The sequence below is a fragment of the Myxine glutinosa genome, chromosome 11 (assembly GCF_964187855.1).
Source record: "Myxine glutinosa chromosome 11, kmMyxGlut1.1, whole genome shotgun sequence".
Lineage (NCBI taxonomy): Eukaryota > Metazoa > Chordata > Myxini > Myxiniformes > Myxinidae > Myxine > Myxine glutinosa.
This window is the reverse complement of record NC_136271.1, coordinates 86,672,817-86,744,905: the sequence shown is the minus strand read 5'-3', so window position 1 is coordinate 86,744,905 and position 72,089 is coordinate 86,672,817. Positions and strand designations below refer to the sequence as shown.

Genomic DNA, 72,089 nt, shown 5'->3' with positions numbered 1-72,089 from the left:
CATTGCAAATCGTCATTGCTGGGCACCAAATGGGGCTCGGCAGTGACGCACGCTGAAAGAGAGTACTCAGTTTTCACTCTGGTTTCTTGTTTGTTTTCTTTCTTGTTTTCTTGGTTGTCCGGGCGATATCTCAGCCATCCTTTGAGCTAGGAAGCTGAAATTTCGGCACAGTAGTGAGCAAGTCCTTTGTCAAATACGGTATTTTTTGTTTTTTGAATAATCAATTAATTGAGGAGTTATTTAATTATTAGCGTTTAATTAAGTACTTATTTAATTAATTAAATTTCATTTCTCTTCTGACCATTATTAACTCAGGCACCTTTTGAGTTAGGAAGCTGATATTTGGACATGCCAATGACCAGGTGATTTGGCTGCAAAGGATATTTTTGATTTATTAATTAATCAATTAATCGATTAATTATTTAATTATTCGATTAATGACAAAAAAATTTTTTTTTAAAGTTACAGATTCTGATGAAATAGTGGTAGTTTATGTGTTCTCTGACCAAATTGATTAATAATTTAATTTTTTTATGATTATTATTTATTTATTTTCATTATTAATCATTTATTTATTTTCTTTCTCATTTGGCCAATATCTCAGGCACCTTTTGAGCTGGGAAGCTAATATTTGGACATGAGTGACCAAGTGATGTGGCTATCAAGGATATTTTTGATTTATTGATTAATCATTTCATCTATTAATTATTTATTGATTAATCGATTAATTATTTATTGAGTAATCAATTAATTATTTAATTTTTTATAAATGACTTATTTAATTAAATTTCTAAAAGATACATCTTCGGATGAAGCACTACTGGTTTAGTTATGCGATTAGCCAATTGATTATGAAAATATTTTGTGATAATCTTTTATTGATTTTAATTATACAATTAATCAATCAATTAGTGTACACCTCTCCCTCCCAATGCAGCCTCAATGAGCTGCACTGCGGTATTGCCGGGCGCCGGAGGCGCCCCGGCAATGCCGCGCTGCAGCATATTTAATTATTTGGCATGGGGCGGTGTACTTTGAATGTATGTGTACTTGTTTGTTTTCTTGTTTGTTTGTCCGGGCGATATCTCAGCCATCCTTTGAGCTAGGAAGCTGAAATTTCGGCACAGTAGTGAGCAAGTCCTTTGTCAAATACGGTATTTTTTGTTTTTTGAATAATCAATTAATTGAGGAGTTATTTAATTATTAGCGTTTAATTAAGTACTTATTTAATTAATTAAATTTCATTTCTCTTCTGACCATTATTAACTCAGGCACCTTTTGAGTTAGGAAGCTGATATTTGGACATGCCAATGACCAGGTGATTTGGCTGCAAAGGATATTTTTGATTTATTAATTAATCAATTAATCGATTAATTATTTAATTATTCGATTAATGACAAAAAAATTTTTTTTTTAAGTTACAGATTCTGATGAAATAGTGGTAGTTTATGTGTTCTCTCACCAAATTGGTTAATAATTTAATTTTTTTATGATTATTATTTATTTATTTTCATTATTAATCATTTATTTATTTTCTTTCTCATTTGGCCAATATCTCAGGCACCTTTTGAGCTGGGAAGCTAATATTTGGACATGAGTGACCAAGTGATGTGGCTATCAAGGATATTTTTTATTTATTGATTAATCATTTCATCTATTAAGTATTTATTGATTAATCGATTAATTATTTATTGAGTAATCAATTAATTATTTAATTTTTTATAAATGACTTATTTAATTAAATTTCTAAAAGATACATCTTCGGATGAAGCACTACTGGTTTAGTTATGCGATTAGCCAATTGATTATGAAAATATTTTGTGATAATCTTTTATTGATTTTAATTATACAATTAATCAATCAATTAGTGTACACCTCTCCCTCCCAATGCAGCCTCAATGAGCTGCACTGCGGTATTGCCGGGTGCCGGAGGCGCCCCGGCAATGCCGCGCTGCAGCATATTTAATTATTTGGCATGGGGCGGTGTACTTTGAATGTATGTGTACTTGTTTTCTTTCTTTCTTGGTTGTCCGGACGATATCTCAGCCATCCTTTGAGCTAGGAAGCTGAAATTTCGGCACAGTAGTGAGCAAGTCCTTTGTCAAATACGGTATTTTTTGTTTTTTGAATAATCAATTAATTGAGGAGTTATTTAATTATTAGCGTTTAATTAAGTACTTATTTAATTAATTAAATTTCATTTCTCTTCTGACCATTATTAACTCAGGCACCTTTTGAGTTAGGAAGCTGATATTTGGACATGCCAATGACCAGGTGATTTGGCTGCAAAGGATATTTTTGATTTATTAATTAATCAATTAATCGATTAATTATTTAATTATTCGATTAATGACCCAAAAAATTTTTTTTTTTAAGTTACAGATTCTGATGAAATAGTGGTAGTTTATGTGTTCTCTGACCAAATTGATTACCAATTTAATTTTTTTATGATTATTGTACACCGCTCCTTTCCTATGCCATCTCCAGGCATTGCAAATCGTCATTGACGGGCACCAAAGGGGGCTCGGCAGTGACGCACGCTGAAAGAGAGTACTCAGTTTTCACTCTGGTTTCTTTCTTGTTTGTTGTACACCGCTCCTTTCCTATGCCACCTCCAGGCATTGCAAATCGTCATTGCTGGGCACCAAATGGGGCTCGGCAGTGACGCACGCTGAAAGAGAGTACTCAGTTTTCACTCTGGTTTCTTGTTTGTTTTCTTTCTTGTTTTCTTGGTTGTCCGGGCGATATCTCAGCCATCCTTTGAGCTAGGAAGCTGAAATTTCGGCACAGTAGTGAGCAAGTCCTTTGTCAAATACGGTATTTTTTGTTTTTTGAATAATCAATTAATTGAGGAGTTATTTAATTATTAGCGTTTAATTAAGTACTTATTTAATTAATTAAATTTCATTTCTCTTCTGACCATTATTAACTCAGGCACCTTTTGAGTTAGGAAGCTGATATTTGGACATGCCAATGACCAGGTGATTTGGCTGCAAAGGATATTTTTGATTTATTAATTAATCAATTAATCGATTAATTATTTAATTATTCGATTAATGACAAAAAATTTTTTTTTTTTAAAGTTACAGATTCTGATGAAATAGTGGTAGTTTATGTGTTCTCTGACCAAATTGATTAATAATTTAATTTTTTTATGATTATTATTTATTTATTTTCATTATTAATCATTTATTTATTTTCTTTCTCATTTGGCCAATATCTCAGGCACCTTTTGAGCTGGGAAGCTAATATTTGGACATGAGTGACCAAGTGATGTGGCTATCAAGGATATTTTTGATTTATTGATTAATCATTTCATCTATTAATTATTTATTGATTAATCGATTAATTATTTATTGAGTAATCAATTAATTATTTAATTTTTTATAAATGACTTATTTAATTAAATTTCTAAAAGATACATCTTCGGATGAAGCACTAGTGGTTTAGTTATGCGATTAGCCAATTGATTATGAAAATATTTTGTGATAATCTTTTATTGATTTTAATTATACAATTAATCAATCAATTAGTGTACACCTCTCCCTCCCAATGCAGCCTCAATGAGCTGCACTGCGGTATTGCCGGGCGCCAGAGGCGCCCCGGCAATGCCGCGCTGCAGCATATTTAATTATTTGGCATGGGGCGGTGTACTTTGAATGTATTTGTACTTGTTTGTTTTCTTGTTTGTTTGTCCGGGCGATATCTCAGCCATCCTTTGAGCTAGGAAGCTGAAATTTCGGCACAGTAGTGAGCAAGTCCTTTGTCAAATACGGTATTTTTTGTTTTTTGAATAATCAATTAATTGAGGAGTTATTTAATTATTAGCGTTTAATTAAGTACTTATTTAATTAATTAAATTTCATTTCTCTTCTGACCATTATTAACTCAGGCACCTTTTGAGTTAGGAAGCTGATATTTGGACATGCCAATGACCAGGTGATTTGGCTGCAAAGGATATTTTTGATTTATTAATTAATCAATTAATCGATTAATTATTTAATTATTCGATTAATGACAAAAAATTTTTTTTTTTTTAAAGTTACAGATTCTGATGAAATAGTGGTAGTTTATGTGTTCTCTGACCAAATTGATTAATAATTTAATTTTTTTATGATTATTATTTATTTATTTTCATTATTAATCATTTATTTATTTTCTTTCTCATTTGGCCAATATCTCAGGCACCTTTTGAGCTGGGAAGCTAATATTTGGACATGAGTGACCAAGTGATGTGGCTATCAAGGATATTTTTGATTTATTGATTAATCATTTCATCTATTAAGTATTTATTGATTAATCGATTAATTATTTATTGAGTAATCAATTAATTATTTAATTTTTTATAAATGACTTATTTAATTAAATTTCTAAAAGATACATCTTCGGATGAAGCACTAGTGCTTTAGGTATGCTATTAGCCAATTGATTAAGAAAATATTTTGTGATAATCTTTTATTGATTTTAATTATACAATTAATCAATCAATTAGTGTACACCTCTCCCTCCCAATGCAGCCTCAATGAGCTGCACTGCGGTATTGCCGGGCGCCGGAGGCGCCCCGGCAATGCCGCGCTGCAGCATATTTAATTATTTGGCATGGGGCGGTGTACTTTGAATGTATGTGTACTTGTTATTTATTTATTTTCATTATTAATCATTTATTTATTTTCTTTCTCATTTGGCCAATATCTCAGGCACCTTTTGAGCTGGGAAGCTAATATTTGGACATAAGTGACCAAGTGATGTGGCTATCAAGGATATTTTTGATTTATTGATTAATCATTTAATCGATTAATTATTTATTGATTAATCGATTAATTATTTGTTGATTAATCAATTAATTATTTAATTTTTTATTAATGACTTATTTAATTAAATTTCTTAAAGATACATCTTCGGATGAAGCACTAGTGGTTTCGTTATGCTATTAGCTAATTGATTAAGAAAATATTTTGTGATAATCTTTTATTGATTTTAATTATACAATTAAGCAATCAATTAGCGTACACCTCTCCCTCCCAATGTAGCCTCTATGAGCTGCACTGCGGTATTGCCGGGCGCCAGAGGCGCCCCGGCAATGCCGCGCTGTAGGATATTTAATTATTTGGCATGGGGGCGGTGTACTTTGAATGTATGTGTACTTGTCACAAAATATTTTCATAATCAATTGGCTAATCGCATAACTAAACCAGTAGTGCTTCATCCGAAGATGTATCTTTTAGAAATTTAATTAAATAAGTCATTTATAAAAAATTAAATAATTAATTGATTACTCAATAAATAATTAATCGATTAATCAATAAATACTTAATAGATGAAATGATTAATCAATAAATCAAAAATATCCTTGATAGCCACATCACTTGGTCACTCATGTCCAAATATTAGCTTCCCAGCTCAAAAGGTGCCTGAGATATTGGCCAAATGAGAAAGAAAATAAATAAATGATTAATAATGAAAATAAATAAATAATAATCATAAAAAAATTAAATTATTAATCAATTTGGTCAGAGAACACATAAACTACCACTATTTCATCAGAATCTGTAACTTAAAAAAAAAAAAATTTTTTGTCATTAATCGAATAATTAAATAATTAATCGATTAATTGATTAATTAATAAATCAAAAATATCCTTTGCAGCCAAATCACCTGGTCATTGGCATGTCCAAATATCAGCTTCCTAACTCAAAAGGTGCCTGAGTTAATAATGGTCAGAAGATAAATGAAATTTAATTAATTAAATAAGTACTTAATTAAACGCTAATAATTAAATAACTCCTCAATTAATTGATTATTCAAAAAACAAAAAATACCGTATTTGACAAAGGACTTGCTCACTACTGTGCCGAAATTTCAGCTTCCTAGCTCAAAGGATGGCTGAGATATCGTCCGGACAACCAAGAAAGAAAGAAAACAAGAAAACAACCAGAGTGAAAACTGAGTACTCTCTTTCAGCGTGCGTCACTGCCGAGCCCCCTTCGGTGCCCAGCAATGACGATTTGCAATGCCTGGAGATGGCATAGGAAAGGTGCGGTGTACAACAAGAAAACAAACAAGAAACCAGAGTGAAAACTGAGTACTCTCTTTCAGCGTGCGTCACTGCCAAGCCCCCTTCGGTGCCCGGCAATGACGATTTGCAATGCCTGGAGGTGGCATAGGAAAGGAGCGGTGTACAATAATATTACATTTATTTTATATAGCGCTTTTCAAGAAGCCCAAAGGCGCTTTGACAGAGTACAAAAAAACAAGTGCAAAAAGACAAAAATCAATAGGTAAATAATCAAAGCAAAAGGAAGGAGAAGGAGAAGAGATAGTCAGGGGTTAAATGCTGTGGGTTAAATGTTGAATGCAGTGTTGAACAGGTGGGTCTTGAGTGATGTTTTGAATGTGGTGAGTGAGGAGGAGTCTCTGATGGTGTGAGGTAGTGAGTTCCAGAGGGTGGGAGCAGCGATGGAGAAGGCCCTGTCCCCCCAGGATCTGAATTTGGTCCGGATGGGGGGGGGGGGGGTCAGGAGGTTGGTACCAGCAGTGCGGAGGTTGCGGGTGGGAGTGTGTCTGGAGAGGAGGTAAGTCAGGTAGGATGGAGCCAGGTTATGGAGGGCTTTGTAGGTCAAGAGGAGAGGAGAAGGTCGTTGGTGATTTTGAGGAGAGCAGTTTCAGTACTGTGGTTGGAGCGGAATCCGGATTGGAATGTTTCATACAGGTTATTGGCAGAGAGGTGATGCTTAAGTTGAGTGGCTACAGCGCATTCCAAAACTTTTGACAGAAAGGGTAGGTTGGAGATGGGTCTAAAGTTGTTTAGGGTGTCAGGGTTGAGTCCAGGGTTTTTCAGAATGGGGGTAACAGCAGCAATTTTGAGGGATGGTGGGACGATGCCTGTAGACAGGGAGGAGTTTATTGTTGCAGTGATAAGTGGAGAGAGAGCAGGAAGGGAGGCCTTGACAAAGCTGGAGGGGATGGGGTCGAGAGTGCAGGTGGCAGTTGTCATTCCTATGAGGAGTTCAGAGAGGTCAGTAGGGGAGACTGGGGAGAACTGAGACAGGGGTTGGCAGGATAAGGGGGGGGCAGGTGGTTTGAGGGGGAGCAGGTGCGGTGGTGGTTAAGCTGCTGTAGATGTTGTCAATTTTGCTTTGGAAGAATGAAAGGAAGGAGATGCAGTTGTCTACTGTGAATGACTGGGTGGTGGTGTTCAGGGGGCTGAGGAGTTTGTATATTGTAGAGAAGAGTGCTTTTGGGTTTCCGGAGCCAGAGTGGATAATTTGAGAGTAGTAGGCAGAGCGGGCGCGGGAGAGGGCATCTTTGTAGTGTTGTAGGTGGTCCTTGTAGGCCTGGGAGTGAACTGTGAGACCTGTTTTATTGCGGAATCTTTCAAGTTGGCGAGCACGAGTTTTCATCAGGCGGAGTTCAGGGGTAAACCAGGCAGCAGAATAGGTGAAAGAAACTGTTTTGGTTTTTATAGGCGCAAGCTGGTCAAGGCAGGAGGAGAGAGTGTGGTTGTAGTAGTCAGTGAGGTCAGAAGGGGTGTGGAGGTCAACGAAGGGAGAAGTGGACATTTTTTCAGAGAGGGTGGATGAGAATGAGGTAGGTGAAAGAGCGTTTAGCTTACGGAAGTTGATAGTGCGATAATGCCTTGGTGCTGGGGTGGGGATGTTGATGGTCATAGTGATGGCTAAGTGGTCAGAGAGGGTGAGGTCGGAGCCAGAGAGATGGTGCAAAATTAATCCAGTAGAGCAGACAAGGTCCAGAATGTGCCCACGGTATGGGTAGGAAAGTTGACATGTTGAGTGAGGTTAAAGCAGGTGAGTAAATCAGTGAAGTCAGTGGTTATTGTGGAGTCAGTGGAGTCCATGTGGATATTGAAATCACCGAGGAGGAGGATTGAGGGGGAGAGGGAACAGAGCTGGGTCAGAAAGTAGGAGAAATCAGACAGGAATGATGGGTGTGGTTTGGGAGGGCAGTAGACAACAGCTATGACTGTGTGTGACTAGAGAGTTTAAAAGCCAGGTGTTCAAATGATGGAGCATATGAGATGGAGATGAGGCTGGTCTCCATCTATAAATAAATACATAAATAAACACACACACACACACACACACACACACACACACACACACACACAAATATATACACAAATAAACACACACACACACACAAATATATATACATAAATAAACACACACACACACACACACACACACACACACACACACACACACACAAATATATACATAAATAAACACACACACACACAAATATATACATAAATAAACACACACACACACACACACACAAATATATACATAAATAAACACACACACACAAATATATACATAAATAAACACACACACACACACACACAAATATATACATAAATAAACACACACACACACACACACACACACACAAATATATATACATAAATAAACACACACACACAAATATATATATACATAAATAAACACACACACACACACAAATATATACATGAATAAACACACACACACACACACACACACACACAAATATATATATACATAAATAAACACACACACACACACACACACACAATTAATTGTACAGTATCGGTTGTTCCTAAACTTAAATAATTTAAAGGATTTCTGTAAATGATTTTAATTTTACAACATCCCATATTCAACTTTATTTAAATTGTAAACCTCAAACATAGTTTGTCCACCTAAAGCAAGAACCTTAACCTGTAAGCAACTGACTAGTTTCCCGACTGCATGGATCATCAGCTGGGCACCGTTCTTCCTCGAGGTTTCGATCCTTTCAGCCCAGGAGCTCTCCAAACGGCGGATCCACAACCTCGATCATGGATCCACAACCTCGATCATGGATCCACAACCTCGATCATGGATCCACATCAATAGATGGTACATCAGTAGATCCACAACCTCAGTTGCGTCCAGGCAGTCAGTCAACCCATCAATGCACCTGAAGGATCGCACATTTGCTACAGGTCAATAGGTAAACTATATTTGATGTTTTACATGTAATTAATTCTTTAGTTTATTTTAACTTGTAACATCGAGCCGTTACTGTACAATTAATTATATTGTTTGTGGTTTTCATGCTTTGAAATGCAGTTGAACAAACATAAAATATCATATAAATGTAGTTTAACAAACACATTAAAATCACATCAACAAAGAATAAACATATAAATATATGAGAAACGGTATAGTGGATTTTCCACCAAAAGATGATGACAAATCAGCGGAGAAGCCTCACCAAAGGAAATTGAACACACACAAATCACACACACACACACAAACACATATATACATACGGGAGTAGGGGGGGGGGGGGAAGTAGGTATTTGCTCTTTTCTCTGAAACTACATTCACGATTTCGATAAAACGTGACCACAACCTTCCTCACCCGTGATGTGTCAAAGGTTGTTCACGGCATTAAAAATATCTGGCTCTATGGGGAGGGGGCAGGGTTCTATGGGGAGCAGGGTCCCCCCACACCTTCCATATAGGTATTTGCTTTCTTCTCTGAAACTACACTCACAATTTCGATGAAACGTGACCACAACCATTAACCGCCCATGACGTATCAAAGTTTGTTCACGCATTAAAAAAATTCTGGCCGTGAGGGGTCTCCTGTGGGGGTTATCCCCCAAAATAGGTATTTTTTTGTTTGTTTGTTTTAAAGTGTTATGATTATGATAGTATGATTCCACATGCTGCCCTGTCTCCTCGCAATCATTGAAATTGGTTTAAAATACCTTTAGTCAGTGCAGTATACTGTTCATTATACCAGGTGAGCACCAGGTGTTTTGTCCCTATTTTTGTATTTTGCGACAATGTAAAGGTCTACAAAAAGGTTTCTCAATTCATGATTATTATTCGTCGATACATTTTGCCCATCTTTCGATTTTTCATTGTAAACATTGGTCCTTATCCTTGGCCAAAGGCAAATATGCGGTATGCATGGATGACGTACATGGTTACCACATTCAAACCTTGAGGGAACACATTTCCGCAATAGTCTGCTTCTTCATGCATTGCTTCTGATGGTACATAATGTGTCTGTGTTTGTGTGTAAATGTCTCCTGTCCTTGTCCACAATGGTAGAAATGGAGAGCTTGATGGACGTTTCGAGATAGGGGCAAAGGGTGAAGGAATGGGTAAGGCAGAAAACATCACAGATATCTCGCACAGGCAAACAAAGTAGAGTGCAGATCAGCTGATAGGCTGCTGACACGATGTCTCTTACCACCAATAAAGGCACTCAGAGCACGCTCATTCCAGCCACTATGGCTCCAGCTCTGACCGAGTGCCTCGAGCCCCCCAAGCTGACTCGACACTCACTCAGAAAAAAACAAAAAAAACAAGTAAAGTGAATAAGGAGAGAGAAAATGACATTTGATTGCATCATCACATCTTCGATCACATCCAAATTGATACACTCTTATATGGCACTGCCCACATGCTGCACTGCACTATATGGCACTGCCCACATTTCATTATTGAAAAAACATGCTGCACACTATTACAGGTGGGATATACGGCACCTTCGGAAAGTATTCACTCCCCTTGACTTTTTCACATTTTGTTGTTTCAGCCTGAATTTAAAATGAATTAAATTCACATTTTATGTCACTTATCCACACATAGTACCCCATAATATCAAAGTGGAATTTTTATTTAAGAAATTTTTACAAAGTAAAATAAATGAAAAGCTGAAACATCTTCAGTCAATAAGTATTCATCCCCTTTGCTATGACATTCCAAATTGAGCTCAGGTGCATCCAATTTCCTTTGATCATCCTTTACAAGTCTGCACAACTTGAATGGAGTCCACCTGTCGCCAATTTAATTGATTGGACATGATTTAGAAAGAAACACACCTTTCTTTACAATGTCCCACATTTGACAGAGAATGTCAGAGCAGAAAATCTACCATGAAGTCCAAAGAACTGTCCGTAGAACTCCGAGATAGAATTATGAGGACGTGTAGATCTGGAGAAGAGTATAAAAGTATAAAACCATTTCTGGAGTGTACAAAGAGGGATGGAGCATCTCACCATATACAAAGCTTTCATCCGCAGCTCAATGGAATACTGCTCTCCCCTCTGGGCCGGTGCTCCTGCCTCACACCTAGCTCGTCTTCACGCTGTTGAAACCAAAGTGTTCAGAATCATTGGAATCTCCCGCGATGAAGCTAACTCCGAGGGCCTTTCACTCACTCATCGCAGGCAGGTTGGTGGTCTTTCCGTCTTCTACCGACTCCTCTCCGGCCTTGCTCCCCCAGCTCTCTCTGGGCTCTGCCCCCAAATATTCCTACAGGTCGCACAAGATCTGCCAGCAAGCCTCTGATGGGTAAACTGCCGAAATCAAGACTCTCTGCTCACCTTCACTCTTTCATTCCTCTTTTCTCCCGCCTCTGGAACAAACTCCCACACTCTCTTCAATCCCACTCCTCCCTCCAGGTCTTTAAAACAGCTGTTCACCACCATCTCTTATCTTCCCCATCCAAAACCTTGATCTTTTCTACCCCCGTTAATACACCCCAAATCCACTAAATTCAATCTCCAACTTCATTCCTGAAATTCCTCGTTGTGTCAATTTGTTTTATACCGTGTACCCCTTCCCTCCTCCCCACCCCCGCCCCCCACCGGCCCTCTCCCTTCCACAGATCTACCGATGTCCCTGTTCACTACTGTTGTTGTATTTGTATGTTTTCCTCTCTCTCTCTCCCCCTCTTGTCTTCCGCTCGCTTTATTTATCGTATGTTTTATGGGTCTGTGCCTGTTCTCGTGTGTAATGTGTTCGCTCATACACGAGCCATGGTTGTATAGAAGAAAGAAAAGAAAAAAAAACTTTTCAAAATTCTCAAGAACACAGACATTTCCCTCATTAGGAAATGGAAACAATATGGAACTACCCAGACTCTTCCTGGAGGTGGCCGTCCGACCAAAGTGAGCAACCGGGGAAGAAGGAACTTTGTCGGGGGGGGGGGGGGTGACCAAGAACCCAATGACCACTCTGACAGAACTAGAGAGTTGGCTGAGGATTGGCTGAGATGGGAGAACCTGCTGGAAGGACAACCGTCTTTGCAGCACTTCACAAACCTAGGCTTTATGGGAGAGTGGCCAGACGGAAGCCACACCTGAGAAAAAGGCAGATGAGAGCACACCTGGAGTTTAAAAAAAAAAAATCACGTGAAAGACTGAGAATAGGAGGCAAAATATTCCATAGTCTGATGAGATCAAAATTGAACTCTTTGGCCTGAATGGAAAGCACTTTGTCTGACGGAAACCAAGCACAGGACAATGACCCCAAGCATACAGCCGAAGCAACACTGGAATGGCTTCAGAACAAGAGCGTGAAAGTCCTTGAGTGGTCCAGCCAAAGCCCAGACTCGAATCCCATTGAGAATCTGTGGAGAGATTTGAGGATTTCTCTTCACCGACGCTCCCCATGCAACTTGACAAAGCTGGAGCAAATCTGCAACGAAGAATGGGAGAAACTCCCCAAATCTAGGTGTTCAAAACTGATACAGACAAACCCAAGAAGACTCGAGGCTGTAATTGCTGCCAACGGCGATTCTACGGACTATTGACTCAGGGGGTTGAATACTTATGAAGAAGTATTGACTAATGTAAATTAGATATTTCTGCATTTCATTTTAAATTATTTTTAAACATTTCTAAAATAAAAATTCCACTTTGACATTTTGCGGTATTATGTGTAGTTCAGTGACAAAAAATCGCAATTTAATCCATTTAAAATTCAGGCTGAAAAAACAAAATGTGAAAAAGTCAAGGGGAGTGAATACTCTCCGAAGTTGCTGTACCTGTGTACTTATTGTTTACAAGGTGTAAACATACCACTCTAGTGCATAGGTAGGGCAAAATGCCCTCCCAACCCCACCCGTAGACTTCCTTAGAACACGATTTTTAAAATTCCAGTACAACGTTGTGGTCAAGTTTCATCAGAATTGCGAGTGTAGAATCCGAGAAAAAAAAGCAAATACCTATTTTGGGGGGCCTCCCGCCCCCCCCCCCCAACCCCCGGTAAGCCTCCTCAGGGCCCCATTTTGTTTTATGCCATGAACAAACTTCGGTAAACGAATGTCGGTGGTGAAGGCTGTGGTCAAGCTTCATTGAAATTGTGTGTGTAGTTTCAAAGAAAGCAAAAACCTATTTTGGGGGGGGGGGGGGGGGGAGGGTAGGGAGGGTCAAACCTGAATCCACTTTGATCCCCGGTAGCAGTGGCATAGTTATGGTTTATAACCCTCGGGGCAAAGGTCAAAAAATATCGCCCCCTGAAAGCACTGACAAAATCAGAAATTCCTATTGAGGGGGGCCATATTGGGGGAGGTTAAGCTTCCCCAGCGGGTTCAGCAGCAGAGCCCTGGTACCTGTTCAAAATGAGAATCGCTTTAGTTTTGATCTCCTGAGATGATTCGGCGAATTAACAACAAAGAATCCGGAAAAATTCCTATGTTTCTAAACATGTGCCATGTTAATGTGCATATAGCAGTTTAATAGGTTCTTACACGACGTGGTATTCCTATTACAAAATAAATAACAAAAACAATGATAACATTGCAGCAAGGCATTTATTAATAATATATTAACAACAATAATAATATTCGTACCATTTGGCAATAATAAAACGAACGGATAATACCCGCCCTGATCCAAGCAGACCTGGGCTTGGTAAAAGGTAAACTAATGCTGAAGCAGTAGAGCAGGCAGGTATACCACAAGGCCGTTAACGAAAACTACATCAAACATGCATGTGGTATTTCTAAGGCCTGGAGACGAGAGCTGAAAAGACACATGAAAGCCCGCTTGGAGTTTGCAAAAAAGCACCTGAAGGACTCTCAGACTGAGAAACAAGATTCTGTGGTCTGATGAAACCAAGATGGAACTGTTTGGCTTCCGTCTGGCCACTCTGCCATAAAGCCCAGATCGGTGGAGTGTTGCAGTGACGTTTGTCCTTCTGGAAGTTTCTCCTATCTCCACCCAGGATCTCTGGACCTCAGCCAGAGTGACCATCGGGTTCTTGACCCCCTCTCTTACCAAGGCCCTTCTCCCCCGATTGCTCAGTTTGGCCGGGCGGCCAGCTCTAGGAAGAGTCCTGGTTGTTCCAAACTTCTCCATTTAAGAATTATGGAGGCCACTGTGCTCTTGGGAACCTTCAATGCAGCAGAAATGTTTTTGTAGCTTCCCCAGATCTGTGTCTCGACACAATCCTGTCTCTGAGCTCTCCAGGCAGTTCCTTCGACCTCATGGCTTGGTTTTTGCTCTGATATGCATTGTCAGCTGTGAGACCTTATACAGACAGGTGTGTGCCTTTCCAAATCATGTCCAATCAATTCAATTTACCACAGGTGGACTCCAATCAAGGTGTAGAAACATCTCAAAGATGATCAACAGAAATGGGAGGCACCTGAGCTAAATTTCAAGTGTCATAGCAAAGGGTCTGAATACTTATGTAAATGTGATATTTCAGTTTTTTCTTTTTAATAAATTTGCAAAACTTTCTAAAATCCTGTTTTCTCTTTGTCATTTTGGGTTATTGAGTGTCGATTGATGAGGGAAAAAATGAACTTAAACAATTTCAGCAAAAGGTTGCAACATAACAAAATGTGAAAAAAGTGAAACATAACAAAACAAAAGTGAAACATAACTGCAACATAACAAAATGTGAAAAAAGTGAAACATAACAAAACAAAAGTGAAACATAACTGCAACATAACAAAATGTGAATCCGCAAATAGAGAGGAATAACCAGCGAATGGCAAGGCAAAATCCACAAATGGTGAGGCAAATACTGAGAATGTGAACGATAATCTGCGAAAGTCAATGAAAGTCCCAGAAATGGTGAGGCAAAACCCGTGAATGTCGATGATAATCCCGCCTATGGTGAGGCAAAACCCACGAATGTCGACGATAATCCCGCCAATGGTGAGGCAAAACCCGTGAATGTCGATGATAATCCCGCCTATGGTGAGGCAAAACCCACGAATGTCGACGATAATCCCGCCAATGGTGAGGCAAAACCCGTGAATGTCGACGATAATCCGGCCAATGGTGAGGCAAAACCCACGAATGTCGACGATAATCCCGCCAATGGTGAGGCAAAACCCACGAAGGTCGACGATAATCCCGCCAATGGTGAGGCAAAACCCGTGAATGTCGATGATAATCCCGCAAATAGTGAGGCAAAACCCATGAATGTTGACGATAATCCCGCGAATGGTGAGGCAAAACCCACGAATGTCGACGATAATCCCGTGAATGGTAAGGCAAAACCCGCGAATGTCGACGATAATCCCGCCAATGGCGAGGCAAATCCCGTGAAGGTCGATGATAATCCTACAAATGGTGAGGCAAAACCCGCGAATGTCGACGATAATCCCGTGAATGGTAAGGCAAAACCCACAAATGGTGGCGAGAAATCCGCAAATGGCGAGACAAAACCCGCGAATGTTGGAGATAACCTGTGATGGTCAAATAATAATCCTTTTGGTTTGGTTCCCGAATCACTAAAATCTGCAAATAGAGAGGAATAACCAGCGAATGGCAAGGCAAAATCCACAAATGGTGAGGCAAATACTGAGAATGTCGATGATAATCTGCGAAGGTCGATGATAGTCCCGGAAATGGCGAGACAAACCCCGCGAATGTCGGCGATAATCCCACAAATGGTTGAGACAAAAGCCACGAATGTTGGTGATTATCTGTGATGGTCGATGAATAATAATAATAATAATAATTCATTTATTTTGTATAGCGCTTTTCCAGAAGCCCAAAGGCGCTTTGACAGAGTGGAAAACATAATGCATAACAATACATGAAAACAACAATTGCAAAAAGACAAGAATCAAGAAAACAAACAGCAGCGATATACGGCATATATATAAGACAAGAATCAAAAAGACAAGACAAGAATCAATAGGGAAATATTTAAAGCAAAAGGAGGGAGAAGGAGAAGAGATAGTCAGGGGTTAAATGCTGTGGGTTGAATGTTGAATGCAGCGTTGAACAGGTGGGTCTTTAGTGATGTTTTGAATGTGGTGAGTGAGGAGGAGTCTCTGATGGTGTGAGGTAGTGAGTTCCAGAGGGTGGGAGCAGCGATGGAGAAGGCCCTGTCCCCCCAGGATCTGAATTTGGTCCGGATGGAGGGGGTCAGGAGGTTGGTACCAGCAGAGCGGAGGTTGCGGGTGGGAGTGTGTCTGGAGAGGAGGTCAGCCAGGTAGGATGGGGCCAGGTTATGGAGGGCTTTGTATGTCAAGAGGAGGATTTTGTACTGGATTCTCTGGGGGATGGGGAGCCAGTGAAGCTTGTAAAGGACGGGGGTGATGTGGTCACGGGTCCGGGAATGAGTGAGTAGACGGGCAGCGGAGTTCTGAATGTATTGGAGTTTATTGGTGATTTTTGAGGGTGAACCATAGAGGAGGCTATTGCAGTAGTCCAGACGGGAGGTGATGAAGGCGTGGATGAGGGTTTCTGCAGCCGTGGAGGAGAGGGATGAGCGGAGACGGGCAATGTTTTTCAGGTGAAAGAAGGCTGACTTTGTGATCTGTTTAGTGTATTTGTCGAAGGAAAGGGTTTGGTCAAAGATGACGCCAAGATTCCGGATGTGAGGGGAGGTGGATACTGGGATACCGTCGATGTTGAGGGCAAAGTTATGGGTGGATTTTGTGAGCGTTTTTGGGCCAATGATGATTATTTCAGATTTATCACAGTTAAGCTTGAGGAAGTTGATTTGAAGCCAGGATTTTATTTCAGTGATGCAGTTTGTCAGGATAGAGTGGGTGTCGGTGGAGACGGACTTGGTGGAGATGAAAAGCTGGATGTCATCGGCGAAGCAGTGGAATTGGAGACCATGACGGCGGATTAAGTGACCGAGCGGGGACAGGTAAAGGATGAAGAGGAGGGGGCCAAGAACTGAACCTTGGGGGACACCTTGGGGGAGGGGAGCAGTGGGGGATTTGCAGTTATTGATGGAGATGAACTGGCATCTGTCAGAGAGGTATGATTTAATCCAAGAGAGGGCAGTGCCGGTGACGTTAAAGGTGGATTCAAGTCGGGTGAGGAGGATAGTGTGATCGATGGTGTCAAAGGCAGCGCTGAGGTCGAGGAGGACGAGAATGTTGAGGTTGCCAGCGTCAGAGGAGAGGAGAAGGTCGTTGGTGATTTTGAGGAGAGCAGTTTCAGTACTGTGGTTGGAGCGGAATCCGGATTGGAATGTTTCATACAAGTTATTGGCAGAGAGATGATGTTTGAGTTGAGTGGCTACAGCGCGTTCCAAAACTTTTGACAGAAAGGGTAGGTTGGAGATGGGTCTGAAGTTGTTTAGGGTGTCAGGGTTTAGACCAGGTTTTTTTAGAATGGGGGTAACAGCAGCAATTTTGAGGGAAGGTGGGACGATGCCTGTAGACAGGGAGGAGTTTATTGTTGCAATGATAAGTGGAGAGAGAGCAGGGAGGGAGGCTTTGACAAAGCTGGAGGGGATGGGGTCAAGAGTGCAGGTGGCAGTTTTCATTCCTATGAGGAGTTCAGAGAGGTCAGTAGGAGAGATTGGGGAGAACCGAGACAGGGGATGGCAGGACAAGGGGGGGCAGGTGGTTGGAGGGGGAGCGGGTGCGGCGGTGGTCAAGCTGTTGTAGATGTTGTCAATTTTGCGTTGGAAGAAAGAGAAGAAGGAGATGCAGTTGTCTACTGTGAATGACTGGGTGGTGGTGTTCAGGGGGCGGAGGAGTTTGTTTATTGTCGAGAAGAGTGCTTTTGGGTTTCCGGAGCCAGAGTGGATAATTTGAGAGTAGTAGGCAGAGCGGGCGCGGGAGAGGGCATCTTTGTAGTGTTGTATGTGGTCCTTGTAGGCTTGGGAGTGAACTGTGAGACCCGTTTTATTGCGGAGTCTTTCAAGTTGGCGAGCACGAGTTTTCATCAGGTGGAGTTCAGGGGTAAACCAGGGAGCAGAATGGGTGAAAGAAACTGTTTTGGTTTTTACAGGCGCAAGCTGGTCAAGGCAGGAGGAGAGAGTGTGGTTGTAGTAGTCAGTGAGGTCGGAAGGGGTGTGGAGGTCAATGAAGGGAGAAGTGGACATTTTTTCAGAGAGGGTGGATGAGAATGAGGTAGGTGAAAGAGCGTTTAGCTTACGGAAGTTGATTGTGCGATAATGCCTTGGTGTTGGGGCGGGGATGTTGATGGTCAGAGTGATGGCTAAGTGGTCAGAGAGGGTGAGGTCGGAGCCATAGAGATGGTGCAAATTTAATCCAGTGGAGCAGACAAGGTCCAAAATGTGACCACGGATATGGGTAGGAAAGTCGACATGTTGAGTGAGGTTAAAGCAGGTGAGTAAATCAGTGAAGTCAGTGGTTATTGTGGAGTCAGTGGAGTCCATGTGGATATTGAAATCACCAAGGAGGAGGATTGAGGGGGAGAGGGAACATAGCTGGGTCAGAAAGTAGGAGAAGTCGGACAGGAATGATGGGTGTGGTTTGGGAGGGCGGTAGACGACAGCCATGACTGACTGCGTGTGACCAGAGAGTTTTAAAGCCAGGTGTTCAAATGATGGAGCAGATGAGATGGAGATGAGGTTGGTCTTGATGTCTTGACGGTGGATAACGGCAATTCCACCACCTCGGCCCTCCGAGCGTGGTTTATTGACGTAGGAATATCCATTGGGTGTGGTGAGGTTGAGTGTGTAGTAGTCCAGAGGTTGTTGCCAGGTTTCGGTGAGACAGAGAAAGTCCAGTTTGTTATCCAGGATGTATTCGTTCAGGGTGAGGCATTTATTGTTGAGGGACCGGGTGTTGAACAGGGTGAGCTTGATGTTGTTTTGAACAGCAGGGATGAATTCAGGTGATTTAGCCAGGGTTCGTAGGCAAGAGGTGCGATCGTGTGGGTTGCTGTGACCAGGTGCGCTGAGCCGACCAGAGGACGGGGATGGAGTGACCTGATTGCAAATAAACAAACTTGCGACCGGAGCCACGGTGAATGTACCTGGGTCGTCGGAGGAGTCCATTTGATTTGATGGCAGAGATGCATGATGGGGTGGAGCGGGTATTGAGCAGAAGAAGCCTTGCGGCGGAGTACTTCAGAGCCATGCCAGGCAGGAGCGAAGGGACGAGTACGAGGCCAAGGTCGAGGAGGCAAAGCGGCAAACGCAGCGGCAAACGCAGCGGCAAACGCAGCGGCAAACGCAGCGGCAAACGCAGCGGCAAACGACTGCAGCCGCTAATCAAGACCACAGCGGCAAACAAGGCCACAAGGCCACCAAGACCACAAGGCCACCGGCAAACAAGGCCACGGCCACAAACAACGGGAGCGGGCCTTTCGATTCCGTATTCCGTACCATCAAAAGAAGATTCCGTTATCCAGCCGGAGAACACGCGGCACGTGCGGGTGTGAAAAGGCAGGACAGGTGTGAGATGTCAGGTCAGAAAAGTAGAAGCAGACCCTGTACATCCATCCAGTCGGAGAAGCGGCGAATATGCAACGCCAGCGTCCTCTCGCAACCGAACCCGGAAGTCGAATAACCCGTGAATAACCCGTGAATGTCGACGATAATCCCGCAAATGGTGAGGCAAATACTGAGAATGTCGACGATAATCTGCGAAGGTCGATGATAGTCCCGGAAATGGTGAGACAAAACCCGCGAATGTCGGCGATAATCCGGCAAATGGTGAGACAAAACCAACGAATGTTGGTGATAATCTGGGAATGTCGACAATAATCCCACAAATGGTGATACAAAACCCACGAATGTTGGTGATAATCTGTGAATGTCGACAATAATCCCACAAAAGGTGAGACAAAACCCACGAATGTTGGTGATAATCTGTGAATGTCGACAATAAATCCGCAAATGGTGAGACAAAACCCACGAATGTTGGTGATAATCTGTGAATGTCGACAATAATCCCGCAAATGGTGAGGCCAATACTGAGAATGTCGATCATAATCTGCGAAGGTCGATGATAGTCCCGGAAATGGTGAGACAAAACCCGTGAATGTCGGCGATAATCCCGCAAATGGTGAGGCAAATACGGAGAATGTCGATGATAATCTGCGAAGGTCGATGATAGTCCCAGAAATGGTTAGACAAAACCCGCGAATGTCGATGATAATCCCGCAAATGGTGAGAGAAAACCCACGAATGTTGGTGATAATCTGTGATGGTCAATGAATAACCCGTGAATGTCGACAATAATCCCACAAATGGCAAGACAAAAACCGTGAATGTCGATGATAATCTCGTAAATGGTGAGGCAAAACCCATGAATGTCGGCGATAATCCTGCAAATGGTGAGACAAAACCCACGAATGTTGGTGATAATCTGTGAATGTCGACAATAATCCCGCAAATGTTGAGGCCAATACTGAGAATGTCGACCATAATCTGCAAAGGTCGATGATAGACCCGGAAATGGTGAGACAAAACCCACGAATGTCAGTGATAATCCCGCAAATGGTGAAGCAAATACTGAGAATGTCGATGATAATCTGCGAAGGTCGATGATAGTCCCGGAAATGGTGAGACAAAACCCGCGAATGTCGACGATAATCCCGCAAATGGTGAGAGAAAACCCACGAATGTTGGTGATAATCTGTGATGGTCAATGAATAACCCGTGAATGTCGACAATAATCCCACAAATGGCAAGACTAAAACCGTGAATGTCGATGATAATCTCGTAAATGGGGAGGCAAAACCCATGAATGTCGACAATAATCCCGCCATTGGTGAGGCAAATCCCGTGAATGTCGACGATAATCACGTGAATGGTGAGGGAAATCCCATGAATGTCGACGATAATCCCATGAATGGTGAGGCAAAACCCACGAATGTCGACGATAATCCCGCGAATGGTGAGGCAAATCCCGTGAATGTCGACGATAATCCTGTCAATGGTGAGGCAAATCCCGTGAATGTTGATGATAATCCTGCGAATGGTGAAGCAAAACCCACGAATGTCGATGATAATCACGCGAATGGTGAGGCAAATCCCATGAATGTCGACGATAATCCCGTGAATGGTGAGGCGAAACCCACGAATGTCGACGATAATCCCACGATTGGTGAGGCAAATCCCATGAATGTCGACGATAATCCCACGAATGGTGAGGCAAAACCCATGAATGTCGACGATAATCCCGCCATTGGTGAGGCAAATCCCATGAATGTCGACGATAATCCCGCGAATGGTGAGGCAAAACCCACGAATGTCGACGATAATCCCGCGAATGGTGAGGAAATCCCATGAATGTCGACGATAATCCCGCCATTGGTGAGGCAAATCCCGTGAATGTCGACGATAATCCCGAGAATGGTGAGGCAAATCCCGCGAATGTCGACGATAATCCCGCGAATGGTGAGGCAAATCCCGTGAATGTCGACAATAATCCCACGAATGGTGAGGCAAATCCCATGAATGTCGACGATAATCCCGCGAATGGTGAGGCAAAACCCACGAATGTCGACGATAATCCCACGAATGGTGAGGCAAATCCCATGAATGTCGACGATAATCCCGCGAATGGTGAGGCAAAACCCACGAATGTCGACGATAATCTCGCGAATGGTGAGGCAAATCCTGTGAATGTCAATGATAATCCCGCGAATGGTGAGGCAAATCCTGCGAATGTCGACCATAATCCCACGAATGGTGAGGCAAATCCCGTGAATGTCGACGATAATTCTGCGAATGGTGGGGCAAATCCCGTGAATGTCGATGATAATCCTGCAAATGGTGAGGCAAATTCTGTGAATGTCGACGATAATCCCGAGAATGGTGAGGCAAATCCCATGAATGTCGACGATAAATCCTGCGAATGGTGAGGCAAATCCTGTGAATGTCGACGATAATCTCGCGAATGGTGATGCAAATTCCGTGAATGTCGACGATAATCTGCGAAGGTCGATGATAGTCCCGGAAATGGTGAGACAAAACCCGCGAATGTCGGCGATAATCCGGCAAATGGTGAGACAAAACCAACGAATGTTGGTGATAATCTGGGAATGTCGACAATAATCCCACAAATGGTGATACAAAACCCGTGAATGTCGACGATAATTCTGCGAATGGTGAGGCAAAACCCACGAATGTCGACGATAATCCCGCGAATGGTGAGGAAATCCCATGAATGTCGACGATAATCCCGCCATTGGTGAGGCAAATCCCGTGAATGTCGACGATAATCCTGCGAATGGTGAGGCAAATCCTGTGAATGTCGACGATAATCTCGCGAATGGTGATGCAAATCCCGTGAATGTCGACGATAATCCCACGAATGGTGAGGCATATCCCGTGAATGTCGACGATAATCCCACGAATGGTGAGGCAAATCCCGTAAATGTCGACGATAATCCCGCGAATGGTGAGGCAAAACCTGTGAATGTCAACCATAATCCCGCGAATGGTGAGGCAAATCCCGCGAATGTCGGCGATAATCCCGCAAATGGTGAGACAAAAAACCTACGAATGTTGGTGATAATCTGTGAATGTTGACAATAATCCCGCAAATGGTGAGGCAAAACCCACGAATGTTGGTGATAATCTGTGAATGTCGACAATAATCCCGCAAATGGTGAGATAAAACCCACAAATGTTGGTGATAATCTGTGAATGTCGACAATAATCCCGCAAATGGTGAGACTAAACCCACGAATCTTGGTGATAATCTGTGAATGTCGACAATAATCCCGCAAATGGTGAGACAAAACCTATGAATGTTGGTGATAATCTGTGAATGTCAACAATAATCCCGCAAATGGTGAGGCCAATACTGAGAATGTCGATCATAATCTGCGAAGGTCGATGATAGTCCCGGAAATGGTGAGACAAAACCCGTGAATGTCGGCGATAATCCCGCAAATGGTGAGGCAAATACGGAGAATGTCGATGATAATCTGCGAAGGTCGATGATAGTCCCAGAAATGGTTAGACAAAACCCGCGAATGTCGATGATAATCCCGCAAATGGTGAGAGAAAACCCACGAATGTTGGTGATAATCTGTGATGGTCAATGAATAACCCGTGAATGTCGACAATAATCCCACAAATGGCAAGACAAAAACCGTGAATGTCGATGATAATCTCGTAAATGGTGAGGCAAAACCCATGAATGTCGGCGATAATCCTGCAAATGGTGAGACAAAACCCACGAATGTTGGTGATAATCTGTGAATGTCGACAATAATCCCGCAAATGTTGAGGCCAATACTGAGAATGTCGACCATAATCTGCAAAGGTCGATGATAGACCCGGAAATGGTGAGACAAAACCCACGAATGTCAGTGATAATCCCGCAAATGGTGAAGCAAATACTGAGAATGTCGATGATAATCTGCGAAGGTCGATGATAGTCCCGGAAATGGTGAGACAAAACCCGCGAATGTCGACGATAATCCCGCAAATGGTGAGAGAAAACCCACGAATGTTGGTGATAATCTGTGATGGTCAATGAATAACCCGTGAATGTCGACAATAATCCCACAAATGGCAAGACTAAAACCGTGAATGTCGATGATAATCTCGTAAATGGGGAGGCAAAACCCATGAATGTCGACAATAATCCCGCCATTGGTGAGGCAAATCCCGTGAATGTCGACGATAATCACGTGAATGGTGAGGGAAATCCCATGAATGTCGACGATAATCCCATGAATGGTGAGGCAAAACCCACGAATGTCGACGATAATCCCGCGAATGGTGAGGCAAATCCCGTGAATGTCGACGATAATCCTGTCAATGGTGAGGCAAATCCCGTGAATGTTGATGATAATCCTGCGAATGGTGAAGCAAAACCCACGAATGTCGATGATAATCACGCGAATGGTGAGGCAAATCCCATGAATGTCGACGATAATCCCGTGAATGGTGAGGCGAAACCCACGAATGTCGACGATAATCCCACGATTGGTGAGGCAAATCCCATGAATGTCGACGATAATCCCACGAATGGTGAGGCAAAACCCATGAATGTCGACGATAATCCCGCCATTGGTGAGGCAAATCCCATGAATGTCGACGATAATCCCGCGAATGGTGAGGCAAAACCCACGAATGTCGACGATAATCCCGCGAATGGTGAGGAAATCCCATGAATGTCGACGATAATCCCGCCATTGGTGAGGCAAATCCCATGAATGTCGACGATAATCCCGAGAATGGTGAGGCAAATCCCGCGAATGTCGACGATAATCCCGCGAATGGTGAGGCAAATCCCGTGAATGTCGACAATAATCCCACGAATGGTGAGGCAAATCCCATGAATGTCGACGATAATCCCGCGAATGGTGAGGCAAAACCCACGAATGTCGACGATAATCCCACGAATGGTGAGGCAAATCCCATGAATGTCGACGATAATCCCGCGAATGGTGAGGCAAAACCCACGAATGTCGACGATAATCTCGCGAATGGTGAGGCAAATCCTGTGAATGTCAATGATAATCCCGCGAATGGTGAGGCAAATCCTGCGAATGTCGACCATAATCCCACGAATGGTGAGGCAAATCCCGTGAATGTCGACGATAATTCTGCGAATGGTGGGGCAAATCCCGTGAATGTCGATGATAATCCTGCAAATGGTGAGGCAAATTCTGTGAATGTCGACGATAATCCCGAGAATGGTGAGGCAAATCCCATGAATGTCGACGATAAATCCTGCGAATGGTGAGGCAAATCCTGTGAATGTCGACGATAATCTCGCGAATGGTGATGCAAATTCCGTGAATGTCGACGATAATCTGCGAAGGTCGATGATAGTCCCGGAAATGGTGAGACAAAACCCGCGAATGTCGGCGATAATCCGGCAAATGGTGAGACAAAACCAACGAATGTTGGTGATAATCTGGGAATGTCGACAATAATCCCACAAATGGTGATACAAAACCCGTGAATGTCGACGATAATTCTGCGAATGGTGAGGCAAAACCCACGAATGTCGACGATAATCCCGCGAATGGTGAGGAAATCCCATGAATGTCGACGATAATCCCGCCATTGGTGAGGCAAATCCCGTGAATGTCGACGATAATCCTGCGAATGGTGAGGCAAATCCTGTGAATGTCGACGATAATCTCGCGAATGGTGATGCAAATCCCGTGAATGTCGACGATAATCCCACGAATGGTGAGGCATATCCCGTGAATGTCGACGATAATCCCACGAATGGTGAGGCAAATCCCGTAAATGTCGACGATAATCCCGCGAATGGTGAGGCAAAACCTGTGAATGTCAACCATAATCCCGCGAATGGTGAGGCAAATCCCGCGAATGTCGGCGATAATCCCGCAAATGGTGAGACAAAAAACCTACGAATGTTGGTGATAATCTGTGAATGTTGACAATAATCCCGCAAATGGTGAGGCAAAACCCACGAATGTTGGTGATAATCTGTGAATGTCGACAATAATCCCGCAAATGGTGAGATAAAACCCACAAATGTTGGTGATAATCTGTGAATGTCGACAATAATCCCGCAAATGGTGAGACTAAACCCACGAATCTTGGTGATAATCTGTGAATGTCGACAATAATCCCGCAAATGGTGAGACAAAACCTATGAATGTTGGTGATAATCTGTGAATGTCGACAATAAATCGCAAATGGTGAGACAAAACCCGCGAATGTTGGTGATTATAATCTGTGAATGTTGACAATAATCCCGCAAATGGTGAGACAAAACCCATGAATGTTGGTGATAATCTGTGAATGTAGACAATAATCCCGCAAATGGTGAGGCCAATACTGAGAATGTCGACCATAATCGGCGAAGGTCGATGATAGACCCGGAAATGGTGAGACAAAACCCGCGAATGTCGGCGATAATCCCGCAAATTGTGAGGCAAATACTGAGAATGTCGATGATAATCTGCGAAGGTCGATGATAGTCCTGGAAATGGTGAGACAAAACCCGTGAATGTCGGTGATAATCCCGCAAATTGTGAGGCAAATACTGAGAATGTCGATGATAATCTGCGAAGGTCGATGATATTCCCGGAAATGGTGAGACAAAACCCGCGAATGTCGGCGATAATCCTGCAAATGGTGAGACAAAACCCACGAATGTTGGTGATAATCTGTGAATGTCGACAATAATCCCGCAAATGGTGAGGCCAATACTGAGAATGTCGACCATAATCTGCGAAGGTCGATGATAGACCCGGAAATGGTGAGACAAAACCCGCGAATGTCGGCGATAATCCCGCAAATGGTGAGGCCAATACTGAGAATGTCAATGATAATCTGCGAAGGTCGATGATAGTCCCAGAAATGGTGAGACAAAACCCACGAATGTCAACGATAATCCCGCGAATGGTGGGGCAAATCCCGTGAATGTCAACGATAATCCCACGAATGGTGAGGAAATCCCATGAATGTGGACGATAATCCCACCATTGGTGAGGCAAATCCTGTGAATGTCAACAATAATCCCGCGAATAGTGAGACAAATCCCGTGAATGTCAACGATAATTCCACGAATGGTGAGGAAATCCCATGAATGTCAACGATAATACCACCATTGGTGAGGCAAATCCCGTGAATGTCGACGATAATTCCGCGAATGGTGAGGCAAATCTCGCGAATTTCGACGATAATCCCACGATTGGTGAGGCAAATCCCATTTATGTCGACGATAATCCCGCGAATGGTGATGCAAATCCCGTGAATGTCGACAATAATCCCGCGAATGGTGAGGCAAAACCCGCGAATGTCGACGATAATTCCACGAATGGTGAGGCAAATCCCGTGAATGTCGACGATAATCCCGCGAATGGTGGGGCAAATCCCGTGATTGTCGATGATAATCCCGCGAATGGTGAGGCAAATCCTGTGAATGTCGACAATAATCCCGCGATTGGTGAGGCAAATCCTGTGAATGTCGACGATTATCCCACGAATTGTGAGGCAAATCCCGTGAATGTCGACGATAATCCCGCGAATGGTGAGGCAAATCCCGCGAATGGTGAGGCAAATCCTGCGAATGTCGACGATAATCCCACGAATGGTGACGCAAAACCTGTGAATGTCGACGATAATCCAGCGAATGGTGAGGCAAATCCCGCGAATGTCGACGATAATCCCGTGAATAGCGAGACAAATCCCATGAATGTCGACGATAATCCCGCAAATAGTGAGGCAAAACCCATGAATGTTGACGATAATCCCACGAATGGTGAGGCAAATCCCATGAATGTCGACGATAATCCCGCGAATGGTGAGGCAAAACCCACGAATGTCGACGATAATCTCGCGAATGGTGAGGCAAATCCTGTGAATGTCAATGATAATCCCGCGAATGGTGAGGCAAATCCTGCGAATGTCGACCATAATCCCACGAATGGTGAGGCAAATCCCGTGAATGTCGACGATAATTCTGCGAATGGTGGGGCAAATCCCGTGAATGTCGATGATAATCCTGCAAATGGTGAGGCAAATTCTGTGAATGTCGACGATAATCCCGAGAATGGTGAGGCAAATCCCATGAATGTCGACGATAAATCCTGCGAATGGTGAGGCAAATCCTGTGAATGTCGACGATAATCTCGCGAATGGTGATGCAAATTCCGTGAATGTCGACGATAATCTGCGAAGGTCGATGATAGTCCCGGAAATGGTGAGACAAAACCCGCGAATGTCGGCGATAATCCGGCAAATGGTGAGACAAAACCAACGAATGTTGGTGATAATCTGGGAATGTCGACAATAATCCCACAAATGGTGATACAAAACCCGTGAATGTCGACGATAATTCTGCGAATGGTGAGGCAAAACCCACGAATGTCGACGATAATCCCGCGAATGGTGAGGAAATCCCATGAATGTCGACGATAATCCCGCCATTGGTGAGGCAAATCCCGTGAATGTCGACGATAATCCTGCGAATGGTGAGGCAAATCCTGTGAATGTCGACGATAATCTCGCGAATGGTGATGCAAATCCCGTGAATGTCGACGATAATCCCACGAATGGTGAGGCATATCCCGTGAATGTCGACGATAATCCCACGAATGGTGAGGCAAATCCCGTAAATGTCGACGATAATCCCGCGAATGGTGAGGCAAAACCTGTGAATGTCAACCATAATCCCGCGAATGGTGAGGCAAATCCCGCGAATGTCGGCGATAATCCCGCAAATGGTGAGACAAAAAACCTACGAATGTTGGTGATAATCTGTGAATGTTGACAATAATCCCGCAAATGGTGAGGCAAAACCCACGAATGTTGGTGATAATCTGTGAATGTCGACAATAATCCCGCAAATGGTGAGATAAAACCCACAAATGTTGGTGATAATCTGTGAATGTCGACAATAATCCCGCAAATGGTGAGACTAAACCCACGAATCTTGGTGATAATCTGTGAATGTCGACAATAATCCCGCAAATGGTGAGACAAAACCTATGAATGTTGGTGATAATCTGTGAATGTCGACAATAAATCGCAAATGGTGAGACAAAACCCGCGAATGTTGGTGATTATAATCTGTGAATGTTGACAATAATCCCGCAAATGGTGAGACAAAACCCATGAATGTTGGTGATAATCTGTGAATGTAGACAATAATCCCGCAAATGGTGAGGCCAATACTGAGAATGTCGACCATAATCGGCGAAGGTCGATGATAGACCCGGAAATGGTGAGACAAAACCCGCGAATGTCGGCGATAATCCCGCAAATTGTGAGGCAAATACTGAGAATGTCGATGATAATCTGCGAAGGTCGATGATAGTCCTGGAAATGGTGAGACAAAACCCGTGAATGTCGGTGATAATCCCGCAAATTGTGAGGCAAATACTGAGAATGTCGATGATAATCTGCGAAGGTCGATGATATTCCCGGAAATGGTGAGACAAAACCCGCGAATGTCGGCGATAATCCTGCAAATGGTGAGACAAAACCCACGAATGTTGGTGATAATCTGTGAATGTCGACAATAATCCCGCAAATGGTGAGGCCAATACTGAGAATGTCGACCATAATCTGCGAAGGTCGATGATAGACCCGGAAATGGTGAGACAAAACCCGCGAATGTCGGCGATAATCCCGCAAATGGTGAGGCCAATACTGAGAATGTCAATGATAATCTGCGAAGGTCGATGATAGTCCCAGAAATGGTGAGACAAAACCCACGAATGTCAACGATAATCCCGCGAATGGTGAGGCAAATCCCGTGAATGTCAACGATAATCCCACGAATGGTGAGGAAATCCCATGAATGTGGACGATAATCCCACCATTGGTGAGGCAAATCCTGTGAATGTCAACAATAATCCCGCGAATAGTGAGACAAATCCCGTGAATGTCAACGATAATTCCACGAATGGTGAGGAAATCCCATGAATGTCAACGATAATACCACCATTGGTGAGGCAAATCCCGTGAATGTCGACGATAATTCCGCGAATGGTGAGGCAAATCTCGCGAATTTCGACGATAATCCCACGATTGGTGAGGCAAATCCCATTTATGTCGACGATAATCCCGCGAATGGTGATGCAAATCCCGTGAATGTCGACAATAATCCCGCGAATGGTGAGGCAAAACCCGCGAATGTCGACGATAATTCCACGAATGGTGAGGCAAATCCCGTGAATGTCGACGATAATCCCGCGAATGGTGGGGCAAATCCCGTGATTGTCGATGATAATCCCGCGAATGGTGAGGCAAATCCTGTGAATGTCGACAATAATCCCGCGATTGGTGAGGCAAATCCTGTGAATGTCGACGATTATCCCACGAATTGTGAGGCAAATCCCGTGAATGTCGACGATAATCCCGCGAATGGTGAGGCAAATCCCGCGAATGGTGAGGCAAATCCTGCGAATGTCGACGATAATCCCACGAATGGTGACGCAAAACCTGTGAATGTCGACGATAATCCGGCGAATGGTGAGGCAAATCCCGCGAATGTCGACGATAATCCCGTGAATAGCGAGACAAATCCCATGAATGTCGACGATAATCCCACGAATGGTGAGGCAAATCCCGCGAATGTCGACGATAATCCCGCGAATGGTGACGCAAATCCCGCGAATGTTGAGGCATATCCCGCGAATGTCGACGATAATCCCGCGGAATGGTGGGGCAAAACTCACGAATGTTGGTGATTAATCCATGATGGTCGATGAAAACCACGTGTTTGTATGCAGCGGTGTTGTTGCAATGGGGAAAAGCGGGATAGGTGATAAGTTTCAAGACATTTTTTAAAGTTTAAAATGTTTTCGACCGCAATTGCACTTGATTCCAGTTTCACAAAAAATGCTGACAAATACTCAGAAAAAGGAACTACACCACCAGGTACCATTTCCAATTTATTGAAGGAATGCGCTTACAGTTTATTAAAAGTGCTCAAAACAGCTATGTGAGCTGCAGCGGATTTCAGTTCATCTGTATGCGGCCTTGTGTCGCTGCAGACAATAGTGCAGACATTATAAGGAAACATCAAAATCAATCAACTTTTCGAGGAAACTGTGATGGGCCTCATGGCACTTTTATAGCAATTTAACTCCATTAGGACTTTGCTGCCCAAGATAAAACGATGTTGAAACTGAATGATTTTCTGAGATAAATCACGGCATGTTCATTAAAACAAAACAAAACAAAAGTTAAATCACCATATGATTGCTCGGAGTTTTGCATTCTAGGATGCCTTTGAACACCTTATCCTACTTTGGATGGTCGATCCAGGAAACCTTCCTAAAAGTTGATGGAAGTCATCTGATTAGCTCCACCATCGAACGTTTACATTTCAACCTCTTTTTCAGTTGTGTTTTCACCTCTTTTTCAGTTGTGTTTTCACCTCTTTTTCAGTTGTGTTTTCACCTCTTTTTATATATTTTTTATGTTGAAGGCTCCAGTCACGGACTATATAGTCCTCAAGGAGCTGCATTGCTAGAAATATACTTGATGTTGGCCTAGTGGTTAGGGCGTTGGGCTTGGGATCCTAAGGTCCTGAGTTTGAATCCTGTTCAGCTGTTGAATTAATACCAGGTGGGGTTGACTCAGCCTGTCATCTTTCCAAGGTCGGCAAAATGAGTACCAGGGTACTGGGTCCTCTCAAAGGAGGTTGGGGGCAGGATTTGCACTCTGTAAAAACACCTCATTCTGTCGCGCACACAGTGGTGTGTGTCGGTATGGTGCTAAGGAGTCGATCAAGGATGCAGCGACGTGCTGATCCAACATACGCTTCCATATATATATATATATATATATATATATATATATATATATATATATATATATATACATATATATATATATATGTCGAGATCATGCCATTGGTTGTGCCTCATGTAATTGTGGTTTGTATTTAATAGTGGTTGCTTTGTGAAAAGGATTAAGCTTACTATGTTCCCTCTTGTTTTGAACTATGTTTTATTGTTCAACTGTGCCAAAAAATGTAGAAAGATAGTGAAACCGCTTGCTCTGTTAGACCCCCTCGTGAAAACGCGTCTGTCTGTCCTTGACCAAAAGCCAACATGGAAGATAAGTTTTGAGAATGTCACGGTGCTCTTGTGCTCTTTCTCCCCATGCCAAAGTAGATAGGGTTTCGGTGGGAGATGTCGAGGTCGAGGTAGTTTTCCTTTGTCGGTGCTCATTTTTCAGCGGAGATTTTTTGTATAATTTTGTGTATATAAAGAAACTCTTGGTTGCCAATTTTCTAGGAGTGTATGTGGCCATGCTGTTCAATTGTGAATGGTATGACTCTTACACCCTCCACAGCGCTGTGATATTGGTTCATCATTAAATCTTGTTATCTCTTGAACTCAAGGTGTGGAACATGGTTCTATTCTCATCAGTTTTGGTGTCAGAAGTGGGATCCGACTCTGAGCGATATTTGGGAGGCAGACCCTGTGGGGACTCAGCGGAGAGGCTGGCCAGCACTGATTCGATTAACGTGAGCTTTCATACTGAGGGGTCTTTCCAAATTGAGCTCCGTTTACTCACCCAGGCTCTGTTTCCCATTTCGTCGTTCCGTGCTTGGATCACGAACAAATTGGAATCTGGTGTGTAAGTACAGGCCTATTTGGCTCGGGTAACAAGTGTCTATTGATGAACCAAGAAATGGGGGTCAGTTAGCAAAAAGGGGGGACTTCTTGGTAAAGCCAAGAACTTCCCAGGCAGGGCAGTCTAGGGACAAGATGGAGTTGATGGGGTTGATAGTAACCAGAGAAAGTATTGGCTGCGGACTAACGGAGGGGACCCAAGGAGGATGGCCAGGATAAGTGTTAAGCTAAGTTAAGAAGGGAGAACCCCTTTAGGAAAGCCCTGGCATGGGTGATAAGTTAGACAAGTTAGAAGCGCTATACAAGCATTGACCGTGAGTTAGCGCCGCGGGAGGACCGGATTAGGGAAATATCGGCGCGGTAAACTAAAAGGCAGGATTTTTCGGTGGATGGCCTCGGGGCGCTTCCTTGCGCCTTGTACGCATCACGAGCTGCTTCTTGCAAATGGGGGTCGTGCTGCCGTGCGCTGGGAGCGACCGCCTGGGTGCATGGACGGGAAAATGTTCCGTGCACGTTAATTAAATATCTTAAGGGAGATTAAGGTATGTCGGAGTAATACTCAATCTGAAGTAAACTAGAATGATTTGAGTTCTGGAGACGGAGTGCGTGTATTCGACGCATTCGGGTGGCCGAGTCAGGCGAATAAAGGATTAAAATGAGCCAGGTAAGAAAATGATGCAACCAGCCGCATTGGGAGGTTGCACCTTTATAAGGATATGGAAGAATAAGGATAAGAATGGGTAATAGATATTGGTGTTAAGAATACTCCGGCGTGAGTACTGTGTTAAGAGAAGGGTATTAGAGATCGGGGGGCGGCCCGATCTTCGACCCGCTGGAGGGACTAGCCCAAGGAAGGTAGGACGATGAGTATTTTAAGGTAAGCTACGCACTGGATGTGTGTATCTGATAAACCCCCCCCCCCCCCCCTCAAGGCCTTCTTTGTCCTGTCTCAGGATTTAAGGCATGCACATCCGGTGCAGTTTTTACCCAAAGGAAGGAGTTCTGACAATATGCTATAGGCAGGTCAAGTATTAGCTCTTTCTGGACAAGAGATGAGGTTAGATCTGGAGAAATAAAACAGAGAGGATTATAATGTACGAGGTGTGTGGAATCCAGCTGTGAACACGCGAGCCGAGACATGCAGGCAGGTTACCGGGGCAACGGAGTAGCTGCCTCGCGGGGAACAGCGAGGTGGGACGGAATCGAGACAGGAATGCGGACCATGCTGTGCACAAGCAGGGGACGCATTCGTGTGTGTGAACAATGCGAGTGATGAGGTGGCTTGAAGTGATGTGTTGGAGTGAGCACATGTATGTTGTGTGCTGAGTGGAAGTGGTGCTGCATTGTCGAGCATGCTTCCAAGGAAGACTTTGGGATGCTAGAGTTGGAAGTGTTTTTGTTTTGTATCTCAAGGGAGATATTGGTTATTTCTTATATGTGGAAATAGGAAATGTTTATGTGATTTTTGGAGAAGGATAAATTAAACTGGAATCAGAAAAGCGCAGGTACCAGATAGGAGAAAGGCAAGAGAAGTGCTGAGACTTCAAGAGCAGAGGAAGAAGCAGATAAAGCACAGGAAGAAAGAAATCCAGGTAGAAACCAACAGGTGAGCCTGAAGGGGATGGATAGGCTCACAGCAAGGGGCCAGGTAAGTTCACAGGTAGGAAGTATATGGAGTGTGCATGAATTTATACTGTATTGTATGGAAAATGAAGGGTCAGTCACATGGTATGTGTGTATAAGGGAATGAATGATCTGTCATAGCAGCGTGAATTTGTGTTTATTGTGTGTGTGTCATTGATGTGTGTCATTGATTGACAAGGGGTTCCCCAAATTGCCTGCAGGCGTTGGGCAATCCGGATGAGTACTTTGGAATGATATTATTTATATGACTGTTGTGAAGGTGAAAATTGATTGAGTACATTTAGGAAGAAATAAAAGGTATCAGTTTAGATTTTGAGATGCCATGTGGGACTCAGTCTGCTGGGGAAAATTGGCAGGGAATAATGAGTATGTTATGGAGAGCATGTGTAGACAGGGCTTTAAAACAAGTGTTCAATTACATCCCCACATTAACGGCTCTCCAGATGTAGCAAGGGAGAATGGGAGTAAAAGTCAAAAATGATAGGCTGTCAACCGACTGTGTGTTTATTCAACGGCATGGCCGGGGCTTGTATTTGGCCGACTTGGGATGGCAGAATGCGTTGAATGAAGGCAAGAATGACATGTGATGCTGGCGTGAGTCCAATCGGAAGGATGGATGGTTATGGTTTCACCCGGTCTGTTTATCTGTCTGTCTGTCCGGACACGGAGCTCTTGGGGAGAGCCAGGATGGGTTGGGGTGACCAAGATGAATGTGGACAATATATTAATTGTTTGCCATTGTGAAAATTTGCCCTCGATTTGGGACGAAGACATATGGCATTTGCTGTCCGGCTCATTGATACTCCTATGTGATGCGGGGTATGTGTGTGGTGATGGTGTCTGGGGCCTCGGGGTTTGCCCCTGCCTATTTGCCGGTCCGTCTTGGCTGTCTGTTACATTTGACCCTCAGAAAAGGTTTCGTGAAAGGGGTTACACTTGATGGGCCAACTTATGGACAGGAACATGGAATTTGTACAGAATGCAGGCGATAACCCACCTGTGTCTATCTCTGTGTGTGTGTGTCCGTATTTGTCTGGCTTTCTGGCTGTCCATGGAGTCATGTCTTTGAACACTGATTTTGAGGGAGTTGCGGGTGTGCCATGGAGTTCAGGTGCACCTGCGGTGGTTGGAAGGTGGTGGTGGAGCGGGTGCGAGGATGCACGCTTGGATTAAAACATGTATTTAATTATCTGAGGATGTGTGCCGAGGTGCAGTGTGGATCAATTAAGGGAGAGGGCACTTCGACTTTGTACATCCGTGGACTTTGCCATGCGTGTAAAAGCGCAAGTCGATGATAATAATGTCTTGTCCAGCACAATATTTTCGCAGCTATGGAATGTGCTCGAATTCCATGTTGGTGCAATGCGAGTGTGATTCCTGCCATGCATGCCGTGAGAGATACATTGTTTGTGATGGGACTGTGGCGAAAGGTTGGATAGCAATGTGTAGAATATAAGATGCGTCGGTACATTTGTGTTGATCGATGCGCCGAAAAAGAAGTTGGAGGCGCGTGATGGAGTTGCAGGTGCGGACCAAAGCGGTGTCCGCGGTGTCTACTGGGGGTCGAATGTCACTCCCTCAGTGTCTGCAGACTTGTCGTTCGGCAGTGTCGAAAGACAGGTTCGATTGTCGGTCTGTCTGCTTGATTTTCGGGTCTCACTCTGAGTATATGGTATATACTCTGAGTATATGGTCGTTTTCTGTTTTGTGCTTTAATGGTGGTTGATTTGACTTCCCTGAAAGGGGGACAATAAATATTTGGTGTTAGCTGTTGTCATTTCGGATGTTTGCAGTTGTAATGTGGAGCCAGTCTGTCTGTCCGACTGGGTGTGTCTGACTGCGTCTGCAGATATGGATCAAGGAGGAGCAGTGTCTGCGGTGTCTGTTATGGTGTCGAATGTCATTCACTGTGTCTGCTGACATGTCGTGTGACTATGGTGACTATGATGGTGTGTCCTGGCGGGAAGAATCGTGGCAGCCTACAGATTTGAATGGAATGGCCTCTGTGAGACCATCCTGTTAGTACGTTGGGGGTTCGTCTGTCTGTCTGTCTGTGAATGGAAACTCAGAAAATTGAACTGGACTTCGACAGAAGGCAGGTGGGTGGTCACCTGCTGTGAATTGTGGTGGAACATTTGTGATGTCCCCTAATACGAGGGGACGAATTGGTTTGTAAATGTGTTGCGCAGGTACTTTCTCTGTAGGTAGCCAAATTCTACCTGGGGTAAGTCCAGGTGGAGAGGGGAGTTGTCTCTGATGCCTTGCTCCACGGGGCAGTACTATTGTTGTCAAGTCTCATGTAACCTTGGTTAACGTATATCTACGGACAAGAGCTGCACTTTATTTTAGTAAGTGACTGGGAAAGTTTGTTTTAAAAAGTGCCAGTGGAGTTGTTTAGAGTTATGGAGGTCACAGCTCGCTGGAACCTCTTTGTTTATGTTTGGCTGACTTACACTGGCTAGTGTATGGGAAAAAGGGGGACTGAAAATGCTTTGAATTTGCAGCCTGGCGGACAAGAGCTGTGTTTGGGAAGGTTAGAATCCAGCATTTTGCAGCCCTGAGCAGAGGGGATTGCCCATTGGGCATGTTTAGGATTTAACAGAGTGGTGGAGGTCTGTGGAAATATGAATCCAATGTTTGATGTATACTGTGTTGGTGTGCTCTGAGTTCGAAGGAAGATGATGCGATTATTTCAGATTTATCATAGTTAAGTTTGAGAAAGTTGATTTGAAGCCAGGATTTATTTCAGTGATGCAGTCCGTCAGGATAGAGTTGAGCAGTGGATTTGTGTCTGTCAGAGGTAAGATTTGAACCAAGAAAGGGCGGTGCCGGTAATGTTAAAGGTGCGATTCCAGGGAGGGATATTCGGGTACTTTGAAGTGATTTACATCGGAATGCATCTCATGGAGGACTCCCGCTGTTCAAGGAAGGAAAGGTGTGAAATAGTGACGTCATCCTCGCTGGAAATATGGTTGGGAATGGCAGGATTGACGCGAGAGTCACAGTGGGTGAAAAAATTGACCAACATGAGAATTAGGTCTATTTCAATAAATAGATCAGGTTATTTTCTTTTTATTATTTGTTTATTGGGCAGCTATTGGGCCAGAGGCTAAAACAGGTGTCTGCAACAGGTGCATGGGATGCTAAGAGAGGTATTAGAGGACATTGGATTGACTTTAAATTGAAATGAGAATTGAACAGGTGGATTAGGAAAATGGGTTTGTTAAAATAATCGTGGCATCTGTTGGATGCAACAATTTTGTGCCAGAATAGTGTATGGGGAACCGTCATCTGGGAAGCGTCGTTAAATGGCAGTAGGTTTAAACAGGTATTGAAAGGGTTCGTGCAATGTCATTTTGGGCACCACTCGACACAAGAGTGGTAGAGAGCTGAAGTGAATTCTGCCAATATGGTGCAATAGGGTGACAACTGAGTTTTGTTTGGAAAACTATTTGTTTGCAATCTTGGTTCGTACATAAGCTGGCAAAGAGATTATGCCAGTCTGAGGGAGTTTGTGTCCTTTGGATGGGAGCTGGAGCCTTGTAGGGTTGGGGCTTGTGGCTCGCCATTGTCTGTCTGCCAGTTATGGTGGGCAGAGGGAAGAGGGAGTGATACTGCTCTGGCCTCTTGCTTGGCAGAATTGAGTATTGCTGGTTTTACCCCTGTTCAAAATTGAGCTCTCGAGAGCTGATTAACATTAGGATGCATCTCTCAAGGGACCCCTGGGTGGTCTCGAGAGCTGAGGTGTGAAATATGATGATTTTGTCTTGTGGACAATTTGTGGGTGGCTAGACAGACGCGCCTGGAAGGGGACATTGTACTCATGTGGGTTGTGTCTGAAGGAAAGGTTTGGGAGGAAGTGTGAAAAAGGTCGTGGAAAGTGCAAAGATGATTGGATTGGAAAGTCGAATCAGATGGATTATTTGTCAATGACAGGTGATTGGGGGCTGGTGAAGATTGGATCACGGCTCTGCAGACCAGGTGAACAGAACTCCACCAGGTATGTGGGAATCACATCAATTGAATTATTGCTCAAAGGGAGGTGATAGAGCAAAATGAAGAAGATTGTCATGGGGACCGCAAGGCTAACCCCCGCTCTTGCAGGGAAATGGCTTTGGGAGGCTAGTTGTTGTTGTTTTGGTAGACTCTAGGTTCTAAAACCTAAGGCAAAATGCATAGGAGGGTAAAGTTGGTGATTGCGGACGGAAATTAGCTAGAGAACTTGGAGACGATTTCGTTATTTTTCAGATAATTTTTCCAGTGGGTTTATACTGGTGTGAAATTCGTGTATCTAGGAAGGAAGGGAAAAAATGTCCAGGTATTGATAGGATAACAGTGAAATTTTGAAGGGGAGAATACCGATTATTTCCATTGACCGATTATGGTTGGGGGGGAAATGGTTGGTAAATCATGTATTATTAGATGTAGGGAAGATGATTAAAAGGAAGGTATTTTCGGAAATTGGTGAAAGTAAATATGGCATTTGAATTTCCAGACACGACACAGGAAATGCGGCTATGAATAAGCCAACCATCTGAGAGATAAGGTAACTAAATGCCAATTGGTGGGACGGGGGACTAGGAATTTGATCATGGTGTGTGTAAGAAAGTATTTTTCAGGATGGACGATGAAGAAACCGCCGTCGGAAGACCATGATCTTGACCACAGAGGCCGTCGACCTGAATGGGTCCTTCAACAAGGCAGATGTGACCGGCGCTTCAGAAGATTGTATTGATTTTTGTGATGACTGTGATACTTGTGTTGAAAATCCCTTGTGGGAACTGGCTGATGCCTGTATTGATGTTTGTGATGGCTGTGATACTTGTGTGGTAAACCCCTTGCGTGTACTGGCTAACGCCTCTTATGTATTACAAGCTCACAGCTGTACACCCCCTTCCGACCCAACTATGGATCTCATTGCGACGCTGGGTCTGGCAGTCGAGGGACCCGACATGGATATCCTAGACCCGCAAGCCGACCAGGCGTCCATGGGAGACTTTGACATAAAGGAAGTCCCTCTCTTTGCTTCAAATGTTTCGGATCTCTTTGCTTCAAGTGATTCGGATTTTAACGCTCTGTACCCTGACCAGGAACATGAGACACAAGATACTGACAACATTATGTATTCCCCAGAACAGCAGCACGTGAGAGATCTCATGGGCATGATCGTTGATTAACTTCGAAGATCTGCAAGGACCGCATCTGCAAAGGGTGGGGGGAGCAAGTTCCGCAGGGGAGGTAGCAGGCCCCCTGGCGGGGCAGAACCTCATCTGGACCAGACGCCTTCGTTGTGGATGCGAAACGTTAATGGACTTTCATGTTCTGAGCCTTCATGTTCCAAACACGCACAACATGACACACCTTTCAAGCGTGCATGCGGGGTACTTTATGTGCGTGGCATGCCCTTGGAGGACACACATACAACACTCAATAAAGCCCGATGTGGCCACATATAACACTATACTCTTTTGCTTTGCAAATAAAGCCGATGTGGCCTGGTCTCTGTGATACGTAGTCTCGTAGAGACCAAATGGGGGAATGTCGAGATCATGCCATTGGTTGTGCCTCATGTAATTGTGGTTTGTATTTAATAGTGGTTGCTTTGTGAAAAGGATTAAGCTTACTATGTTCCCTCTTGTTTTGAACTATGTTTTATTGTCCAACTGTGCTAAAAAATGTAGAAAGATAGTGAAACCGCTTGCTCTGTTAGACCCCCTCGTGAAAACGCGTCTGTCTGTCCTTGACCAAAAGCCAACATGGAAGATAAGTTTTGAGAATGTCACGGTGCTCTTGTGCTCTTTCTCCCCATGCCAAAGTAGATAGGGTTTCGGTGGGAGATGTCGAGGTCGAGGTAGTTTTCCTTTGTCCGTGCTCATTTTTCAGCGGAGATTTTTTGTATAATTTTGTGTATATAAAGAAACTCTTGGTTGCCAATTTTCTAGGAGTGTATGTGGCCATGCTGTTCAATTGTGAATGGTATGACTCTTACACCCTCCACAGTGCTGTGATATTGGTTCATCATTAAATCTTGTTATCTCTTGAACTCAAGGTGTGGAACATGGTTCTATTCTCGTCATATATATATATGTATGAAGTGAAGTGAAGAAGAGAGAATAGTCCAAGAGTTTTTAAGGAAGTAAAAAAATCTGCTTTTTGAAAAGGGGACGGTCGTAAGTGTTTGGAAATACATGGGAAGGTAAGGAGTTCCAGAATTTGGCAGTGGAGGGGAAGAAACAAACATCATAACGGCCCACCCTTGAGTTGCCAATGGCCACACAATAATGATGTAGTGGCTTGTCGAGTATTCCGTGGTCTCGCTAATGGCGGAGCAGTAAGTTCTTGGGAGCAGAAACCAAAGTAAAGTTACGTTTGTGGGGGTAGGCATGAAATACCTCAGGAAAGTTCAGAATGTATAGGTTTTAGTATGGACCGTGTGTCGCGAAGAAGAAGAAGCCATATCAATGTACATACGTAGGGAATCTGTATAGAATAAGATCATGTATGTGTCACCATATGAGGGGTGGAGCTATGCTAATTAGGTAGGGTTTAAGGATAACCTCCAGTGTGTAATTGCCCCTGTGATTTTTCCCTTCGTTTCTATTTCATCAAAAAGGGCCACCATTACAACAGCCATAAAAGCCCGACAGAAACCCAGCACATTTGCCATTCGGCAAGTAAATCCTGATGTCATCCAAACATTCCCGAACAGAGATTAGACTCCACTCCCCGATGACTCGTGATGGGGAGGCCACGCCTCGACCTTTGTCATTGGGCGTCAAGCAAGGCCGTGAGGCCTCGCCCTGAGGATGACGACTGGTCGTGGCGATGGACTGATGTAATGGAACGTCGGTGATTGGACAGAGTGTGACGTCAGTGGTGGAAGATTCAAGAGCTAGGAGAGCAAAAAGAAGCCGTCTCGCCATCTTGGCCTCTTAGTGCTGGTGTTCATTGGAGGTGGTCGCATTCTCTTTTGTGTTGGCTTTAGAAGAGATCGGCTGTGTTTGCCTTTTGCTCTTGTCCTTGAGTAGATGATAAATGTTGCTTCTGGGACACCTCCGTTTAACATGGGAAATCCCTATCTAATGTCATTTACCCCCCTGTCTTTAACAAAAATCATAAACACCTCTATTTCTCCCTCTATGAACCTATAATCCTTCTCACCTTATGAACCTATGATCCTTCTCGCCTTATGAACCTATGATTTTCTTCCTTTATGAACCTATAATCCTTCTAGCCTTATGAACCTATGATCATTCTCACTTCCATGTAATTTTTACCCTATTCCCCCCACTAGCCCCTTAATGTAGTTCCTTAGACCACTCTACTAATGAGCCTATAAATATATTATCTCTTTCTAACTTTTTTAAGAGTTCCATTCTCCTATATAACTCATCCCCATCAAGTATATTTATAAAGTATACAGGTTCCTTAACCTTTTGTTGTGAAAGTATAAAGTGGTATGTTTCACGGAGGGTTCTTGTTTGACCTCCTCCTCTCCCACATACCATTTTAAAATTATAATATTTATTATCCGATTGATAACCATTAAAGTTCTCACTCCACTCTAATATATTTTTCTTCCTGCCCTCCATTACCCCACTTAACAAATGAATACGTTTATCCGTCTTGAGAACCTTCTGACCAGTGATTCTCTCAACCTCTTGAATCTGATATTTTTCACATTCGTTATGTTTTCCATTTATATACCAAGGTTGATTACACCTCCACTCTTTAGTCTGGTTGATACTTGGTTCTATCATTTATATAATAGTAAAAAAGGTGGCGGTAGCCTGTTAAAATCCCTAACCCCCCTTTTTAACTTATCACTTATATATATATATATATCTTATCACTTATATATATATCTTATCACTTATATATCTTATCACATATATCTTATCACTTATATCTTATCACTTATATATCTTATCACTTATATATCTTATCACTTATATACTTATATAACCATAAGGGAGACTATCAATTCCATTTTCTAAAATAAACCTCTTATCATCAAAAGCCCCCAATGCTTTCTTATTCACCTCTTCTGAATATAATTGATGTTTATAACTTCTTATTCCATTAATCTTTCTAAACTCTTCTTTCTTTGTTGTTAAACAGTTATAATAATCCTTAAAGTTTATTGTTTCTTTAATGACATTTTTCTTTATACCTTTTAACTTCTTATCAGTCTTTTCAACGTTATTCACAATGTATTTATAAGCATAAGCCTTCGACCTCAATCCCACAAATTCACTCATAACATTTCCTCCCAATTCATCCTTGAACTTTCCAATCACCTTTTTATTTTTAGAAGAGAACAACTCACTCTCTGGACTGTAATTACTTGTATCATAGATATTAATGTCCTTTTTCATGTCTGAATAAACATCATCAGTATTAATTTTCAAAATAAAACTATCAGTATCCATATACAACAATGACACATTATCCTTATACTTTGATTTTAGATTAATATAAAAGTAATCATACATTAATGACTTTGACAAGTCAAGAATTGATGTTCCAATGTAAATAGGTTTGTCCATTTCAATACTCTCTTTAACCAAATGGATCGCACAAAAGTTCTCAGTAAAGACCTCAGCTCTAGTAAAACTCGGTCTATTAATTAATTTTGATGCTTGTTCCCAAGATGTTGCTAGTCTGATATTTTGTCTTTTCCTCACATTCTCAATGGTCTTACCAAAGACCGCATTATTCATCAATTTATAAAAGTCTTTCTCAAAATCTGTTTTTGACTCTGTTCTTCTTTGTGTATTAAAATCAATGTACCCCTTTAACCAATGACTTTGATTGAACTTTAGAACCCTGTGGATCTTCTCTACTCTTAGACCTTTTGATAAATATTGTCGCAAATTTCTTTGGTGTAGTACATAATTTTTCTTGTTATATAATGTAGTAAGTAATTTTTCTGTTGATTCACCTATATCAAACGATCGTTGATAATCACTCAACCATTCTTTCTTTGGACTTTCTTTCTCACAAGCAAATGGAAGATCTTTATGTTTGATATGAAGTTCTTCAGGATATTTTAAATCGACCTCAAAATAATAACCAACCTTTGAATCATCCAATTGTTTTTGTGTAGAGATACATACATCTTGTAAAACCTTTGTGTAGTCTTTTTCCTTTACCCATCTTAGTTTCCCATAAGGAAGAGCTTGAGACATTGCCCAGCCATACAAGTTGTTTGCGTCATAGTACATCAAGTAAGAACTCTCTTTCGTTGAATCATAATTTGGAAGATATTTGTTATTTGCTTTTGCGTATCTGCTCGAGCATACTTGTGAAATTCCACCTCTTTTTGCCTTTTCAATCATCAAAAGCATATCGACATCGGTTATCAAATCCAAATCTTGTTTTGTCATTTTCAACATCGCGCTCCAAGCCAATCCAGGTGCTGTGTAGTAGTGAGCAGGATCCAATCCATATCCAGTGCGACAAACAGATCTAAAGGCTTCAAATACATCGGCCAATAAAAGCACATCAGTTTTGAGATACAAATCGTGATACTCACCAAGATTCTTGATGTTATATTTTTCCCAAACATTTTGTGCGTGTACATAATCTTTATCAGATATATGACTGTTGTTTAATTTGTTATCGAAATTTTCTTTTAAAGGAAGTTGTGTTTCATTGAATCTCTCAAATGAGTCCATATAGTCATAGGGGTAAATTCCCTTTTGTGTTAGAAAATCTTTATCTGAAAAATACTCTGAAAGACATGGAAACTCTTTTAGATTTTGAACCAAGTTAGCCAATGGACTTGGCATGAATTTAAATGTATCAAGAAATCTGATATGAGTAATAGGAGATGTGTGAATTGTTTTTGTGAATGAAATGTATTTCTGATCTGTGTTAGGAATTGCTGAAATGTGTCCAGATGTCTTTGAAAGTTCATTAATAAATAGATGCGTATCATAATGAGCATTGTTATGAAGAAAGACAGGAATGAAAGAGGGGAGTTGATAATTAATATTACAACTTTGATGAGCTGGACCTCTATATTTACCAGTGAGATGACAATGATCTCTAACCTTTAGACCTTCACCAATTTTTTCCTCACAAATATGACAAACATTGTTTTTTCTAAATTCCCTTTTCTGTTCACTCGTCAAGGACATTGGTTTATTAGTTTCTCTCATTATCTTGGTTAATCGGACACAGTCTTTTTCTAGTCGTTTCACAAACTCATCTGGGGTATTTGAGCCTCTATACTCCTCTAACTTGTTATATTTATCACCAACGGATGATTTGATATAATAACAAAAACCGCAAGGAGTATGTTTTTGATATTTATTTGTGTATGAATCTTTTGGATCTGGAGAAGCAGTATCTATTTTTTCTAGAATACTTTCAAAATCAGCATATATAACAAATGGATGTTTGATCTTTTTCTTTTCATCTTTGAATGTGATATTTGAGCCTTCTTTAGGCATATTGATTACCGTTGATTTATGTTCACCACAATAATTTGAATGTTTATCTAATCTTTCTTGTGTATGGAAGAAGTTAAGACAACGCAAACAAATATATATTTTATTTGTTCTTTTACATACTTGTGGTTTTATTAATTTAGCAATATCTTTAATGTATGTATAATGTGAATTTTCCTCTGAATTAAAATATAGAAGATTAATATGAGTTTGTTTACAATTGTCAGAAAGCTTTAAAACCTGAATGCTGTTTGTTTCTGTTAGACCATAAACATTAACTGATAAATTATTTATCTTTTCAAATTTAGGAATATCATTTAAAGCCATCGGAAACTTTAGATCTTTCGTATTTAATGTATTCTCATATTTTTTATAATGAGATACTCTTTCATCATGAAAATGTGGAGGATGTAAGTGTGCTAGAATAGACCAGAGAAAACATTTATTGTCTTTATTTTTGATATTGATAACTGCTTTTCTATTTTTGATAACACTGGGTAAATCAATGTAGGAAGAAGCTTTTAGAGGATCTGATTTAAGAATATGAATGTCTATGTAAATAATTTTTCCTATATTGAATCCACTTCCTACGATTGAATTATCCACATCTTGCTCTTGTTTAATAAGTTCATCATAGACTCCTGATGTTTTAAAATCTTGATATGAAGATATAAAGTGTGGCTCAGTTCTCATGTATGGTGTATCTATAACTCCTTCGTCCTTTGTCATTTCTAATTTTACTCCCATATAAAATTTAAGTGGTTTCATTTCTTTTAGTGTTTTTTCAATCAACGTTTGAACAGCAGGTTTAACTATTTCTACAGCATCAACTATAGACTCTGGTTCAGGAGGTTTGAAGTTAAAGACTCTTATTTTAATATGTTCTTTGAATGCGCCATCAGAGTTTTTAGTTGTGATAAAATTTGATAAATGTAGAATTGTTTTAAGATGTATTTCGAAGCCTTTCTTGAGGATATTTTTATTACATGCAGAACAGTGTTTTGTTTCCTTCTGAATAGGAGATAGTAGGTGAAGTAGATTAAATGTGTGTTTGTTAGTTTTAAGGTGTCTTTTGTAGTGTTTATATTCTTGTTCACAAACATCACAATACGTTGCTTTGATCATATTTATTTATATAGTAAAATTATACTTAAAACAAAGTGCCTTTTTAGAGGCTTTTTAAAAGATGAAACTGTGCTTAAAGTAAAACACCTTTGAGCTTTTCAACTCGTTTTATGTATATAACTTTACTTAAAGTAAAACACCTTTGAGCTTTTCAACTCGTTTTATGTATATAACTTTACTTAAAGTAAAACACCTTTGAGCTTTTCAACTCGTTTTATGTATATAGCTTTACTTAAAGTAAAACACCTTTGAGCTTTTCAACTCGTTTTATGTATATAACTTTACTTAAAGTAAAGCGTCTATGTATTAGCCAGAAAGTTTAGATACTCTAGTTCATCAATTTCAATTTCACTATCTGAGTCATCAATAAAGCTACTCTCATAACTATCATTTGAACACAAACTATTAGTATCATAACTATCTTCAGATCCTAGACTCTCAGTATAATAACTCTCAGAGTATTGACTGTTAATATCACTCATTTACATACCATTAAACTTCCATCAATATCTATATGTTTTCTTTCATTAGAACTAATAACCACAATATTTTCTACATTAAATGTTATTTTCAAATAATCTCTAATAATCAGAGTACGGAATGATAGTTCACCACTAATATTCATATTATTAATTTCACCCACATCTTTGGGTCTATTAAAGAATATACAAATGTTTCCTCTAGAATCGTTGATGGTCTTATCATTCATTTTCAAAGCTTCTTTATCAATGACCTTTTCAAGCTTTGAGTAAATTGTTAGTAGTAGTGGAGAAACTTTTGTCAAATTTACTTTAATAGAGTTATTAATTAACATAGCTTGTCCCGTAAATTTAATAAAAGGACACATGTTATTCTCCATTATGGGTTTAATCCAAAAATTTCCATATTTATCTTTGTTCAATTTAACATCTTTGACATATTTTTCTATATCTTCCACCGAAGTAGAGATTGATTGAAATTTGTCTTTTGTGTTTTGAAACATTGTATTTATTAGCTAATAAATTTGCGTTTAGTTTAAGTAAAGTTATATACATAAAACGAGTTGAAAAGCTCAAAGGTGTTTTACTTTAAGCACAGTTTCATCTTTAAAAAAGCCTCTAAAAAAGACACTTTGTTTTAAGTATAATTTTACTTTATAAATATGATAAATTCTGAAGGATATTTAGAATTTCCAGACTCTCCATATGATAAATTAGAGAATTGTCTGGCTTGTGGTAGAGTGGGGCTTAATACAGAATCAGAAGCATATAAACAATGTATTTTCTGTGATTATCTTCTAATTAATGATAACAAAAAATATAGAAAAATATATAACTCTTTTAAATTAGAACCAAAAATGAATTACTTTACAAGATTAATAAGAGAGATGAATGTTAAGTATTATGGTGATAATACACCATTTCTTACAAGGGAAGAGACTATTTGTATTGAGGAAATGTATAAGGGTTTAATGATATTTATTATTCAAAATAATTTTAATGGAAATGTTAATACAAGATACTATATAAACAAAATAATGGATTATTTTGAAATTAAACCTGAACTCAGGATAAAATATAGAGTTTCTCAAAAAACTCAAAAAAAGTTGGATGACTTGTTTTCCAAATATATAAATGAATGATTTTTTACCCGTTTGGGAAAATAAGATAAAATTTAATAACCATAAAAATCTTCCAAATTCATTGAGATGTCTAATAGTCGGTTCAAGCGGATGTGGAAAAACCTGTTTACTTTTAAAGATGCTCCTTAGTCCTAATTTTTTAGATTATGATAATTTAATAATTTTTACAAAGTCAAGTTTTCAACCTGAGTATCAACTACTCTCACAGGGTTTTAATGCGGGTCTTAAAAAGGAAGACATTATCGGTTTATTTAAACTTCAAAACAAACTAAATGATTATAATATTGATGATATAATACAATTATTTTGTGATACACAGAAATCAAAATCAAAACTAAAACCCATAACTTGTATTCTCAGTGATAATACGGATGATATACCTTCACCTCAAGATTTAGATAAATCAAAAAAGAACCTCGTTATCTTTGATGATTGTGTTAATGAGAGAAACCAAACAGTAATGGATAGCTACTATACAAGAGGGAGACATTCTTCTTGTAATTGTATTTATCTTAGTCAGTCATATTTTCAACTCCCTCGGCACTCAATAAGAAACAATGCTAATACTTTTATTTTATTTAAGTTAAATTCAATAGATACAAATAATTTTTGGAGAGATAATTGTTCTACATTACGTAGTAAGAAGGAATTTGAAAATAATATGAAACACACGATCGGAAAATATAAATATATTGTTGTGAAACAAGATGAGATACTAAATGATATTTTTCAATAAATAAATACAGAAAATGAATACCGAAGAAAGAGTAAGAAAGTTTAAAGAACATCAAGAGTTGGTTTCAAAAGTTGTAAAGCAACAGGAAGACATAAAGAAGAAAAGGAGACAGAAACTAACTGGTGAAGAAGCCTTTGAAAGAAAACAAGAGAAATTTTTTAAACCACTTTTAAAAACTCAACAAACGATTTCACCTACAGTTCCCACGGTAGAATTTACTCCAAAAAATTTTCAAATGCTCAAAGATTTTAGTCAAATGACAGAGCAAGAACTTGGAGAATTAGAATATGATGATGAAGGATTATTTCGGCATCTTGAGAAGGTAAATAAACTTTCCAATTATATTGTAGAAGCTCTTCAAAACAATGAATATTTGAAGGGTTCAAAAACCAGAGCAGGTCTCATTCCAACAGAAGAACCAGCACAGTTCCATCTTGTGAAAGAAAAGTTATTGATATTTAATGATAAATTGGTGTTCTTAAGTTCTGACCAACCAAATGTTGAATTAACCCCAAGATTAATGTTTCTTCTAACAAAAGATGGACATTCTAATTCACCTTATTTTGATGAACCGCTTGATATGGAAAGAGAGGAAGATAGAGAGTATATTGAGTTGCTAAACGCACTTGATTATGGAGTTTCTGTTGCTGGTAAAAGTAAGAAGAATGAGAAGGAGAAACATATTATTGATGCTTTAAGTAAGCTTGGTTCGGGTGTTAGTTTTCTTCCAAATGACCCATCACAATTAGTTAATAGGTTATTATTGTTGTTAGGTAGTAAGAAGGCTGGAAACAACAATTGTTTTAATGAAGCATCCGCCATTTTAGATCAGTTGATGAATATGAAAATAATTAATAAATGTCAATACAAAGATATTTTATTAGATATTAAATAAGATGAGAAGCACAATTCTTAGTTTTAATTTCACAACGAGTGATTACACAGCTTCATTCCCTTACCCACTACAACTTGACCCCAAAAAAGAATATGAGGCTTCTTTGTTGTCAATGGAGACTTACAATACCCTTTTTAATATCACAGAGAAAAACAACAAGTTTAGTTATAATCCAGGAAGTGGATATAAAACTATAACCGTTTCACCCGGTGCTTACGAGATTTCTCAAATATCTTCAGAAGTCTCTCGCCTTATGAAAGAAAAAGGTGATGAACCAAAAAATATTGTAATAGATATTCAAAAACACACTTCAAAATCAACTATTAAACTTAAAAATAATTATAAAGTTGATTTCACGATTGAAAATTCGTTCAGAGAGCTATTGGGGTTCTCTTCTAAAAAGATTGAAACTAACGGGACGTTTTACAGTGATAATGTCATTCAAATATCCTACGGTATAAATTCAGTATTAATTCATTGTGATTTGATTGATGGTGCTTATAACGATGGAATAAGAACAAATACAATATTTTCATTCAGCGCATACTCAACCCCGATTGGTTATAAATTTAATATGGAACCAAAAAATCTTGTCTATTTACCTGTGTCAGGAAAAACCATATACAGAGTAAATTTTAGGATAACCGACCAAGATAATCGTATGATATCCTTTAATGATGAAATTATATCCATCAGAATTCACCTACGTGAAGTTTTTCAATAAATAAATAATGGTTATTGTGAGAAAACACGAGTTGGGAAAATATAAAATAATTACAGGGGATGGGATGTTCCTTTCACCATACTATAAGGGTGAAGGTATGTTTCTTGGGAGAGGATACTATAAACCAAAGAGACAACGGGGTGTGGGACATCAATTTAGAAATAAAGGAGATGGGATAATTGATACTCTAATGGGTATTGGTTCAACCATCCTTAAACATAAAGACCTAATTGGTTCAACTGCTTCAGCCGTGGGCTCAGTTGCGGGTGCTATAAAGAGTATAAAAGATGCTCAAAAGGAGTCTCATAAATTACAAGCAATCAAAGAAATAAAAAAAGGTAAAACTCAACTATCTTCACAAGAACGACAAAAAATCATTAAAATACTTGGGTCAGGGTTTCAACGATTTTAATGCTATATAAATACAAGTATGGAAGCGATTGATAGTATCTATGATTTGGATGATACGATTATCATTTCAAACTCTACTAAAAAGGAAGACTATTTTAAGGTAAATGCTATAACAGGAACAGACTGGAATTCAAACGGAACAAAAAGTTTTGAAATAAATAATCAACAAACTTACTTGAATATAGCTGATAGTTTCTTGCTGTGTAAATTAAAATTCACTAAGGCTGCGAATAATACTAATGCTACACTCGTAAATGATTTCTTCTGGAAAATGTTTGATAGTGTCCGCCTGTATATTGGAACACAAGAGGTTGAAGCGGTTGATTATGTCTCTGCTATATCTGAAATGATGAAATTTACACTATATTCGTTTAGTGATAGAATGGGTAAGGGAGCTGTTGAAGGTTTTATTCCTGATATGTCAACGGGAACAAATGCTGACCCTGGTTATAGTCAAAGGAAGTCAATGTATAATGATGATACAAAAGCAGAGAATAGTTTTACGGTAGCAGTACCTCTGAAAGGTATATTTGGATTTTGTGATTATGATAAAGTTTTGTATGGCCTTAAAATTAGATTTCAACTACAAAGGAATGATAATGTAAATAGGTTGCTTTTTGGGGATGAAAATGCTTTTGGAGAAAATAATAAATTTGTTATTAATGATTTGTGTTGGTATATCAGTGAATATACTCCTAATCTTAAAACGGAAGAGATGTTAAATAGAAGACTTAACTCAAAGAAACCGCTAAATGTATCATACCTTAAAAGAAGATGTCAACACGTTAAACTGGAACACACTACCTACACTTGGAATTTGGGTGTTCTTGAAGGAAAGCCACGATACCTCTGGCTCATTTTTAAAAAACCAGATGGAGAGGAGGGTACTAATAAGAATAATGCGCTGAGTGATAATGCTAAGGTGAAACAACTTGGGGTTTCTCTTGATGGAACATTTTATCCGCGAGATAGATTGGAAATTGATTGGGAAAAAAATGATTATGCGGAAGCCTACAAGTCCTACCAAAAGGTGTGTGAAAGTAATGGTAATAATGAACCTATTTTGGATATGGTTGCGTTTCAAAAACTTTATACAATCTACGCAATTGACCTGAGTTCTCAAAAGGAAACTATAAAGTCTAATAGAGTGGATACTCAGCTGTTCACCACCATCTCTTATCTTCCCCCATCCAAAACCTTGATCTTTTCTACCCCCGCTAATTCACCCCAGATCCACCTTGTTTGAAATTCCAACTTCTTTCCTGGAAGTCCTGGCAGTGTCCATATGTTTTATGCCTCTCCCACTGCCCCCTTACCACGCCCCCCCCCCCCCCAAAGCCCTCGCCCTCTCTCAGATCTCTCGATGTCTCCATGTCTCTCGGTCCCTGCTCTCAAATGTTGTGTTTGTGTCCTTCCCCCTCTCTCCCCATCTTGTCTACCGCTCCCTATGTTATATGTTTTATGTGTCGGTTTGTCTTTCTGTGTGATTAATGTTCGCTCTTTCACGAGCCTCGATCTTGTATACAAAAAAAAAAAAAAAAAAAAAAAAAAAAAACTTCTCTATACATTGAAAGAGGAGAGAATGAAGAAGTTGATGCTTATTGTTTGCTTTTGGAGGAAACAGAATTACAGATTAATACAGATAATGGTGTTATGATTAATATCACATAGGTTTTTTCTCATAAATAAATGGTAGGGGTATATGTTAATCAAATCAATCTTGATAAATTAACATCTTGTATTCAAAATCAAAAGCCTTGTATTATTAATGTTAATACATTTCAAAGAAAAGGAGCAGTAAGAATTGATGTTTTACTCACAAGAGAGCAGGTGAAAACACTAAATGATGCTGGATCACTTAAAATTAAAATGACAAAACCTATGTTAAAGAAATATTCAATAGACGAGTCAAGAGGAGGATTTCTCCCATTTCTAATTCCTTTATTTGCTGGTTTAAGTGCGGCGGGAGCATTGACTGGTGGTATTTCAGCAGCGATAAAAACTGCTAACGAAAGGAAGGCACAACTAAAAGCTCAAAAAGAATTGGAAAGACATAACAAGGAGTTGGAGAAACAAATTAGTGGAAGTGGTGTAATTGTAGATTTTGCTCAAAAACTTGAAAGTCTACCTGATAAAGCTAGATTGTTAGTTGGAGATATGCTTTCCTCTATCGCTCAAGCGGGTGTTAAACTAACTAAACGGGGTAATGGATTGTATCTTTCTCATAAATAAATGGATAAATGGTTTAAACAATTTGGAAAGAATACAACGTCAAATATAGAACTAGCTAAGTATTGTAAAACACTAAAAATTGATAATGTGGTTATTTGTATGAGAGATGAATTAATACATATAAATAAGAATACAAAGAATATTATTATGAATTTAGACACACAGAATGGTTCTCATTGGGTTTGTATTCATAATAGTCAGGATAAATATTATTTTGATAGTTATGGTATGCCACCACCTGTTGAAGTAATACAATTCTTACAGAATGGTGTTTATCAAACATTTCAAGTTCAAGAAATTAATTCTAAATGTTGTGGTCAATTATGTTTATATGTATTATTTCAACTCAACAATAATGAAAATTTTTATGATATCATTTTTAATCTAATATAAATGACTTATGTTGGAAAAGATGGTTCTATCTTTGGAAAATCCTCTCAGGATATTGATTTATCAAATTATTATACAAAGGCACAGGCTGAACGACAAAAATATAGTGTAAGTAAAAATATTAATATGAAGAATACTTATAAATTAATCAATTATCCAAACCCTACAGATGCGAATGACTTAATTAGATTAAGTGATTTATCACAATATATATTTTTAAAGAAAACAGCACGTTTTGTTAAACAAGTAAAATTTACAACCACAACACCTGGTTATACTGACCATACACCTTTCCTCATTGAATTTAACTACCTGCTTACAATTGAATTTTATAAAGAAGGACATTTAGTTAATATGCGAATTAATAAATGGGGGTATGATATGCCTGATTTAGGGTATAATTGGTCTTTTTCAATAAACATAGAAGACCTACATGATTTAAATCAGTCTCGTAAAGAAGAATATTATCCACTTGGTGAAGATAAGGATTTATGTGGAAGTACAATTAGTAAACAACAAATACGTGATTTTAAGAAAAGAAAAATATATGATAGTATAGCGATGGTTCGCATGACAAAGAAGGAAGGTAATGAGATAAGGATAGAAAGCCGAGGAATACAAACCGATTTGGTAGTGGGAAGATGGGGTGGTATTACCTGTCATAATATTAATCTCACATATATTTCTGATACATAAATGGCAGGAAGAAGACTACAAGAGAATTATAATTTTTGTATTCAAGGATACCTACAAGAAAAGGGTGCTCGGTATTACATACCTTATGATTTGGAGCATATACATGGGAATTTTGTCATAAAAAACTGGCCTTATACTGATATTGTTAAACCCACAAATAGAGACTTGTTTAAAATATTAAATAAAAATGAACTTCTCAAAGTTATGAAATATAAAACTCTTTTAGAAATCGTCAACAAATCTTATTGGTATCCTATTATGAGAAAAATAATTATAGATACAAGAATATCTCAAAATCCAGATGAGTATATGTATAATATTCTTTGGGGCTCAAGCTCAAGGGTAGCAAGGGATGAGGAAGGAGTTGAAGAAGAGAAGGAGGAAAGAGAGAAAAAGGAGAAGGAGGAAAGGGAGAAAAAGGAGAAGGATGAAAGGGAGAAAAAGGAGAAGGAGGAGAAGGAGAAGGAGGAGAGGGAGGAAAGAGAGAGGGTGGAAAAATATAAAAATATGACCATTCCTGAGATTAATGAAAGATTGAAGGTATTATGGCAAATAAATAAATCTCAACGCACTGAAGAGGAAAATAAAGAATTAATGACTCTTCCGAACTTATTGGTTTTTAAATTTGCTATAATGAATTCAGAGCGCAGATATACAACATATAGTTGATGATGTTGGTGTTATTGACTTTAGTTAGTTTTATTTGTAAATAAATGGAGGAGAGAGTGAAGCCATTTCTAAGGATTCTTTATGTTTTAAAAATCAAGATAGAAATGTATATGTTGAAAACCAAAAAGGTTTTGGCACTATGTAGGACTTTTTCTCATAAATAAATATGAGTTATTGTCTCAAATGTAAAAAGAAAACTAAATCTAAAAATATCTCTTATGTTAAAGCTAAAAATAATAGAGTTTATCAAAAAGGAATATGTCAAGTGTGTGGCTCTAAAAAGTGTCAATTCATCTCTCATAAAAGTGGAGGAGACATACACAAGTTTTTGTCAGGTAGCAAATTTACAACAACTGGAATTCCAGGGGAATTACACCTTCCAGGGTATTCTTTCTGTGGCCCAGGAACAAACTTGGATAAAAGATTAGATGAGGCTGACAATCCTAAACCTTGGTCTAAACCTACAAATAGGGTTGATGAAGTGTGTATGAAGCATGATATTGCTTATGGGAAAACCACTACGTTGACTGAAAAACATAAAGCCGACAGAGAAATGTTGTATAATTTGTCTTTGATACAAAATCCAACGTTGAGAGAGAAAGTTGATAGGTTTATTGTGAGAAATTTGATAAATGCTAAATTGAAACTTGGTCTTGGTTATTCACCCTCAAAAAACTATTAGGCTCTAATGATGTCATCAAGACTGAGGAGCTTTTGGCTGAAGAATTACACAAACCTATAATCACCAAGTTTAAAAGAAGGAAGGTTTATTCCAAAGACACTGACTACATATGGTCCGCTGATTTAATTGAATTGAATAATGACAGGGGATACAGGTATGCTTTAACCGTTATTGATTTGAGGAGTAGATTTGCCTGGGTTGTTCCTTTAAAAAATAAAAAGGGTGATACTTTAATGTTATCCTTTAAGCTAATATTTGATAGGGATAAAAGAAAACCAAAGAAACTGTGGACCGATGAGGGAACAGAGTTCTATAACAAAATATTTATGAAATTTCTTAAGGGGGAGGGTATTAAATTATACAGCACCTTTAATGAAGGAAAAGCAGTTGTTATTGAGCGTTTTAATCGTACTTTGAAAGAGAGGCTATATAAAAAATTCACACAACTCGGTTCTCAAAAATGGGTGTATTTAATTCAGGGTATTGTAGATAATTACAATAATACCGTTCATTCATCAACAAAATCAAAACCATCAGAATCATTTACAAAATTAGAATATGAAAAGGAGATTAATTTGAGAAAACCGAAGTTCAAAGTTGGTGATATTGTAAGAATATACAGATGGAAAAGCCATTTTGAGAAAGGTTATACAAAAAAATGGACTAATGAATTATTTAAAATCGTTGATGTAATGGATACAGTCCCTTGGACCTACAAATTATATGATTTAAATGGAGAAGAAATCTTAGGGTCATTTTATTCACAGGAATTACAAAAAACAAAGCTGATAACCCTTGAAAATAATAAATAAATAAAAAATGTAATGGGGATACGTTTTTAAATCTGTGAACCCCAAACACAGAATCCCACAACTTTTTAGTTGGGGCTTAACTTTTGTGTGTATAATGGGGATACGTTTTTAAATCTGTGAACCCCAAACACAGAATCCCACAACTTTTTAGTTGGGGCTTAACTTTTGTGTGTATAACGGGGATACGTTTTTAAATCTGTGAACCCCAAACACAGAATCCCACAACTTTTTAGTTGGGGCTTAACTTTTGTGTGTATCATGGGGATACGTTTTTAAATCTGTGAACCCCAAACACAGAATCCCACAACTTTTTAGTTGGGGCTTAACTTTTGTGTGTGTGTGAGTGGGTCATAATAATGTACAAACCCTAACCCAACCCCCACATTAAAACACCATATTTGTTAGTCAAAACAACTGAATCCATTACATCAACCATTAAAAAAAGTTCTTAACTCCATCTCTTTGTATGACCTTCCAATTCTATTTATCTTTTCCCAACTTTTTTAAAACAATTCAATGATAATATAAGATAAATGAGTCTGTGAGGTTTGACATTCATTCAAAAATTCACCTCACATCCAGAACCCTAACCCAACCCAATCCCTAACCCATCCCCATCCCTTACCCAACCCATCCCTAACCCTCACATTCAAAATCCCAACCCTAACCCAACCCATCCCTAACCCATTAACCCAACCCCATCCCTAACCCTCACATTCAAAATCCCAACCCTAACCCTAGCATAATCTTTTTTTTCCTTTTCTTTTTTTAATACGTATTTCAATATTTTTTTAAAATGTTTTTTAATACGTATTTCAATATATATATTTTTCCTCTTCCTCCAATTCTGTCTTTCAAGGCTTTCAAGTTGGAAAAAGTAGAAATGGGAAGAAAGTATTTTCCAGCATCTTCTTCCCCGAACTTTCTTGATATTGCTGAAATACATGTAAAAAAAAGAAATATATTACTTATCTAATATTGAATGAAATAACATATACTTTAATTGATTATTAATCAACTGAACTTACCTTAAATCAAACGTCATTAAAGAAAGAACATTGTTCATTGCTTTAGAATCCAAAGAGCCTCCAAGGTAAAACTCTTTCGTTGGATTATCAAGGTAAAACTCGTTCTCTTGGTCATGGTTGCTCAAAAGGTCTTTAAACAAATCGATCATTTCACCCCAGGTTGTGGCAAAAGTGGTATTTTCATTTTGAATCTCAGATACAATTTCCTGTGAGAGAAAAATAACAACGTATTAATTAATTATTTTTTACATTTAATACACAATTATTATATGTATATTAAAATAAAATATTACCTTCATTGATGAGAAATTTGAATCGAGTTTATCAAGGTGAAGGTTTAGCTCCACACAGCTAGAGTCTCCAAAACGAAACCAGTTTTCAAAGTCTCCAAGGTAAAACTCTTTTCCTAATTTTATGAAATTTAGTGAGTCTCCAAGGTAGGCTCCACAGTTAGAACCATCTAGGCAGACCTCATAATTTGTTTTTCCCAAATTTAGTGAGTCTCCAAGGTAGGCTCCACAGTTAGAACCATCTAGGCAGACCTCATAATTTGTTTTTCCCAAATTTAGTGAGTCTCCAAGGTATAACTCTTTGGCTGGGTCATCAAGGTAGAACTCGTTCTGTGGGTCTTGGTTGTTCAAAAGGTCTTCAAACAAATCAATCATCATTTCACCCCAGGTTGTGGCAAAAGTAGTATTTTCATTTTGTATCTCAGATACAATTTCCTGTGAGAGAAAATAACAACGTATTAATTTAATACAATATTATTATTTATATAAATCAAGCTCTATGAATATTAAAAGAAACTTTGCTGACTCTTACACGAGTCTTATCTATTAAAAAAAAAAAAAAAAAAAAAAATATATATATATATATACAAAAAAAAAAAAATATACAAAAAAAAAAAAATACAAAAAAACAACAAAAAAAAATACAAAAAAACAAAACAAAAAAATACAAAAAAAAAATACAAAAAAAAAAAAACAAACAAAAAAAAAAAATACAAAAAAAAAATATATACAAAAAAAAAAAAATACAAAAAAAAAAAAAAAAAATACAAAAAAAAAATATACAAAAAAAAAAAAAAAAAAATATCCAAAAAAAAAAAAAAAAATACAAAAAAATAATAATAAAATAAATAAATAAATAAATAAATAAACTTACCTCCATTGATAAGAGGTTCGAGTCCAGTTCATCAATCTGAAGGTTGAGCTCCACACAGGTAGTAGGACTCCAAGGAATGTCAAAGTTATCCAACTCCTTTTCAGCATAGTAGTCCATTCTCAAGTGAAGCAGAAAGTGTGTTTGAAAAGGCCTGTGTGGTTAGTGCCTTTTATAAGAAAGACTGGGTGTGTCATTTCCTGTGGAAATTCCCTTGGGCAAGTCTGGGCATGTCTCAACAGAAAATGATGTAATGTTTCAACAGAAAATGATGTAATGTTTCAACAGAAAATGATGTAATGTCTTAACTAAAAATAATGTAATGCTGGAGAGTTTATAAAGTGGGTGGGCTTTAGTAAAAAGTGGGCGGGGCCTACCAAAAATGGGTGGGGCCTACCAAAAAGGGGGCGGGCCTACCAAAAAGGGGACGGGGATTAACAAAAAGTGGGCGGAGCTTAGCAAAAAGTGGCGCGGAGCTTAACAAAAAGTGTGTGGCACAGGACCCGAACATAATCAATGATCAATGAACAACAATGATCATTGATAGTAAGAGTAAAAGGCCCATAAGACCAAGGGGGTCAGGAATAGAGGTGTTAAGGGGAAATGAAGAAAAGTGATGGTGAGAGGGAAATTTACATGGAAGTGAGAATGATCATAGGTTCATAAGGCTAGAAGGATTATAGGTTCATAAAGGAAGAAAATCATAGGTTCATAAGGCGAGAAGGATCATAGGTTCATAAGGTGAGAAGGATTATAGGTTCATAGAGGGAGAAATAGAGGTGTTTATGATTTTTGTTAAAGACAGGGGGGTAAATGACATTAGATAGGGATTTCCCATGTTAAACGGAGGTGTCCCAGAAGCAACATTTATCATCTACTTCCTTGGCCTGGCTTCGCGTGAGGGATGGTCGCTTCACTCGCTCTTTCTCTTTGTTGTCGTCGCACTCGAGAAATGCTGCGCTTCTGGCCATGTCCGCTGGTGGAGCAAGTTCAAAGCTTTGGTGGAACGTGGAAAGATTGTGCAGATCGAGGGAGGTGCTCTTGCCTGTTTGCCTCACACCCGCGGCTGGCTGTGGGTGCGACTTCGTGCCAACACATGTTTTCCCGCGTGGTGACTCAAGACCCGTTCGATGACCACCAGGCTTTTGAGGCCCGTTTGGGGACGCCAGGCTGAGTATCGGCAAACACACCACACAAACACATTTTTCTTTTATTTGTCTTCCCTTGTCGTGTCTCTGTGGCCGTATGGAGGGTCCCTCAGTTAGAATTTAGTTTAACCTCACCATTTATTTTGATTTTATTATTCTTGCATTCATTTTCATTAAATTCTTTATTTTTGGCATTTCATTCTTGTATTGTGAATTTTGCTGTCTCTGATTTGTGTTTGTGGGTCGAGTCAATAAGCCCTATGTCGGCCGTCCGATCAGATAAGGCATTAGGCCTTTCCCCCGTGCGCCAAAGACAATCCCACCAAGGTTAGAAGTATGCCTTGGAGTTAAAGCTCGTTTTGGTCATCCGTCACCCAGGGGTCTTTACAACGGGAATGCGACAGTGATATCTGTAGAGAAAGAGAACCAACTTTGCACCGTAATTCGAGTGGGTCGAGTTTTGAGGTCAGATTTGGAGAGTTGATAAGTCGGATTAGTTTGGATTCATTTATGTCTAGTAAGTACAGTCATGTGAAAAAGTAAGTACACCCCATGTAAAGTTTTGACTTTTTCAACATATTTCAACATACAGCTATTTGATCTTCATTTCAACAATATTGATAGATAAAGGTGATATAATACAACAAATATCATGAAACATTTACATTTTGTCGTCCATTGTATAATTTAAATAAACATAAAGGCAAATTTCGCATGTGGAAAAAGTAAGTACACCCCTACATTTATCACTACTTCAAATACCTAAAATTTGAATCAGGTGCACCAGCTCAGGTGCAAATGATTAGAACATCGTTAGAGAGGATCTTGGAGGAACCTGTCTTATTTAAACCTCAGACATTTCGTTTGGTTTGCTCTTTGTTGTTGAAGTGTGCGGCGTCACCATGCCTAGATCAAAAGAGCTCTTTGAGGCCTTCAGAAAGAAGGTAATAGATGCCTACGAGTCTGGGAAGGGATATAAAAAGATCTCCAAACAATTTGAAATCAAACATTCGACTGTCCGGAAGATCATCTACAAGTGGAGAAGATTCCAAACAACTGCCAACTTGTTCAGGCCACAACGCCCCAGCAAGTTCAACCCGAGAGCAGATTGCAAGATGCTGAAAGAAGTCTCTAAGAACCCCCAGAATGTCATCACGGGACCTACAGGTAGCTCTTGCCACTGTTGATGTCAAAGTGCACGAGTCTACCATTAGGAAGAGGCTGCACAAATTTGATCTACATGGGAGGTGTGCTAGTAGGAAACCTTTGCTGTCCAGAAAGAACATCAGGGCAAGAATAAAGTTTGTCAATGAACACCTCGGCAAGGACCAGCACGACTGGAACAATGTGCTCTGGACAGATGAGTCAAAGGTAGAGCTATTTGGCCACAGTACCAGAAGACATGTTTGGCGAAAACCAAAGACAGCATTTGACCACAAGAACCTGATACCAACTGTAAAGCATGGTGGTGGAAATATTATGGTTTGGGGCATCTTTGCTGCATCAGGGCCTGGGCAGCTCACCATCATAGAATGCACGATGAATTCTTCATTGTACCAGAGGGTGCTTGAAGATAATGTGAGGCCATCTGTCGGAAAGTTGAAGCTCAACCGAAGGTGGACCTTGCAACATGACAATGACCCTAAACATACCAGTAAATCCACCAATGAATAGCTGAAAAGAAAGAAATGGAGGGTTCTGGAATGGCCAAGTCAAAGCCCAGATCTAAATCCCATCGAGATGTTGTAGGGGGATTTAAAACGAGCTGTGTATGCAAGAAACCCCTCAAACATCGCACAGCTGAAAGAATTCTGCACCGAGGTGTGGGCAAAAATTTCTCCCAGTCGATGTCAGAGACTGGCAGACAGTTATAAGAAACGCCTACTTGAGGTTGTTTCTGCCAAAGGGGGCAATACCACCTATTAGAGCAAAGGGTGTACTTACTTTTTCCACATGCGAAATTTGCATTTATGTTTATTTAAATTATACAATGGACTACAAAATGTAAATGTTTCATGATATTTGTTATATTATATCACCTTTATCTATCAATATTGTTGAAATGAAGATCAAATAGCTGTATGTTGAAATATGTTGAAAAAGTCAAAACTTTACATGGGGTGTACTTTTTCTTTCTTTTTTTTCTTTTTTTTTGTATACATAATCGAGGCTCGTGAAAGAGCTAACATTTATCACACAAACAAATCAAACAGTCAAACAAACAAAGTATATAAAAAGAGGAGCGGTAGACAAGATGGGGAGAGAAGGGGAAGCACATAAACACAACATTTGTGAGGGACATCGGGAATGTGTGGGAGGGAGTGGGCTTGGGGGGAGGCGGCGTGGGAATGGGGGGGGGGGGGGGGTGTGGGAGAAGTATAAACACAAGGACACCAAGGACTTCCAGGAAAGAAGTTGGTATTTCAAAAAAGAGGATTTGGGGTGAAATTAGCGAGGGTGGAAAAGATCAAGGTTTTGGATGGGGGAAGATAAGAGATGGTGGTGAACAGCTGTTTTAAAGACCTGGAGGGAGGAGTGGGATTGAAGAGAGTGGGGGAGTTTGTTCCAGAGGCGGGGGTAAAGAGGAATGAAAGAGTAAAGGTGAGCAGAGAGTCTTGATTTTGGCAGTTTAACCAGAAGAGGGTTGCAGGCAGATCTTGTGCGACCTTTAGGAATATTTGGGGGACAGAGCCCAGAGAGAGCTGGAGGAGCAAGGCCGGAGAGGAGTCGGTTGAAGACAGAAAGACCACCAACCTGCCTGCGGTGAGTGAGTGAGAGGCCCTTGGAGTTAGCTTCATCACGGGAGATTCCAATGATTCTGAATGCTTTGGTTTCAACAGCGTGAAGACGAGCTAGGTGTGGGGCAGGAGCACCAGCCCAGAGGGGAGAGCAGTATTCCATTGAGCTGCGGATTAAAGCCTTTTATGTGGTGAGGTGTGCCAAGAAAGGACTTCGCATGACGGAGGATGCCCAGTCGGCGACTGGCTTTGGAGGCCAGATTTGAAATGTGGTTTTCCCAGGAAAGATCATGGCAGATAGTGAGACCCAAAAGCTTGAGTGACAGAACTTCTTGGAGAGGATTATTCAGAAAGTAGATGGGAGGGTTGTCCAGTCGGTCTTTTTGGAGAGACATCGTAAGAGTGTGTGATTTGTCAGGATTGAAAGACATGCTCCACTTGTTTGACCAGTCTGTGATTTTGTCCAGGTCTGCAGAGAATGAGGAGTCTGCAGACTGCCGATCTGAGGGATGAGGAATGGAGCGACAGAGAGTAGAGTCATCAGCAAAGAGATAGAGAGGATTTTCAAGAGAGTCAGAGAGATCATTGATAAAATCGAAGATACTTACTTTTTCACATGACTGTATGAGATGTGAGAGCAGTACTCTGTACAAGGCCGAATCGATCCTTTATATAGTTGAAGCAACTGTCGAGAGGGGAAGAATCTCAGATTCAAGAATTTTTTAATTTGAAAGTAATTCTTCACCATTGAGAAATTGGGCTAAAAAGAGTTATGCACGGATATGGATGAACCTTGGTGGATGATTTCTGTAGGTGACAAGAACAAGCTGATTCGATTTTGTTCGTAAAACCTTTTGACCTCAAATTCGAGTTACCGAGTCAAATTCGAGTCGATCGAGTGTCATTCGAGTTACCTGGACGGAGGTAATGTTTTCACACCTGTCTGTCTGTCTGTCTGTTTGTTATTTGCGAAAATCGAAGATATTTCAAGCATATTGGTTGGTCATGTGCGTTATCCTGTCTATCTGTTTGTCTGTCAATCGCCTACAGGTCACAATTTAAAACCAATCTTCACGAAACTTCACCAAATGGTAGAGTTGGTCATAAGGGGTGTATACTGGAATGTTCGTGGGTTGACTGACGACACCAGGGGGTGGAGTGTGCACATGCGCAATAATGAACTTTGGTTTTGGTTTCCCTATGTCGGAGTCATCTCACTATTTCCTCATCCTGGTATAATCAACTGGAATACTCGGCGTATGCACTTTTCCAGGATACAACAATAAGGAAGAAGCCTATTGATATTGAGGTCAAAAGGTCAACATAGGCCAAAGTTCAACAACTCCCTCACTTTTCTAAAATCATCAATTTTCATCCGATTGACTTGAAATTTGAAGAGGATTTGCACATCAGGTCTGCAATTTTAACCACCAATTATTGTTAATGTCAACATAGGTCAAAAGGTCAACATAGGCCAAAGTTCAACAACTCCCTCACTTTTCTAAAATCATCAATTTTCATCCGATTGACTTGAAATTTGAAGAGGATTTGCACATCAGGTCTGCAATTTTAACCACCAATTATTGTTAATGTCAACATAGGTCAAAAGGTCAACATAGGCCTAATTTCTAAAATTGTCAATTTTCATTCGATAAAGAATTTTGAAGAGGATTTGCATGTTTGGTCATTTAATTCAACCACCAATTATTTTTAAGGTCAAATTTGTTTTATGGATTTTGGAAGTTTCATGCTAAACACAACATCTTTCTTGTTTGTTTGTTTGTCTGTCTCTCTGTGAACAGGATATGTAAAAAGTTGTGACGAATTCAGCCGAAACAATTTGGTGTCGAGGTTGGGTGTGACAAAGACGAAATTATTACATTTTGGTGAGGATCCGGATCTGGATACGAGCATTTTAAAGTGATTCTTTACCATTGTGTGATAGGGCCAAATACGATATATATATATATATATACAGCACGATATCTCAAAAAGTTAAATACGGATTCAGACGAAACTTGGTGGAGAGGTTGAATGCGTGATAATGACGCATCAACTCGATTTTGGTGAAGAACCAAGTCCGGATCCAAGAATTGTGTAATCTTTTCAGTGATTCTTCACCACCGATAAGCACGATATTTCAAAAGGTAGGGATTGGACGGCGGCAGGGATTTTCGAAGCTCCACACGGTCTCCACGTTTTTCGAAGTTAAGTCTGTTCACAATTGTATTTTGTCGAAACTGTATTTATCTTTCGGTGTGTGAAGTTATTGTGTGCAACTTTGGTTGTTTCTCGGTGTTTATCTTTCATAAATTGATCGTCTGTTTGCCGTGTCGTGAGCAAGGCCTTGTACAGTGTGCACTGTACAACCTTGAGGCTTTGTTTTTCTCTCAGTGGTCCGTCGTTTGTGATCCAATAACTTTCGTTCTCTGTATTCCCAGTCTTTTCACCCATAGCCTACTTCCTTGTGTAAATCTCAACTCAAAAAAAAAAACAAAAAAAAAAAAAAAAAACATTTCCTTCTCTGTTCTCATTCGTTTATTCATTCTTATTCGTTCGTTCGTTCTTCGACCACGTGTTTCTCCCCCATTTCCCCAGATAGTTTTCACACATTAACCTTCAATGTTTACACTTTCCCCTCAAGTTATGTATTCCGTCATATTTTATAACACCTTTTTCTTCTTCTTCTTTAAAAGGCTGCTTTCGACTTGCTCACCAAATCAATTCATCCCAAAAAAAATATCCATCTCCTATAGTGCCTTTGTTCTACATTCCCTAAACTCTCCTGCACTCCATCCTCCATCCAGCGTCCTTAAACGTATTTTTAACTCGAAGGTCACAAGAAACTCATTTTGCAATAAATGTTCGTCTCCCATAAATCGTACACTTTCAAAAATCCAATCTCACCCCTCCCCTCCAAATCTTCCCCATAACCCCTCCCCTCCAAATCTTCCCCATCACCCCTCCCCTCCAAATCTTCCCCATCACCCATCCCTTTCAAATCTCCCCCCTTGCCCCCTCCCTCCTAAACTACTCCCTCACCCCTCCCCGCCAAGACGCCCCCTCGCCCCTCCCCTCCTAGACTCCTGCCTCACCCCTCCCCTCCAAATCTCCCCCATATCCCATCCCTTTCAAATCCCTCCCCTTGTCCCTTCCCTCCCAAACTCCCCCCTCACCCCTCCCCTTCAAATCTCCCCACCCTCATTGCTTCTCAATTTCCCCCCGCTCACTCCCCCTCCTCAAAGCGTCCTCCCCGCTTCTTCCCCCTTCAAACTCTCACCTCCATCTCCCCCAACCTTCTGCCTCGCTCTTCCCCCTCCTCAAATAACACCTCATTGTGGCTCACCCAATCACCATCAAACCTTTTGTCCGCCCCATCCTTCCCTTTCTCCGTGCTATTCTGAAATCTCTAACACACCTTCAACAGCTCTCCCTACCTCTTCCACCTCTTCCACATCTTACCCTACCCCTCCTCCCCCCTGTTCTGTATCTGATGCTCCCCCTTCCTCTTCATTAACGGTATGGACCTCAAACATCCGGGGCCTTCGTTCAAACTTAACTGATCTCTCCATACAGGTTGCTTCTGTCAAACCAGACGTGATCTGCTTAACAGAAACTTTCCTCCTTTATGATGTCTCTGATTCCATAGTATCTCTCCCGGGCTACTCCCTCCTCCGGTATGATAGACCTGAGCCTCGTCCTGGAGGCGGGGTTGCTATCTTTATCAAAAACTCTCTTCCTCACTCGCCCTGCACTGCACTCTCTCCACCTCACCCCCAGGAATACCTCTGGCTACGGCTTCCCCTTCGCTCCCACCTCGTGTTCATATGTGTGTTGTACCGTCCACCAAACAGTGATGACTCCATCTACATCTCGCTGTCTGATGATATGGACCAACTTCTATCTACTCATCCCAACTCGCTCTTCCTCATATGTGGTGATTTCAACTGTCATCATGCCAGTTGGCTGGGTGTGGGTACCTCTCTCACCAGCCATGGCTCCTCAGCAAAGGACTTCTGCGACTCACTGGGACTGACACAATCTGTCAATTTCCCGACCCGGATCTCAGTCAACGGAACATCTTCTCTTCTGGACTTGGTTATGACTAACTTCCCTGAAAATGTCTGCTGCTCTTCTTCTGCTCCGATCGGATCATCTGATCATGTCCTTGTTAAAGTGGACATCTCTCTGACCATCCTCAGGGAGCCTGCTCAGCGTCGACGAGTCTGGCATTTCACTCAGGCCAACTGGCACGGTCTTCAAGCAGCCATCAATCATCTGGACTGGTCTCCCATCTCTACCACCTCTGACATCAACTCATCCTGGGAATTCTTCCAAAGTAAATTGCTCTCTCTCATGCACAGATTTATCCCATCTCGTCTTCAGTTGTCATACCCTTCCTCCCGTCCATGGTACACGGAATCTTGTGGTGAGGCTGTTGCCCAGAAACAACTTGCCTTCGTCTCCTGGAAAGCAAATCCAACGGAAGGAAATCTCATTTCCTTTCACAAAGCCCGAAACAAGTGTGTGTCCACCCTCAGGAGAGCCAGGAAACAATATCTCTCCGTTCTCAAGACCGAACTCTCTTATCTGTCTCCCTCTTCCAAATCCTGGTGGCGTCTGGTCAAATCCGTTTCTGGTGTTTGTTCCCCCTCCATCCCCTCCCTTACCTCAAACGGCTACACAGCTGACTCCGCAAGTGAAAAAGCTGAATGCCTCAACTCTGTGTTTGCCTCTAAATCTTGTGTCCCAAACCCATCCCTCTCTGTACCCACCATACCCAGTCGTACCCTGCTGCTCCTGGACTCCGTGTCCTTTCCTCCTGACAAGGTGGAAAAGTTTCTGTCAACCCTCGACTCTGATTCTGCAACTGGACCCGACGGCATCAGCCCACGGGTCCTAAAATCCTGCTCTGCTGCTCTATCTCACCCTCTCTCTGTTCTCTTCACCCTCTCTTTTGCTCAAGGTCAACTGCCATCTGCTTGGAAATCAGCCAACATCACCGCTTTGCACAAAAAAGGTGCAAAAACAGATCCTAGCAACTACAGACCAATCAGCCTTCTCCCAATTATCAGCAAAGTCATGGAATCCATCATTGCTTCTGATATGAAATCTTTCCTCTTCTCCAATGGCTTGATCTCTGATCATCAATTTGGTTTCAGACCAGGTCACTCCACTCTGGACATGCTGCTTCTGCTGTCTCAACAATGGATGGAGGTCCTCAATGCCAAACAGGAAATTAGAGCTGTCTCCCTCGACATATCACGTGCCTTCGACACGGTCTGGCACCCCGCTCTGCTCACCAAACTCTCCTCCTTTGGTATCCATGGAAATCTCCACGCATGGCTGGCGGACTTCCTCTCTAGTCGTCGTCAACGTGTGGCCCTGAATGGGTTTCTCTCATCTCCTCTTCCTGTTCAGGCTGGAGTTCCCCAAGGCAGTGTTCTGGGCCCCGTGCTTTTTCTGGTCTTCATCAATGATCTCTCTGACTCTCTCGAAAATCCTCTCTATCTCTTTGCTGATGACTCCACTCTCTGCCGCTCCATTCCTCTTCCCTCAGATCGGCAGTCTGCTGCCTCCTCACTCTCTGAAGACCTGGACAAAATCACAGACTGGTCAAACAAGTGGAACATGTCTTTCAATCCTGACAAATCTCACACTCTTACTATGTCTCTCCGAAAAGATCGACTGGACAACCCTCCCATCTACTTTCTCAACAATCCTCTCCAAGAAGTTCTGTCGCTCAAGATTTTGGGTCTCACTATCTGCCATGATCTTTCTTGGGAAAACCACATTTCCAAGCTGGCCTCCAAAGCCAGTCGCCGACTGGGCATCCTCCGTCGTGCGAAGTCCTTCCTCGGCACACCTGAGCTCCTCACCACATACAAGGCTTTCATCCGCAGCTCAATGGAATACTGTTCTCCCCTATGGGCCGGTGCTCCTGCCTCACACCTAGCTCGGCTTCACGCTGTTGAAACCAAAGCTTTCAGAATTATTGGAATCTCCCGCGATGAAGCTATCTCTGAGGGCCTTTCACTCACTCACCGCAGGCAGGTAGGTGGTCTTTCTGTCTTCTACCGACTCCTCTCCGGCCTTGCACCCCCAGCTCTCTCTGTGCTCTGTCCCCCAAATATTCCTACAGGTCGCACAAGATCTGCCAGCAACCCTCTGATGGTTAAACTGCCGAAATCTCGGCTCTCCGCTCACCTTCACTCTTTCATTCCTCTTTTCTCCCGCCTCTGGAACAAACTCCCTCACTCCCTTCAATCCCACTCCTCCCTCCAGGTCTTTAAAACAGCTGTTCACCACCATCTCTTATCTTCCCCCATCCAAAACCTTGATCTTTTCTACCCCCGCTAATTCACCCCAGATCCACCTTGTTTGAAATTCCAACTTCTTTCCTGGAAGTCCTGGCAGTGTCCATATGTTTTATACCTCTCCCACTGCCCCCTTCCCACGCCCCCCCCCCCCAAAGCCCTCGCCCTCTCTCAGATCTCTCGATGTCTCCATGTCTCTCGGTCCCTGCTCTCAAATGTTGTGTTTGTGTCCTTCCCCCTCTCTCCCCATCTTGTCTACCGCTCCCTATGTTATATGTTTTATGTGTCGGTTTGTCCTTCTGTGTGTTCATGTGATTAATGTTCGCTCTTTCACGAGCCTCGATATTGTATACAAAACAAAACAAAACAAAACAAAACAAAACAAAAAAAAAAAAAAACAAACAAAAAAAAAGGTTGTATACGAATTCAGAGAAAACTTGGTGGATGAGTTTGGTAGGTTTTGGTTCAGATCCGAATCCAGATCTGGTCTATCAGTGGGATACAAAACGTAAATTGTTCACCTGATAGAGGTATACGCTCTACCTACAGCTGTATCGCTTATACATGATCCCCACCTAGGCCGGATTTGGGAATGGGCAAGCTGGGCAGTTGCCCAGGGGCCTCCACAACCAGGGGGCCTCCACATATGGACGATCAGAAGGAGCTGCACTCTCACTGTCTGAAAATTTCGAGTTCAGAATTTTCTTCCAGTAATTGATCAGTTTCTGAGTTCATTGGAGCAACGATTGGAAGCCTATGAGAACACCTGTTCTCTTTTCGGTTTCTTGCGTAAACTGGAATCGCTGGACTGCGATGAAATCGAAGCAGCTGCAGCACAATTGGTTGCAGATGACACGGATGATCTAGATCAAACACTTGGTGTTGAACTTGTGCAGTTTGCAGCCTTCCTCACTCATTTACTGGAATATGAAGATGATACGACAGGGAGAGACCATTTCCTTTACAAACTGTTGATGGACAAGAAAGTTTCGGATACATTTCCAAATGTGGAGATAATGCTACGGATGTACTTGGTGCTCATAGTCACAAACTGTTCTGGAGAACGTTCATTCAGTAAAATGAAGTTCATCAAGAACGGACTCTGCACTACAATGTGTCATGATAGGCTCAGTCACCTGGTCTTGATGAGTATCGAATGCGACATTCTCAGAGAGATTGACTGCGACAAATTGAACCAAGACTTTGCAAGGGTCGAGTCTCGCAAAGTGCCTGGTCTGTAAATATAGGTATTAGGTACTTTACTAGATTCTTATGATTGATCATGATTGACCTGCTTGCTTATTCACTATTCAGATTCTTTATGCTTAAAACATAGGAACTAGATACTTATAGATTGATCATGATGTTTAAAGATGTTCCTGCTTGCTTATTCGAATTCTTTATGCTTAAAACATAGGAACTAGATTCTTATAGATTGATCATGATGTTTAAAGATGTGCCTGCTTGCTTATTCGAATTCTTTATGCTTAAAACATAGGAACTAGATTCTTATAGATTGATCATGATGTTTAAAGATGTGCCTGCTTGCTTATTCGAATTCTTTATGCTTAAAACATAGGAACTACATTCTTCTAGACTGATCATGATGTTTAAAGATGTGCCTGCTTGCTTATTCGAATTCTTTATGCTTAAAACATAGGAACTAGATTCTTATAGATTGATCATGATGTTTATAGATGTGCCTGCTTGCTTATTCGAATTCTTTATGCTTAAAACATAGGAACTAGATTCTTATAGATTGATCATGATGTTTAAAGATGTGCCTGCTTGCTTATTCGAATTCTTTATGCTTAAAACATAGGAACTAGATTCTTATGGATCGATCATGATGTTTATAGATGTGCCTGCTTGCTTATTCAGATTCTTTATGCTTAAAACATAGGAACTAGATTCTTATAGATCGATCATGATGTTTATAGATGTGCCTGCTTGCTTATTCAGATTCTTTATGCTTAAAACATAGGAACTAGATTCTTATGGATCGATCATGATGTTTAAAGATGTGCCTGCTTGCTTATTCGAATTCTTTATGCTTAAAACATAGGAACTACATTCTTATAGATCGATCATGATGTTTAAAGATGTGCCTGCTTGCTTATTCGAATTCTTTATGCTTAAAACATAGGAACTAGATTCTTATAGATTGATCATGATGTTTAAAGATGTGCCTGCTTGCTTATTCGAATTATTTATGCTTAAAACATAGGAACTAGATTCTTATAGATTGATCATGATGTTTAAAGATGTGCCTGCTTGCCTATTCGAATTATTTATGCTTAAAACATAGGAACTAGATTCTTATGGATTGATCATGATGTTTATAGATGTGCCTGCTTGCTTATTCGAATTATTTATGCTTAAAACATAGGAACTAGATTCTTATAGATTGATCATGATGTTTAAAGATGTGCCTGCTTGCCTATTCGAATTATTTATGCTTAAAACATAGGAACTAGATTCTTATGGATTGATCATGATGTTTATAGATGTGCCTGCTTGCTTATTCGAATTCTTTATGCTTAAAACATAGGAACTAGATTCTTATAGATCGATCATGATGTTTATAGATGTGCCTGCTTGCTTATTCGAATTCTTTATGCTTAAAACATAGGAACTAGATTCTTATAGATCGATCATGATGTTTAAAGATGTGCCTGCTTGCTTATTCGAATTCTTTATGCTTAAAACATAGGAACTAGATTCTTATAGATCGATCATGATGTTTAAAGATGTGCCTGCTTGCTTATTCGAATTCTTTATGCTTAAAACATAGGAACTAGATTCTTATAGATCGATCATGATGTTTAAAGATGTGCCTGCTTGCTTATTCGAATTATTTATGCTTAAAACATAGTAACTACATTCTTATAGATCGATCATGATGTTTAAAAATGTGCCTGCTTGATTATTCGAATTCTTTATGCTTAAAACATAGGAACTAGATTCTTATAGATTGATCATGATGTTTAAAGATGTGCCTGCTTGATTATTCGAATTCTTTATGCTTAAAACATAGGAACTACATTCTTATAGATCGATCATGATGTTTAAAGATGTGCCTGCTTGATTATTCGAATTCTTTATGCTTAAAACATAGGAACTACATTCTTATAGATCGATCATGATGTTTAAAGATGTGCCTGCTTGATTATTCGAATTCTTTATGCTTAAAACATAGGAACTACATTCTTATAGATCGATCATGATGTTTAAAGATGTGCCTGCTTGATTATTCGAATTATTTATGCTTAAAACATAGGAACTAGATTCTTATAAATCGATCATGATGTTTAAAGATGTGCCTGCTTGCTTATTCGAATTATTTATGCTTAAAACATAGGAACTAGATTCTTATGGATTGATCATGATGTTTATAGATGTGCCTGCTTGATTATTCGAATTATTTATGCTTAAAACATAGGAACTAGATTCTTATAGATCGATCATGATGTTTATAGATGTGCCTGCTTGCTTATTCGAATTATTTATGCTTAAAACATAGGAACTAGATTCTTATGGATTGATCATGATGTTTATAGATGTGCCTGCTTGATTATTCGAATTCTTTATGCTTAAAACATAGGAACTAGATTCTTATAGATCGATCATGATGTTTAAAGATGTGCCTGCTTGCTTATTCGAATTCTTTATGCTTAAAACATAGGAACTAGATTCTTATAGATTGATCATGATGTTTAAAGATGTGCCTGCTTGCTTATTCGAATTCTTTATGCTTAAAACATCGGAACTAGATTCTTATAGATTGATCATGATGTTTAAAGATGTGCCTGCTTGCTTATTCGAATTATTTATGCTTAAAACATAGGAACTAGATTCTTATAGATCGATCATGATGTTTATAGATGTGCCTGCTTGCTTATTCGAATTCTTTATGCTTAAAACATAGGAACTACATTCTTCTAGACTGATCATGATGTTTAAAGATGTGCCTGCTTGCTTATTCGAATTCTTTATGCTTAAAACATAGGAACTAGATTCTTATAGATTGATCATGATGTTTATAGATGTGCCTGCTTGCTTATTCAGATTCTTTATGTTTAAAACATAGGAACTAGATTCTTATAGATTGATCATGATGTTTAAAGATGTGCCTGCTTGCTTATTCGATTTCTTTATGCTTAAAACATAGGAACTAGATTCTTATAGATCGATCATGATGTTTATAGATGTGCCTGCTTGCTTATTCGAATTCTTTATGCTTAAAACATAGGAACTAGATTCTTATAGATTGATCATGATGTTTATAGATGTGCCTGCTTGCTTATTCAGATTCTTTATGTTTAAAACATAGGAACTAGATTCTTATAGATTGATCATGATGTTTAAAGATGTGCCTGCTTGCTTATTCGATTTCTTTATGCTTAAAACATAGGAACTAGATTCTTATAGATCGATCATGATGTTTATAGATGTGCCTGCTTGCTTATTCGATTTCTTTATGCTTAAAACATAGGAACTACATTCTTATAGATCGATCATGATGTTTATGGATGTGCCTGCTTGCTTGTTCGATTTCTTTATGCTTAAAACATAGGAACTAG

General features: G+C 40.4%; 1 protein-coding gene across 1 annotated transcript; it reads right to left on the bottom strand.

Moving 5' to 3' along the window:
• Positions 1-40,596: 40,596 nt before the first annotated feature.
• Positions 40,597-57,929, bottom strand: LOC144894198 (uncharacterized). Its single transcript, XM_078786291.1, has 5 exons — positions 57,307-57,929; positions 56,436-56,867; positions 56,143-56,348; positions 55,851-56,049; positions 40,597-40,683 (listed from the first exon to the last, which is right to left on the bottom strand). Exons 1-5 carry the CDS (start codon positions 57,421-57,423, stop codon positions 40,597-40,599), a joined length of 1,041 nt encoding a protein of 346 aa, XP_078642417.1. The 5' UTR covers positions 57,424-57,929.
• Positions 57,930-72,089: the final 14,160 nt, after the last annotated feature.

Excerpts from the sequence above, each read along its gene's own strand:
- LOC144894198 (XM_078786291.1), bottom strand. The coding sequence starts at position 57,423 with ATGGACTACTATGCTGAAAAGGAGTTGGATAACTTTGACATTCCTTGG. Across the intron at positions 56,868-57,306 it reads CGAACCTCTTATCAATGGAG|GAAATTGTATCTGAGATACA; the intron begins GTAAGTTTATTT and ends TTTCTCTCACAG. Across the intron at positions 40,684-55,850 it reads AAAAAAAAGATTATGCTAGG|GACAAGAGCAAAAGGCAAAC; the intron begins GTTAGGGTTGGG and ends CATCTACTCAAG.